Genomic DNA, 72,089 nt, shown 5'->3' with positions numbered 1-72,089 from the left:
ATACAGAAACCTAATCATATATAAACATAGGCAATGACTGCAGCATGCACCATAGAAGTACACTATTTATAATCTTGCAATTTTGGATAGTATGAATGCTACCATATCAGAGTTTTGAGTAATGTTAAACATGTAATAACTAGCTAACAATTCAAGACTTTCAGCACTTGTGCTGGTACAAACAATACATATGAAGAACCACAATGCATACAAATCAGAGGCACATACAGGGAAACTAAAGTAAGGAAGAAAGAAACTGCATCATCAGAAAATGTTAATGACATTAAAGTTTATCTTCATGTATACAAATGAATTGTGTGTTTGAGGCCTGCTCATTTCCTCATGTATGTGCACCATGAGATGAGACCAAACCCTAGGGAAAGTACTTAGTGAACATATGACAAGGTTAACGTCTAGATATATAGCACCTTTTTCAATTTTATTATTCTGACTGCCAGTGAACAAAAACACCTGGCCTATATATGTCAATAAACAAAAACAAGTGGCCCAGATATGTGATGTCACCAGTGATGTCATCAATGACATTTGTGATGTCATCTTTGATGTCCTGGGTGTTAGTCTGAGCTGTGCACGGTGGTGGCGCGAGTTATGGTTGTTTAGCTTACCATAACTGGCGAATTTCTGTTTTTTTTTGATTTTACTTGAAACCATAATGTCCCTTTAACAAAGTTTTTTCTTTGAATTTCAAAGGTTTTTATTAGTCCAACATAACCATAACATCCCTTTAGCAAAGTTTTTTCAGTGAATTTCAAAGGTTTTTAGTAGTGCAACTTAACCATGATGTCCCTTTAACACATTTTTTTCATTGAATTTCATAGGTTTTTGTTAGTCGAACTTAACCATAACGCCCATTTAACAAAGTTTTTTCAGTGAATTTCATAGGTTTTTTCCAGTGCATGCTATTTTCCTACAATTTACTAATATCATACTTACCCAATATAGCAATGTTTGTGTCCAATTTACAAAGTGTCCCCTTAAAACTCTGCCATTTCGCACCTTCTGGAATAATTTCTAACACTTCCATACACTTTTTGCAACTAATTCAACTCGTTTTGCATCCATAGACGTCTACGAACATCTGACTTCATAGCAGACCTTCCGGACAGTGCCATATGACGATACACTGGTGCGCGGCATGATGACGTGTCCGAGAACCCGTCTGCACTTCACAATAAGATCTCTGCTGGTGAATTTCTGGGGGTTTTCAGTTTACTTGAAACCATAATGTCCCTTTAAGAAAGTTTTTTCATTAAATTTCATAGGTTTTTATTAGTGCAACTTAACCATAACGCCCCTTTAACAAAGTTTTTACAGTGAATTTCATGGGTTTTTCCAGTGCATGCTATTTTCCTACAACTTACTAATATCATACTTACCCAATATAGCAATATTTGTGTCCCATTTACAAAGTGTCACCTTAAAACTCTGCCATTTCCCACCTTCTGGAATCATTTTTAACACTTCTATACACTTTTTGCAACTAATTCAACTAGTTTTGCATCTGTAGACGTCTACAAACATCTGACTACATAGCGGACCTTCTGGACAGTGCCACATGACCATACACTGGCGTGCGGCATGATGACATGTCCGAGAACACGTCCGCAATTCACGATAAGATCTCTGCTTAGCGGACAGTTCACAACTGCATTTTCTACTGATCTAGGAACTTTCTACTTAAAAATTTCCCTTGCACAGCTCCAACACCCATTCCTACTCATTATCCATTATCAATCTAGTACACAGTAAATACTTTCAGCAAAACCTCTATTTATCTTAAAATGGCGTCAGCTAATGCCATCCCTCCTCCCCAAGAACCACCACCACTGCTGTAATCAAGGAACATGAGAAACACTGCCCCCTACCTTAGAAATAACACACGTGCAACATTTTCCCTAGTACACCTACCCCTCCATATTAGTGTTTGGTTCCTCTACCCTCATTTCCCTCCCCACATTTCGTTCTCAGCCTCCTGCCAAAAAAAATGCATCCAAAAACAACAAAAGGCACATTCCTTTAGGAACAACCTTTCACAGTTCAAAAATAGAACAAAAAAATGTTATAAACTCCATCTACTTTATATTTCTCAGTAAAGTACATAGACTCAATAAGATTTTCCAACATTTCCATTTGCATTTTGTGTTATGCTAATGGGAATATTGTGATGTTCATCCTCTGTTTCAGGGACTGGAACGGTGGATACCGGCCCAGCAACCCAAGTTATCAGCCCAAGCGAAGCGAGGGTGGATAACAAGGTCTCTGGACCATTATCCCCCCATTCCAGCCCCTGAAATGGGGGATGAAGGCCATTAGCACCCTAGGTTCCCAAAGCGGGAACCCGGGGTGCTAAAAAGTGGATTTTTCTTCCCACACCGGGATGGCTGCGGCATCCCGTTGTAGGAAGGAAAATCCTTTTCCAAGATGGCCACCATGGAAAGGGAAGGCGTGGGTTCCATACAGGGCCCCTCTTAACTTTCCATGGCGGCCTGCAGAAGGCAAAAAGAGAACCCTATGACCATATTACCAAAAGCACATTTTTCTTCCCTTTCAGATCTATCCTAATTTCGAATAACTTTACCACAAAGCCCGACCCAGGTGGACATGGCCACTTTAATCCTATGTTTTGTCCCTTGTGGTCATGGCAGTAGCCAGATTGTCCGGATCATGACCTTATTCCATGACCCGGACAATCTGGCCACTGCCCATGGCCACAGGCTACCCCTCAGTCACTAAAGGTATATTGCAAATTTTTGTAGCTACATTATGACACTTGTCAAATAATAAAACACTGGCACAGTTGCAAAACCATGCTTGTAGGTCCTTGCCAATGCTTCTTACGCAAGTTTGCTGGAAATCCACCCATGTTTTATTTTTTCAAAAGTGTCAAATATATGCACATACAATCGTCATATAACCTAGCCCCCACTTGACAAAATCCATTCAGACTTTTACGAAAACATCTATATCTAGATCTATAATCTTTTTGCAAACCTTTGTGTAGATTTGTCAAATGGCACCACATTTATAAGCCTTTACAATATTTTGGGACCCCCTCTAATTTTGCTCCCTCTTGACAGAATCCCACCAAACTTTGCAAAACATGTATATCTTGATCTATTATCAGTTTGCCAAATGAAGTGTAGATTCGTCAAATGGCACCTCATTTATAAGCCTTTACATTATTTTGGGACACCCCCTCTAATTTTGCCCCCTCTTCACAAAATCGAACCAATCTTTGCAAAAACATTATTATCTAAATGTATTATCAGTTTCCCAAATTAAGTGTAGATTCGTCAAATGGCCCCTCATTTATAAGCCTTTACATTATTTTGGGACCCCCTCTAATTTTTCCCCCTCATGACAGAATCCCACCATACTTTGCATACACACTCAAAATCAGGTCAGAAATATACATGCAATTTCATACAGTTCCATTAAGTGGCGCCAAAGTTATAAGCCATCCAAGAACTGCATTTCCCCAACCCTGTAATGCTGAGGTGTTCGCAAACTTTACTGGACCGTTCGCAAACATCCGAACTGTTCGCTGACTTTCGTGGCAAAAAACACCTGTTTTTTTTGCTTCTTGCAGCCATATCCCATCCCATCCTCATCACCCCTCACCTCACCAGAGATTATTTGATGAGTTCGACAAGTGCAATGTTGTGCTTTTTAATATGTTTTTACCGCGATGTCTGCGGACACCGGCTGCTGTCCGCGAATCCAAGATGGCAGGCGTTTCCAAAAGTCTGATGCACTTCACTCTCTTCACCATCCAATCAGCGAACACATTGTATGTCCGCGGACATGACGCAAGCCGATTAACCAATCGGAGTCCTGTCTGCGGAGCGAACAGGGAAGTGTGTCCGCGGAGTGGACATAGATATCACTAATTTTTTGTGACCTACTTATTGGTCGTTTTATAAAAAACTGCTGGACGGATTTTCACCAAATTTACAAAAGCACGCTTTTGGGACCAAGCCGCTGCTCCTGCTGCAAATTTGGTGAGAATCCGTCCAGCGGTTTGGGCTGTAGGCGTGAGCAAAGTTTTTTCCCCATTCAGTGTATTGGAAAAAAAGAAATTTTGGGACCCCCCCCTGTACCTGGACCAAACCTCACCAAACTTTGCAAAGAAAATTCACAGTGGGCCATATACTTTTTTTGCAAAGTTTGGTGTGGATTCGTCCAGGGGGAGCGAAGTTATAAACTGCCCAAAAAGTGCTCTTCCTATTGGTTTAGCAACTTAACCATAACTACACGGCCACTACCGTGGGCCATGGAATTATAGGGTGGCAATAGCCGCCGTATAGTAAAGGTGAGTCAGACTCCCATATGAACCTCTTAAAATGCTATTGTTAATAACCTTTTGTTTAGTGCAACTTAGCCGTAACGTCCCTTTAACAATGTTTTTTTCAGTGAATTTCATATGTTTTTATTAGTGCAACTTAAACATAACGTCCCTTTAACAATGTTTTTTCAGTGAATTTCATACTTACCCCAATATAGCAACATTATTCTCCAATGTACGAAGTTTCACCTTAAAACTCTGCAATTTTCTACCTTCTAGCAACATTTTTAACACTTCTACACATTTTTTGCAACTTGTTCCACTGTTCTGCGTCCGTCAATGTTCGCGAACATCTGACATCATCACAGACTTTCTAGACAGTGTCACGTGACCACACACCTGCATCGCTGCATGCTTTTACATTCGCGAACACGTCCGTACTTTGCGATTAGGTACGTGCTTCACGGACTGTGCAGAACTGCATTTCCTGCTCATCTAAGAACTTTCAAGCTAAAAATGTTCTCCTTCCACAGCTTCTACACCTATCTTTACTCATTGTCAATAACAATCTAGTACAGAGCACATACTTCGAAGAATATTAGCAAAACTGCTATTTATCTTAAAATTGGCATCAGCTATTGCCATCCCTCCTTCCCAAGTGCCATCATCATCACCACCACCACCAGCTGGAGGACCTACACCACAAAAAAAGTGCAGTACTTCCAAAGACAATGAGGAGGACCAAGAAAATGAAGTAGAGGAAGTGCCTAACTCTAGCACCAAGAAAGAATCATGGGTGTGGCAGTTTTTTACCACTGTTGGGATGTACCAAACGCTAAAGCTTAAAGCTACCAAAGTGAAATGCACTGAGCGCATTGTTGTACTAAGTCGTGGACTACCTGGTCCTATGGGACCACCTCCATGTGCAGCCACGCCCAATCCAACCACTGCAATGCTCTCAGAAAGGCTGTTCCTTTCTTAGCAAGTAGTAGGCTGTCTTCCTCCATCTCAATTCCTCAACCAGTAACCACACACCCTACTTCTGTGGGACAAAAAATCTCACCAGCTACCTTGCAAGTCATAAAAGAGGCTGTTGATCCACATTTTACGAAGACAACAATCCTCTGTATATACTGCAACACACCAATGCAGAGGGGAGCAATTTAAAAGTGCTTTTGAAGCTGTAATCAAGGAACATGAGAAACACTGCCCCCTACCTTAGATGTTACACACTCGCAGCATCTTCCCCTGCCCACCTGCTGCTCCAAATTTGTGGTCAATGCCTCTTCTCTAATTTTCCTCCCCACCTTAGTTTCTAGCCTCTCCTGCAAAAGAAAATAATATTGAAACAAAAAAAGGTTCCATTAGGAACCACCTTTCACAGTTAAAAAATAGCACTAAAAAAATTCTCTTATAAACTCCATCTTCTTAACATTTCTCAATAAACTAGACTAAATAAGATTCTATCACATTAACCTTAAAAGCCCTTCCGGCACTGATTATGTTACCCCGCCCATAACGCTAACAATGACGGTAGCAGGCAGCATAGCCAAACGTACCCTGTCATCACCAACATTATAAGGTTATCTAACGCAAAACGAGGCACGTAAGAACACACACTTACAACAAATGCAAAACATTTCTTTCTTCTTAGAGAAATGATAGAAACATTTTATTTTGAAGAAAACAACAATAGTCCTGACCGCAACAAGTACTTTTCATTTTGGCACAATGAACAAAACATTCAATTAAGTCCACGAAAACTTGGTTAACTTTTTTAATGCAGTTCATAGCTATCGAACTTTGTATCATTCTCATTTTCAGTGAAACTGTCAACAGCAATCTTCTAATGCCAAATCCAATCATCGATCCATTAATGCAAGTCTTTGCGTTCTTTACCAAAAATTATCTTCCATGAGCAACGAGTAATGTACGCACATGCCGCTCCATTACAGAGGAGAAATTTCTGCTTTAAAATTGAAATAAAAGCAACACTTTCACATACGCATTTTTCTGCAACCTATATGCTCCCATGTTACTCCTTGCTACTGCAATCGCAAAAGGACAGATTGTTGTCTGGCGGTCTTCCCAAATAATTGTTATTACATATCTGTTGTTGATAATTATTGTCCAAATACTGTTGAAAAAACCATAGGTCAGTAGGCTGTACCCATGACATGCGCCCATCGTGAGTAAATACCTATTTAAAATCAAGAAGGCAAAAACTTATTTCAGTAACCACTTCACAGTTCAATATACACAGTACATTCTTATTTTGGCTATACATTTAAGGTACAATTGACACCTATGATGTCTTCTCTTTGCGTCAACTCTTTGCGTCAACTTGAACATTCATCCATTAGGACGTCCATCATATGGTACAAAGTACTCTTTCAATCCACACTTCAATAAATATTAATAAAAATCTTGCTTACATTATGTTTATCGAATCCATTCTTCCAATGTAGCGGAGGACCAACTGCTTCAAAGCATTTTTCCAAAATAGAAACTTCACTTTCTGACATCAGTTTTCAATGTAGTGAATCTTATAATTTCTTTGTGGATTTTTGACACATTTACTCCTAAAAATTCTCTGTGCGGTGTATTCAAGGACACATAACAATAAGACCCTTCATGTACCGTTCACAGCGTGCCCAAATCAGTTTCGTTTTTAGAAACATATGCCACAAAAATGAACAATATTACTGGCAATCAGTGTACTAAAAATCAACAAAATATTTCAAGTAAACCACATACCACTATATTTACTTCCTTTTTTAACTCTATCAATGCACATGTTCCCAGTACATTTACTTTTTCTTTACAAAATAACCCCAGGCGCAATCCACACAGGCATGAATTTCCCTACACCTCAATAATAATCTGCTCCCTGCTTTCTGCTTTAAAAAGCATTTCCCGAGCAGAGACTTGCAGTGATTAGACCTAAGGTATTGTGAAGAAAAGTCGTTTGTCAAAAAGATCTGCACATGGTGAGTACCCACGCCGCAGACAGCCTTGTGGATAATGCAAGGGTCTTGAATTTCATCCTTAAACCAACCACAAAAGTGTCATACCTTATCCACCATATTTGCTGGAACCTGAATGAATAATAGTAACATAAATCCAAGTACACTGATCATGTAAACGTATAGACACACGAACAGTGGAGTACCGACTTACTACCTTCTCTGTACATCTATTCCCGCAATCATATCCATTTCTGCATTCATGCACGCGTCCCTCATTGCCCTTGTGGGCTACATTGACCCACTGAGCAGAATTCCCATTCATAACCAAGCTGCGCTTTTGAAGTCAACAGCAAAATGGCTGCGCTGGCTCCTTGGAGCACCATTGCATCAAAACTGTGTTTTTCAGCGACAAAAGGATGGCTGCACCATCTTGCCAAACCCCTATTGTGCGAGTTGTAACAGGGGGCTCACTGAGAAAGGTGTCAGTGTGTTCTAGGGTGCACCCAACAGAAGCGAATCAAAGCAGCAATGCTCTGCTGCTTACAAAAAGTTCCCATTGAAAAGGGAATATTTTACACTGAAAAGGATGCTGCCGGTGCGGCTATTTTCAACTATTCTACATCACATGTTTTTTTTATCAAAGAGACCCTGCCATGCCCATCCATATCCACATTTTGCTTCAGCAGAAGAAAGCATGATCCCTGAATGACGAGCTGTGCAGCCAAATCTGAAAAAGAAAATCAAAAGAAACTTAATTTTCAGCCACAGAAAATGCTTGACATTTGAGTCACAAAATGTCAAAAAGATCAATGCTTCAAAGAAACCCAAGCTCTCTGGGCCTATATCAATTTCAGTGCATCTGTATTTCAAACAAATTGCTGCATGCAAGAAACTAACTATGGCTAAAGAACAATGTGGGAATTCAGATGGAAGAGAAACACCGAATTTGAAAGGAAAATGCCAGCAGTCACAACATGTTTAATGTACTTTTGCGAATAACAAAAATACCTTTTTAAAAGTGTATGTTGGATAAGGCCCTGCCCTTATCTACCAATGTAAAGGGGTTTGCGCTGTGAAACATATATAGGAGTTTTTATTCAACTAGCTTTCTTCTGATTCAGAACAAAAATAAATAAAATAAGGATTTAAATTGCATTGGCTACATGGGGGAAATCAGTCCCAGACAGGTTTCTGCTTGGGGGTTGCTAGCAACAGAAGGCCCCTCACAGTAGATTCTAGGGCACACATGGGTGATAATTGCTACCTTGGCAGACATTTGTCTTGGCTGAGGCCTCTTACAATAGAAATTATGGCACACCAACCTATGAAGTGGAGAAGTGGCAATAAACATTCAATCAAACTGGGAAACCCGCATCCCCACCCTGAGCTGAAATGACAGTTGGTGGTAGCTGAGAATAAAATGGGCCAAGAGAAAGACAAAGGCCTGCCCCATTTGTTTCCAAAGACTATGGGCCTCATTACGACTTTGGAGGTAGCCATGGCGCTATTGGCGCCATGGCTGCCTCCAAAATCGGGTCCGGGTTCCCTGAATGGGGAATTACCGGGCCATTCCCAGTATGGAGGGCCTGGTAATTCCTCCTTCCGGTAACCCGGGCCCGGTCCTTCCCCATTCCCATTTGAGCCCCCATAGGGTTCAATGGGAATGGGTGCGGGAGCTAACAACGGGCCGATTACGACCGGCCCGTTGTTAGCTCCCTGGTCCCCTTGCCGGACCCGCTCTGGACGTCTGGTAAAGCAGAGAGGCACCCTAAATCAAGAAAAAGATGACATATGTCAGGAAAGTAAGCAATCTAAAAACAGATTTACAAGAAAGTGAGTTGGGCCTCCAAAAATTAAATGAACTCAAAACAGAATATGGAAAGTTACTGGAGCACGCCAAATGGGTAGAAGGTGCTCTGGAAGAGTACACGCAAACTAAAAATGCACAAACTCAGGAGGTGAGTCTCCTGCAACAAAAATTGTCTCTGTGTTCCCAGACTATACAGACAACACAAAGAGATAATGAGTCCCTCAGTGAGGAGAAAGATGGGCTCCACAAGCAAGTGGCAGCTCAACAGAGGGTCATAGAGGACAGAAAAGCTCTGATAGACGATCAAAGGCTCTGATCTTTGCCTATTATCAAGAGATAGGGGCGGAGAAGGAAAAACTAGCGAGGTTGGAGAAAGAGTATCCTAGATCCAATGCAAACTGAAGGGCCCCCGAACAGGTAGAGAGGGACAGGGCAACCCCTGATCATAGTATGATGACCTCTATACTAAGGGACTCAAACCCATTTAACCCTTTGTACACTGCTGACTTCATGGCTACCTGTTCACATGAGCCAGAAACCATGAGGCCATAAGAATTAAATAGACCTAGCATGATGGAGCTGACAGGTCAGTGCCCCCCAGAAATTGATGGATGGGCATCCCTGTATAGATACCAAAACATTAAGGCTGATGTCTCTGACAAGGAAGTCTCCTATGAGGGGAAAGTCAGGGAATTAGATCTGCAGAAATACCACCTTCCAAGGGACCAGATGGTTCAATTTGTAGAACAACTGAATGAAATGAAGCCCAAAAAGAACATTTTGTAAACCTCCACCCAATCAGGGCAGTGGGGGGGATCCTCTGCCAATTCTGGAAGCAGGGAGGAGTCAGAAGACTACTCTCCTGTGTGCCACAAGGAAGTAGAACCTAGGCCCCACCATTCTGTGAGCCTCTCCCAATCTCAAAGAATCAGGGAGCGCCTAGAAGATCAGGAGGGGTCCTCCAAAAGTAGCACCTCTGAGTCTGAAGGCGAGTGGACTTGGGTGACAAGGCCAAAGAAGGCAAATAAACTAAAGAGAGTTATGGCGAAAGACCCCATTAGGCAGATTAAAGGATAGTTCCGGGACTTTTTTTTTATTGTCCCTACGGGTCGGCCATGTGTTTGTAAGCATAAATCGGTAGATCGTAGGAAACTTTCCTATGGACCTTACCCGACTTTTCGCCCATTATCGCACTCGAAATCAGCCTCCATTTTGTGATAATCCTATCATTCCGCCGCATCGACCTGGCTCACCTGCCTTTGCGGCACTAAATCAAATCCCCCGCCCCTGAGCCTGACATCAGCAGACGCGTACTGCCCATTTCAAGCACGTCTCGTGTCAACAATCGCTGCGCCTCAGCTATTGACGTGTTGCCATGGAAATGGCAGGACGCCTCTTTCCCCAATAAGTATAAACAGACCGTTTCACAACACACAGCAGCAGATTTTCGATTCCATTCCTCTCTCTGTGTTACTTTGAGTATTCTGTGACTCGTTTCAGTGCTCTGGTCAGCTACCTTCGCCGCTTGTAGCCCGTGTGAACACCTGTACCATCTCTGTAAATTATTTTACTATCTTTACCGCACAATGGCCACAATAATGCCGTATATGTACGAGCCCGAGTACACCGAGGAAGAACTACTGGAAAGTCAAGCACGCGAAAACGATGGGGATTCGGACGGCAGTTGGGAGGACCAGTCAACGGATGAAGAGCCTGGACCATGTCGCATGGACGGCGTCTCCACCTGGTGCACGTGCAATCGGTGCGAGCTAATGCCAACTGAGGAGGAGAACTGCTGCTGCCGTGAAAATTCCGGGTGCTTGGCCTACATTTCGGAAAGCGAGCAAAGTCTGCAGGAAGGCGAGCAAAGTCCGCAATGCATCACCGAGCTGCCAGAGTTCAGGGAAGCCTGCCTCTCACGGACCGTGTTGAGGATGATGATGGTGCTTATGCACGAACTTCGCGGCACTGTTCGTCCGCGTAATCCGAGTAACGAGTAAGTATACTCTGTTTGTGATGTCAGTGATGCCACCACTATTTCATGGTCGTCTCCCACATATAAAATTACATTTACATATCATTCGAACGCATGTAAATTTGTTCCATATAGTGCATTTTCTAGATATAATTTTTTTCTAAGAAAAATGACATGTGTTACCTGAATCGACATTGATAAGAAAGTTTGGTCAGTTTAATACAGTTTGCATCTTTTTTTTTCACAGGTGGTACAGGCTGGTGGCCTATCGTTGCTTCACTTGGTGGCTTCACGGGAGGCTCGGACACCGCGTTCGGAGAGTAATACCTGCCTGTGCGGTACTTGCCATTAGACAACATTTCCCCAGTGACAGTGGACAATACCGCGGATTTTCCCTCGATGTGCTGCAACCTCAACTTTACAATGTGTAATGTTTATTATTTATGTTTAATTAAAATCTAAAATAAAGCCCAACATATATTTTAACAATGGTTGTTTTGATTTTTTAAATGAATCTAGTGTATATTCTCCTGGGAGGGTGAGGTATTTATAAACTCACCCCCCTGCATTCCATGTAGTAGATCCTGCAGCCATCCTCTTACATTCAGTTAGATGGCCTCTCCTTGGTGAGGCCCTGCGGCAAACGGGTCTTGTCTGCACGACCACCGCCCCGATCCACCCCCCGCCCTATCAAAGGCAGTTCGCACCGGGGTACTTGTGCTGGCAAGTGGAGCTGTCAGGGAGCGATAAAGGCCAAGAGGTGCCAAAGACCATGTACACTTCAAAGTGGTCTATAGAGCATGGGTTGTTGTTCCCATGTCTACCTCCAGACCCCGTGTCTCCTGCCAAGCATCCCCCCTCACGCTGGACGGCCCCCTGCAATCCACATAAGTGTGTCTCCATTCACGAGTCTTCCTGTGTCTTGTCTGCACGACCACCGCCCCGATCCACCCCCCGCCCTATCAAAGGCAGTTCGCACCGGGGTACTTGTGCGGGCAAGTGGAGCTGTCAGGGAGCGATAAAGGCCAAGAGGTGCCAAAGACCATGTACACTTCAAAGTGGTCTATAGAGCATGGGTTGTTGTTCCCATGTCTACCTCCAGACCCCGTGTCTCCTGCCAAGCATCCCCCCTCACGCTGGACGGCCCCCTGCAATCCACATAAGTGTGTCTCCATTCACGAGTCTTCCTGTGTCTTGTCTGCACGACCACCGCCCCGATCCACCCCCCGCCCTATCAAAGGCAGTTCGCACCGGGGTACTTGTGCGGGCAAGTGGAGCTGTCAGGGAGCGATAAAGGCCAAGAGGTGCCAAAGACCATGTACACTTCAAAGTGGTCTATAGAGCATGGGTTGTTGTTCCCATGTCTACCTCCAGACCCCGTGTCTCCTGCCAAGCATCCCCCCTCACGCTGGACGGCCCCCTGCAATCCACATAAGTGTGTCTCCATTCACGAGTCTTCCTGTGTCTTGTCTGCACGACCACCGCCCCGATCCACCCCCCGCCCTATCAAAGGCAGTTCGCACCGGGGTACTTGTGCTGGCAAGTGGAGCTGTCAGGGAGCGATAAAGGCCAAGAGGTGCCAAAGACCATGTACACTTCAAAGTGGTCTATAGAGCATGGGTTGTTGTTCCCATGTCTACCTCCAGACCCCGTGTCTCCTGCCAAGCATCCCCCCTCACGCTGGACGGCCCCCTGCAGACCGCATAATGCCACGACATATACACGTCATTCATTCACAAACACACCCCTGTTTCGAATTCTTTATAACCCACTTCATATTTCTAATGAGAACTTCTTTGCGCTTTGCTAGTCAACCCGTGAAGGTGCTGGTTATCTGCTCTTCGTCTCTGTGAACTTCCGTGACCACTTTGAGCAAACTCGTCAGTTTGCAACCTGTGAACTGCTCCCTGTTCTACGACAAGAAACTACTCTGATCCCTGCATCTAACTGTTTGTTCGTCAAGGTAAGTCCATGTACCATAATCATTTTGCGTCCAATTTTTTAATTTATATCTATTTGCTAGTAGTCATCAAATTGCATCCATGTTTTCTTTTCGTTCATGACAGTACATGCAAGGAACTAGTCACATGTTCTGAGTTTAGTCAAATTACTTTTTCTATTTTTTGAAAGTTATTGAAATACTTATCCGCATGTGAATAACATGTATAGTTCCAAGAACCAAAACGGACCTTGCATTGAACCTTTTATGTGTCATTTAATGTTTTAACACATTGGTATTCATAGAGAATTGTTGATCTTTACTTTTCAGAACTTTCCATAATGCCTGCCTGTTCCATTGGCGGTTGCCCTTCGAAGACCCATAACAAATCTGAAGGTACTATAATGCATGTTTTCCCTAAGACAATAGATCAGATAAGAGAATGGGTCCGATATTGCGGATATCCAGCCTCTGAGATAGAAAGTAGAGTCCTAGAAGTCTTTGCGGACAAGAGGGGTGATCGATACCGCATCTGCAGCAGGCACTTTAGCCCAGACATGTACTCCACATCATTGCTAATAAGGACGAAAACACCGCGAGCGAGGCGAAAATTGCTCTCAACCGCTATTCCCACTCTATTCGTCCACATCCCTCCACTGGTGAGTCAAGTTTACGTATTTATCTCTCGGCATTGCGGTAGTGTGTAGCATTAGCTAACAATAATTTCCCCATTTATGTATCCACTCAATATGAAGGCTGAAGATTCTCCATCCGTGTCGTTATTGCAGTCATCAGCCACTTCAAGCGCCTATCGGGTAATCTTACTTAGCTATTCTGACACTGACTTGTTTTAGGCATGTAAATCAATAGTTTTAATTGATCGTGTAATTATTTTACCTAATGGTACACCACAGTACTCGTCCTCTAGTCTTTGTTTTCAGTTATAATTATTGTTATCCAAAATAATGCAAGTACTGTCTTTCAGGGAGATGCTGAGGAGTCCAACGCATTGACGACAACCGTAGATGTCACTCAGATGCTCGAGGTACGTTTCCGGACAGTTCCATCGATGGAGATCATCAGATCTTGCATTCTTGTAGCGTGATTGTTACACACAATGTTTCTTTCGTTTTTAGCCATTGGTATGTCCTTCTGTCGTCGCCCTCCTATGTGTCTTCTTTTTTCAATATTGTGTTCATTACTAATGAAAGTCCTATGTTTCAGGGAGTCGATGGAGCATTAGTCCAAGAGGAAGGGGGAGCATGCAGTTACGGGTCGGCGCAACAGCTTGCAGAAGTGTGCACCGCAGTTACAGCGTCCCTTGATGTTCTTATGCATTTCGAGGTATGGATACTGACAGATCAATCATGCGAGATCAAATGACGTGATTACATCCGCTATACTTCCTTCTTTATTAACGCAAGTACTATGTTTCAGGGAGCTGACGGAGCTTCTTCAACAAGAACATCACCCCTAGTAGTTGATGCAGATCTCTGGGTGGTGACACTTCCAACGATGGAGCAAATCGAATCATATTTAGATATCCATTATTTATTTTAGACAACTGATCATTTGTGCAGGTCTATTTAGATGAGCCGTTGACGCCTGCAGAAAGTTTATGTTCTTTTAAACAAAATAGAAAACCATACTAATGCAATTACTGTGTTTCAGGGAGTTGCTGAAGCGTCATCTTCAATAATATCATCAATGGAAGTCTATGCGGAGCCCGAGGTATGGATCTTGACAGTTCAATCTAACTAGATCAACAATGCGTGAACTATTGTCGTTTGAATGTTCTACACAATGCGTTCATTCGTGTTTTGCTATTGAGATGTACGTATGGGTATTGGTCCCCAAGTACATTTTGTGTTTTCAATATTATTATACATACTAATGAAAGTTCTATGTTTCAGCGAGTCGATGGAGCCTCAGTGAGTGATGGATGTGCTTATCATGAAAGTATAGTCGTTGCAGCGCGAGAGGAAGTGGAGACATGCACACACGAGTCGGAGCAACAGCGTCCAGATGTTGAAGTTCGAGGAAAGAAAGTTTCAAAGAAAAGAAAGCAAAAGAAGGTTAGTGTCCTGTTCACTATATTATGTTGTCTTTCACTGTCAATAGTTCAATACTGTAAGTTGTGTTTAAACTGAACATCCCTTTTCTAATCTGTCCTCTAGTTGCGAGTGGGTGTAAGAACTAGATCTACACAGACAGTGAAGCGAACGAGAGATGTTGCTTGTCAAACCTTTTGGCAGGGACTTGAGACTGGAGATGCATCGTGCCAATGGGAAGAATATGAAGTGATTGACAACGGAGCTATACCACCACCAGCCATTGATAGTGAATGTCCTCCTGGTAGTTTGGATGCAGTCGTAGATCAATTCACAGAATCCACACCCGCAAAAAATAAGAGCACGCGAAAGTTGAAGACATTGTTTTTTTCTCCCATCTCCGGACAAGGAACAGATGTTGCAATGGAAGAGAATGAAGTGGACGACAATGAAACACCATCAATATCACTCAGCATAGCGGAAGACGATATCAGAGATTGTACCTTTCATGCGAGTGACATGTCCTCAACGTTACAGGCCGAACCAGCTGGGATGCAGAGTGACAGTATAAGGAAAGAGGCCAAATTCATTGTATTCGATAGCTGTTTGATGGATATTATTATGATGATGAAATGTGGGCATTGGGTTGGTGGGGAAGTATGTGGGGAGCCATTGATTAATGTGACTCGTGCAATTCGAGGCACTAACCTTAAAATACATGCCACCTGTACACAATATCATCCGTTCGCATGGTCTGCACAACCCATGCTGGGGCAACTGCCAGCAGGCAATCTACTTTGTGCAGCGGCCGCACTTTTTAGTGGTTCAAGTTTTAAAAAGTTACAGTATTTCTTTCAGTTTGTGGGAATCCATTTCATTGCGAAAAGTCAGTTCTACAAATACCAAACCGATTATCTATTTCCAGCCATCAGCGAAGCTTGGAGAATGGAAAAAATGTCAATGGAAAGTACATTCGCGGGCAAACGCTTCAGGCTAGCCGGTGATGGACAATGTGACAGTCCAGGATTTTCAGCCAAGTACTGCACCTACCACTTTCAGGACATGGAAAGTAAGAAAATTGTGAGTTCGGTGGTCGTGCAGGTGTCACAAAGTACATCCTCAGTGGCCATGGAGAAAGTTGGCTTTGTAGCATCATTGCAAGAACTACAATCGCGGGGAATGGTGATCGACCTGATAGCCACGGACAGACACGTTTCAATTGCCAAGACAATGAGAGAAGAGTACAAAAATATAAATCACCAATTTGACGTATGGCATCTTGCAAAAACAATCAATAAAAAATTGTCGGCTGCAGGAAAAAAAAAAGATATGCAAGGTATTTCACAGTGGTCCAAGTCAATCAGCAACCATCTTTGGTGGAGCTCAAAAACATGTGAAGGGTCGTTGGAAATTCTACTGGAAAAATGGCGGTCAGTAATGTTGCACTGTAGCAACGTACATCGATGGTCGACAAATGAGCATTTCCACAAATGTGAACATGGCCATTTGTCCACAGAGGAGGCACGGAAGAAGAAGTGGTTGATTCCTTCATCACCCACTCACAAGGCCATTGAAAAGATTGTATTTGATAAAACTATAACAAGAGATTTGAGGGGACTCACGGAATTCTGCCACACAGGAGATTTGGAGGTGTTCCACAATATGTGCCTAAAGTACAGGCCCAAAAGATTGCATTTTGGCATGGAAGGCATGAAAAATCGGACTCTTCTAGCGGTCTTGGCACATAACCATAATGTTGGCCGTCAACAAAGTAGGACGACCGGAACTTTAGGGACGCTTCGCTACAATAAGGCCTTCACTAAAAGAAGTAAACAATGGGTGATCAAACCAGTGTTTGAGGATATGCAATATGAGTTTATTGAGAGACTTATCGTAGATGTCCTCGATAGGCACATACATGGAGTGGTGAACGAACCTATGCAGGGGACAACTGCATTGCCACCCAACATTGCCTCTGTTCCATGTCCACCTAAAGCAGAGCTCATTGAGAAATACACATCACGGTTTAAATGATTGTAATTCGATTGTCTGTTCTCTCGAGTCTCCTCATGTTGCAGGCCCATTGCAATTAAACCAAACAGTAATATAAATCATTTTTACAAAAATTATAGAATGTTTCCGTATTACAAACACATGGCCGACCCATAGGGACAATAAAAAAAAAGGCACGCAGACAAGATGCCCTTACACTAACTGGAGCTAACTAGAAATGTGTGCTCGCTCAAAGTGAAGGTCAGCTGCTTTGATGTTTTGCTCGGGTGGCGGAAAGGCCCACGACCCAATATAAGGTTCTATTGTGATTTGACCTTGACAGGCCGGGACCATCCTGAAAGACTAAGAAAAGATAATGAATAAAATTTCAGAAACGAAACGATGAGCCACGTTCATTAGAAGAAGTAACGTCGGCAAAGAAGGAGTGGTGTTTCGGGTCTGCCCTACACAGAGACACAATGGAAAATGCAAATATAATGTAAGTAACTTTTGATGAGTTTATACCGCAATTTCATTACTATACAGTGGCTTTAAAGACGGGTTCAGTTGTACTTGTTCGTTCTATGTGGCATAGTGTTTTCTACCGCGCACTATCTGGAGGAGAACCATCTTCTTTTACTGAAGCACCTCAAAACCTTCCTCTTTGCTTCTGCTTTCTCTCTCCCTCTCCCCTGCTACAACTGGTCCACTGTCTGCGACCTCGGTCCTGGGCCCTTCCACTCTCCACCTGCACTGCCTCCCTGTCAACCCCTGCACTGGGGGACTGTCTCAGTATCCTACAGCCCCCCCTTCCCAGCACTTGTTCTGCACTTACCTTGCACTTGCCACCAGCTGGCCCTATTTATTTATTATTTTATGCTACTTACCTTGTACTCCACTCCCCCCCCTCCATGCCTCGCCACGCCTTTAAACACTTGTGTACACCCAGTAGCGCTGTCCTCGCTATGAAATGAATAATTTTAATAAGGATCTGATGGTGAGACTAATTTCATTTTTTATGTTTTTAGGTACATCATTCACTACTGTCTGTGTCACGAGTACCAGACACCGGCGGACGGCTTCTACAGCCGCCAGTTGCTTCTCCGCGTGAACAACGTTACCACCCTGACCATTTTATGGGACGATCGCCAAGTACAAGTATGCCCTTACGCGGTACTAACGGTTAGATGCAACATACCTACCGTTGTGGTGGCCTAGTGCCTCGTTGTTGGAACAGCCATGCGATTATCAGTGCGACAGAAGAGCTTATTTTTATCGTAAACCAACACCCTGTGTACTGCACACGAACATCGCTTCCCTCAAGACGAACTAATTTGGATCGAGAGCAAAGAAAAATGCAAATCGCTGAATATTCTCTAAACATTTGATGTCCAATAAACGTACTTTGCCAAATGTACAATCTTGCCGTTTGCTTTTAAACCACGGTTTCACATTCCGAATTGTGGTGCTGTATTGTGAGATGCTCTAAGACCCTGTGTACAGCAAAGGACCATCGCGTTCCTCAATACGAACTTTTTGGAACATGAGCAAATAAAAATGCAAATCGCTGAATATTCTCTAAACATTTGATGTCAAATAAATGTACTTTACCACATTTACAATCTTGCGGTTTGATTTCAAAGTACAGTTTCATATTCCGAATTGTGGTGCGCTGTATTGTGAGCTGATCTGTGTTGATTTCCGGGGTCTGTGTGGAGTCGCGTAGAAGACGCCTGGGCGCGTTTGCCTACGCAGCACAGTCACGTCACGGATAGAGGCGGGGAATATGAATGTTTTGATAAAGTCTGTTTCAGGGGCGGGGGATTTGATTTAGTGCCGCAAAGGCAGGTGAGCCAGGTCGATGCGGCGGAATGATAGGATTATCACAAAATGGAGGCTGATTTCGAGTGCGATAATGGGCGAAAAGTCGGGTAAGGTCCATAGGAAAGTTTCCTACGATCTACCGATTTATGCTTACAAACACATGGCCGACCCGTAGGGACAATAAAAAAAAAGTCCCGGAACTATCCTTTAAGGCCATTAGGAATTTCATAACCCCATACCACAAAAACGCAAAATATTTTGTCTGGGAACATTTGGAACTCTATGAGCAAATGATGGATACTTTTCACCTTAAAGACAACCAGAACTGCATAGAGTATGCTAAGTGGGCATTCTCTCCAGAGTACTCCAGCTTCTTTGCTGGACTGGAGGACCAGAACCATTCAGGATGGTACACCTACAGGGTGGCTATCTTGAAACACTTTTCTGCCCACAGAAACCCCCAAGAGGCTCGCAAAGTGGCCTACAATTTGCAGTGCAGGAAGATCAGGCCCCAGGAGACTTTGTGTAGAAGCTAAAAGGCGCCTTTGCACAAACCACTAGGGGGGTGCACACGGAAAGCAGGGAGTTTATGACTACCTTCTTTCATGTGCTCCCAAAGTATATAATGATCCAGCTGGTGAGGGATTTCCATGATAAAAGATCTCTGGATTGGGTAATAGAGCAGGCGACCCACATTTATGAAGTCCAAAAACCTGCAGAAAATGAAAACATGACCAAAAACCCCAAACCAGCCAACACCCCTGCTGCTGCTAAGCTGGTGGAGGCGAAGGTTGCCCCCATTTTGAACCTAGAAATGGGGGAGCCTAAAAATGCACCAATCACAAAACAGCAAAATCAGAGACCCAGAAGTCCTTCAGGCCAATCACAAACAGGAAGCAATCCCACCAATGGGACCCCTGACTCTCCTGATTATAGAAGTCCCAGATACAAGGGCAACCAATCTATCTTGGGGTATGTATGTACTCTCCCAGCCCAAGGGGGGGTTGCTAATCAGGTAAGTACTACCCCGAGAAACTTCCCTCCTAACGTCCCCCAGGTGGGCAGTAATCCCCCAAATGCTGGGTTAAGTTTCTGTCTCCGGTATCCACAAAAACCCAACCTGCAGGACAACCCTCCTTTCTTTCCCAACTTTCAGGTGCCCAGACTACCCAATCCGGGAGTGGGGAGGCCAAGTGTGGAGGGTTACCAAAATCCACAATATCCAGGGTAATCCGGGAGAAGGGATAGTTGCCCTTCCCGCGAACCACTTAGATTTGAACAGAGACCCCTGTACCAGCCGGAATGGGTGTCCCCACTGGAGTGCCAGGTCCAGAACCTCACCCAGGATGTGGGTCGCATGTTGAGGGCTTAACAGAACCCTCAGATGAACATGGAGGCTCAGAACTCCTCAAACAAAGGGTCTGGTACCCCAGAACAATGACAGGGAGAGAACCCTGACAGCTCCCCGGGTCCAGATGAGGAGGCACAGGGGAAGGGGGTGTAAAGCCCTAGAGGAAGCTTCCTTCCTCTCCTGTGAAAAGCCTGTGGACAATCCGGAACCGGAACAAAATTCTATTGTCCCCGAAAATCAGAAACCCAGGGAACAGAGGGTGGGTAGGAGAAATCAAGCCAGTGAAAAGGCCCCTTTTTGTGGAGGAAGTTAGTGTCCATCAATTGGAAGGAGAAGAGTCCCCAGACTCTGGCACAGAAAATTGTTCAAAACTCCACCGTGTCAGAGCCTAAAATAAAGCAATTGACCACCCAGCCTGCCCAAAATGCAGATTATCTTTGTCCGCTTGAGGAGAAGAAGGGTGGATTTTATGCCCGGTCAATGTGCAAAGGCAATGTACATTTTCAGCCCTGGTGGACACTAGATCCCAAGCCACTCTTCTGTCAAAAAGGGCATTTGAGCAGCTAAATTCAGGAAGGGGGAGAAACACCAGATTCCTCTCACCCCTCTTCCTGGACAACTCCAGAACTTCGACGGGAAGGGAATTCCTGTTGAGGGGAGAGCGGATTTGAAAATAAAACATGGGCGACACAAAGTGAAACACCCGTTCATAGTCGTGACTCCAGAGGGAACACCCTGTCTACTAGGGAATGACATCCTGCGCAGGTTGTCTCCCCTAATAGACTGTGTGAACAAGGTCATCTGGACTCAGACTAACAAGTCAATAAAATTAAAAAAGCGTGTCAACCATGTTAGTTTAAATGACACATGCCACATGGTTGAACAAAAACCTGATCATATTTAGTTTCATTTCCAGAACAATCAAATACCTGAAGTGACAGTAATTGCTGTAGGACAACAAACTGGTGATGGGAACTCCTCTCCATTCCTGAAAACCAGTTTTAAGTGGCATTCCACACTGGAAGGAAATACTTTGACATTCTATACTGATTAACAATCTGGAAAACCAATTCTATAGCCAAAAGTGATGAGAAACAGCTCAAAGTTTAGCTGATATTCAGAAAATTTGAGAACAGTTGTTCATCCCTAATCAGTTAAATGAGGGGAAGGAGTCTGTTCTCGCCCGAGTGTGCGTGAACAATGGAAAGAGCTTCATCAGTGAAGCCATGTTCTGAAAGCTCCCAAAAGATGCAGCCATTCCCACATTTAAATTGATAAGTGGGAAATGAGCCTGGAAACTCCCAATTCCAAACATCTCCTGCCTAGCAGGTGTATGTTCAAAATTTCTATAGAAAGCATAGAACATAATTGTTGGGTGGTGCAAGATGCCCCTGCTGCATTCTATTTAGGCAGTGACATTCTCAATCGATTTGCCATTCATTTGGACCTGATGAAATTACAAAGCCTGGCCCCGAATAGGGGCAATCCCATGGACTTTGATGATTCAGAAAAAGCATTTCGGTCAGCTCAATTGCTGCAGTATGCAGTTGAAGTTCAAATTGGAGAGGAGGTCACCATCCCAGGACGGACCTGACAATTCCCTTTTGGATTAAAAATTAAAAGAGGACAGAAACTGCAAAATCCTGACACATATGTACATCTCAATGCCCATCTCCAACAGCAGGGGTTGGGGTTAAACCCAACACCATTAGTCAATGTAGAACGCAACACCATTCCAATAGTGGTGGATAACAGCGATCTCAGGAGTATCACTCTGGGCGGAGGCACCATCATTAGAATGGCGGTTGATGACTGACATTTTTCCATGGATCTAGGAAATTAACTGATAAGACCAATCCACAATGACTGTTTTGACAATGACAGTGACAACTTCCTGGTGTACTCTTCTTGCCCTTATGGTGAGGAAGAGGTGACTTGTGACATCAGGCAGGTTGAGGTGATATTCCAGGTCCACGATGACTGCCTCTCCTACCTGAAACCCTCTTTCTAGGTCAATACTCTAACCAGAGGCCTCTCTGCCCAGCTGGAGGAGGCCGCTGAGATAGCAAAACCAGAAATCTTTCCAGGCTTCAGGCAAATGGTTGAAGAGCGATTCAACCTAGCTGATGAAAGCTGAAACAGGTGTTCTTAGATTTTCAAGATCTCTTTGCTCTGGACTCGTACAACTGTGGTCAAACCGAGATCCATACTACAAAAATTCCCACAGACCCTGGAATGACTCCAGTGTTTGTGAACCAATATTGTGTGCCTCTCGCATCCATGGAGTACCTGACAAGAATAATCAAAAACCTTGAGTCCCGTGGGATAATTCGTCCAGTCCACAGCACCTTTAATACTCCGGTCCTGGGGATTTTAAAACCAAATGGCCAGTGTAGACTCTGTGCTGATCTTAAGGAGCTAAATAAGCGGGTCCACATGTCACAATGGCCTCTCCCGTACATTGACCAAGGACTGGTCCAGATCCCGGGGTTAAGTGGGAGTGGGGTCCAGCACAAGCCGAGGCAGTAAAACAGCTCAAAAGAAGCCTCAAATAAGCGCCTTGTATAGTTTACCCTGTTAAAAACAAGGAGTTCTTCTTGGAGGCAGGATTCTTGAATACATGCTTGACAGCAGTATTATATCAAAAGCATGACAAGGTCAATAAGGTCATCTCCTATGCAAGTAAGACTTTATCCTCTTTGGAGGAAAAATTCAACGATTATGAGTAGGCATTCCTGACAGCCTTGGGGGCATTGAAAAATTACCGCCCATTCATCCAGGGGGAACATATCATAGTGGAGTCTCCACACCAGTCTTTGCAATACCTCCAAACTGACAGAATCCAGGCCAGAAATATGAGTGGTGTCCATGCAAGGCTTTCCTGCGGAGGTCAGATATGACCAAAACAAAAAGAGTCCCCACGCGCAAGGTCTGGCTGACTTGCATGATTGTGCCAGAGAAAACTGTCTCGAGGACGAAAGTCTTAAAACCCAGGTCAACATGGAGGTGTACCTGAATTCCCTGCACAAAGTCTATGAAGAAGACAGGTGCGAGGGAATGGCCACAGTTTATGTGGATGGGTGCTCCTACCATGTTGACAACAACTGGAAAAAGGAACTGATGGTCGGCTTTGGGAATGCTTGGGGAATGATGCCCCGCAACCCTCTGCTGGGTACAAAATCGGTCCCTGCAGTAATCAGGTGGCGGAGTTTAGGCAGTTCACCAGGCCATCCTCACTGCAATCCAACACCAACTCCATGAACTGCTCATAATCACTGATTCAGATTATGTCCGGAACGGGTTCATGGAGCACCTGGTTAATTGGAAAATCATAGGCATGCTATATGCTAATAACAAACCACTTAAACATGGCAAGCTAATCCAAAATATTGATGATCTGGTCACCTCTAGTGGGATGACCATCTATTGGAAGAAGATCAAGGGTCATTCCAGAATAGAGGGGCCACACAAAACTGGAAATAACCTAGCTGACCAGTTGGCCAAAACCAGAGCCATTCAGGGGGACCTCCTTGAGATCGAGTCCCTGTTGGGGAAATCCAGGTCACTGCTATCACTATGTCCCAGACAAATGCTCACAATGAATTCTCAACTGCCCAGTAGAGTAAGGAGACCCCAGATGCTGGTTTAATCACAGCACAAAAAGGGGATCCGATTAATGGGAAATGTTATCAACATATTGAGGACCGGAGAACTTTCCTCTGATGGATACCGATTACATTGGGAAAGAGGACCTCAGCGTGTTGATGAAGTGTCAAAAAATGTTCTGAATCCATGACGGTTTGTTGGTAAGGAGATCCATCTCTGGCTGTGACCAGTGGGTGGTACCTACCTTATTCTGAAGCCTGATGCTTAGTCACACCCATGATACGGCCACAGCCGGTCATCAGGGGTTTCACACTACTTTAGAAATCTTACGAGAGGTTGCATACTGGCCACACATGGGGCAGGACCTCAACCAGTACTTGAAGGGGTGTCTTGTGTGTGCACAATTTCAGCCAACATCACTCACCCGTGATTCGCTCCTCTAGGGGGAACAAGTACATGTTAACAGTAACATGCTTGTTTATCAAATGGGTGGAATGTCTCCCGGTCCCAAATTGCAAGGCAGAAACAGCAGCTGCCCTGATGATCAACATCTTCTCGTGTTTTGGCCTACCCCAAAGGATTGAGTCAGACCGAGGTAGTCACTTCACCAGCGAAATGATGACAAAGATGTGGGAGATACTTGGGGTAAAAAGGAAACTTCACATTGCATACTGCTGTCCTCTAGTGGGGGAGTTAAGAGGTACAATAAAACCCTTGTGAGCATTCTAAAAAAGTGTGTGGCAGATTCTGGGCCTAGTAGGGAAATCCGATTACTGCTTGTCCTTGTCACGAAGTCCAGAATCCAAGGCGCAGGAGCGACGTAGTACCAACCACCCCCACTTTGGTCGTGGAGCCCGCAAGTCAGGGCTTACACGGGTTTCCTGGACCAGAGCAGGGAAGGAGGGTTAGGGTCTCGATGGTTGGATAGGTAGAGGGAATTAGGTAACCCGGATTGAGGGTGAGGTAGAGGTTATGGGTGGGAATGGGGTTTTGTAGGGAAAGATTGGTTGCTGCGCACTTTTGTTCTGGTGTCCTCAGCCTTACTAACTACTTGTACATAAGCACCAATTTGCACACAAGAACATTCTTACACTCCCTAACCCTAAGTCATCAGATCAGTACAGGAGTTAGCATGCAACTTAGCTCTGGTCTTCTGCGTCTTGTGCGTCCGTTGAAAAGCAGTCGCGTCCTTGGCACGTCTGAAGGATTGTTCTCAAAAACTCAAAGCTAAAAGAAATTAACAAGCATTAAAACATGCCCTCTGTCATTGTCTGCATTCACCTCATGCAATTTCCACTCTCACAGTCACACACACTAAAATGCCCCCTCAAGGCCTGGATCGTGCTATTGCACTTATGCTACGCAAGCGATCTTCTTGCAGACCCCTGCAAACATGAACGAAAATGCACAAGCGGTCTTCCTGCAGACCCTCGTGATCATTTTGTGCCTTAAACTGTGGTAGGTATCTCCGGTGCTGTGTTTTTCGCCTCACGGGCCCCAAAAGACAAAATCACCCGTGCATAGGTTAACTCATCCCAAAAGAATGCCGCCGGCGCATTGAGCGCCGAAGTTAGGCCGCTTAGCTTTTCGTAGCGGTGCAGGGGCTCTGGGTGGGCAAGCGCTCCCCCCCGCACTTCCCCCTCGATCCCCCTGGGCCCTTAGCAAGGAAGAGTACTTATCTCGTATGGGTGAGGGGCCGGGCTGGTGCTCGGGTGGGGCTGGGCCCCTCGCGTGTAATCTTGCAGGAGCTCCGGTCCAAACATCTTGTCGGCATGGAGTCTCAAGCGCAAGCCCCGTGCTCGGGGCTCTGCGCATGCGCGATGGGGCGGCCGCGCCCTTCCTGGTTTTTGATTGGTCCAAACGTCCCTGGGCATGCTGGGGTTTGTAGTCTTTCAGCGCCGGCTGCTGGGAAACGCAGTCTTTAGCCTCTTTCTCCTACACATGGGGCAAAGCAGCCTTTTGTATGGTTGCATCTTTATTTGTCTCTCCCCATCTGTGCCCATAACAGTGCCCACAACACCCCTGCGTCCAACCTGTCCTTGTCTCTGCCTACCTGAGTCCCTGACAGTACTCCCCCTCCCACAGAAGGCAGTTGTTCCGGGTTTACTAGGATAAGTCCTGTGAAAAGCGCGCAGCAACCTGGGGGCATGTACATGCTGTGAGGGTTCCCAAGTGCGTTCCTCAGGGCCATACCCCACCCAGTCAATGAGGTAAAACACTTGGCCCTTTTTATCTTGTTTAGAATTTAATATTGCTTGAACCTCATACTCAGGCTCCCCTTGCACCATAACGGGAGGTGTTTTCCTAGCAATTGTCCCATATGGAGCGGGTTTTAGGAGGGAAGTGTGGAAAGTAGGATGTACCTTCATTTGGGGAGGTAAGGTCAATTTTACTGCAACAGGGTTCACAATTTTAACTATAGGGAATGGACCCAAATATCGAGGTTGTAATTTCCTGGGCCCATCCATGCGAAAGTTGCGGGTAGATAACCACACTTTATCTCCCACACTGTAAAGTGGACTGGGTCGACGCCGCCTATCTGCATAGCGCTTATAAGCGTCCTTGGCTTTTGTGAGATTTCCCTGCACCTCCTTCCAAACCTGCTCTATGCTCGACCGTTGTCCAGCCAACGTAGGTAATTCTAATCCTGAAGCTGGAATGGCCACTGGGAGAATCCGTGGGTGTCGCCCATAAAGACAGTAGAACAGAGTCTTTTTGGTGGAGGCATGTGTGGCGTTATTATATGCCAATTCTGCCAACCAAGTATGCTGGACCCAGGTTGTCTCCCTACTCGTGGCAAAACACTGTAAGTACTGCTCCAGGCATTGATTTACGCGTTCTGTCTGGCCATCTGTCTCGGGATGGTATCCGGACGACAAGCGGACTTCCATTCCTAGAGTCTTGCAAAACTCACGCCAAAAGCGAGAGGTGAACTGTGGGCCCCTATCTGTGACCACACAATAGGGAAGGCCATGGAGGCGGACTATGTTTTGCAGAACTAATTCGGCAATTGCACCAGCAGTCGGGACTCCCTTACATGGGATGAAGTGGGCCATTTTCGAAAAGGTATCCACTATTACCAATACAGAAGTGTACTACTGAACCTCGGGAAGATCCACAATAAGGTCCATGGTGATCGTATTCCATGGTATCGAAGGAGTCGGTAGGGGATGAAGGAGCCCAGCGGGTTTTTGATGACTAGCTTTATTTCGAGCACACACCTCGCATTTAGACACATACTGCAGAACGTCCTGCCGCCACTTGGGCCACCAGAAATGTCTGGCCACCAACTCCTGAGTTTTTGACTTTCCCGGGTGTCCAGACAATGATGAATCGTGGCACCATGATAAGGCTTTTTCCCGCAGTTGCTTGGTGGGCAAGTACAAGGCTGACCCATGGTAGGGGAGTCCCTCAACGAACGTATTCTGAGGATCTTGTTTGCACCACTGATGGATGTCCTGCATAGTGAGGTCTTTTAATAAGGCCTCAAAGAAATCGGAGGTGGCTCCAACGATACGTGTTGGGGGAATAATAGGTTGAGGTGTAATGCCTGCTTCTCGCTCTGCTGACTCGGGATATCGTGACAATATGTCTGCCTTTCGATTGTTGGCTCCGGGTCTATATGTTATGATGAAATCAAACTCGGCAAAGTATTGAGCCCATCGCAACTGGCGTGGGCTCAACGTCTTGGCGGTTCTTATAAACTGGAGATTACGATGGTCCGTTATGATCGTGGTGGTATGACGTGCCCCCATCAGGTAGTGTCGCCACTCACCAAGAGCTGCCTTAATTGCCAACAATTCCCGATCGGCAATGATATAGTTCTGTTCAGCTGGGAGTAGTTTCCTTGAGAAGTAGGCCACGGGATGTAGCAGGCCTGTCTGAGGGTCCCGCTGGGACAAGATGGCACCTAGAGCGTAGCTAGAGGCGTCCGTTTCCACTACAAATGGTCTGGACAAATCCGGGTGTCTCAGTACCGGGGCATCGGTGAAGGCCTCTTTGAGCTGTTGAAACCCCTGGTCGGCCGATGTGTCCCACACAAACGGGCAGCCTTTACGGAGAAGCTTCGTGATTGGAGTGACCAATGCAGAAAAATTCTTTACGAAGCGTCTGTAGAAGTTCGCAAACCCCAGGAATGACTGTATCTCTTTCACGCTAGTAGGGGGAGCCCAATCTAAGATTGCCTGCACCTTTTTCTTGTCCATTTGTACGCCGGTTGGGGTCAGGAAGCAGCCTAGAAATTCCACGGTGGTACAATGGAATTCGCACTTCTCCAGTTTTGCATAAAGGTGATGCTCTCGCAACTTTTGCAAAACTGCGCGTACATGTCGGACATGTTCCTGGAGATTATGAGAATATATAAGGATGTCATCTATGTACACTACCGCACATACGTCTAAATATTCTCTAAGGACCTCATCCAGGAAATGTTGGAAGGCTGCGGGGGCGTTACAGAGACCGAATGGCATAACCTGATATTCGTACAATCCGAACTTGGTCCGGACGGCGGTTTTCCATTCGTCTCCCTCGCGCACCCGCACAAGATGGTAAGCGCCTCGAAGGTCCAACTTGGTGTAGATTGTCGCGTCCCTAACTTGATCCAGAAGAACTGGGATGAGAGGAAGCGGATAACGATTCTTAATGGTTATCTGGTTCACTCTGCGCTAATCAATACAAGTCCGGAGCTCTCCAGACTTCTTCGGTACGAAGAACAAAGGTGATGACACTGGCGAATTAGAGTGGCGAATAAAACCATTCTTTAAGTTCGCAGCTATGTACTCTTGGAGGTGATTATTTTCAGCCTCCGTTAGGGCATATATACGACTACACGGTAGAATAGCCCCAGGCTCCAGATCAATTCTGCAGTCAAATGGCCGATGTGGGGGTAACGATTCTGCGGCTTGTTTGTTAAACACGTCCATGAAATCTGCATACTCTTGAGGTATACTGTCGGGACGCATTTCCTTTTGCTTAACCGAGACGTTGAGAGCACACACTGAAGGTGTACTTTCTTGCCGGCAATGTTCTAGGCAATGCGGTGAGTCCAGACTGATTGAACCTGTGGTCCAACAAATTTGGGGTTATGCTTTTTTAGCCATGGTAATCCCAAAATCAGCCCGAATTGCGGGGCAGCAATGATATCAAAGGCAATGCTTTCTCTATGCCAAACTCCGCATTGTAAAGTCACGGAAAAGGTGTTAAGCGTTATGGGCCCTGAACTGAGGGGAGTGCCGTCTACAGCACGTACAGGTTCCGGGTTTGCTTTTTGTTGTACTGGGATACCTAAGGTAACCACGTACTGAGCATCAATAAAATTACCTGTCGCTCCCGAGTCCACAAACATAGTGAACTGTTTCTTCCGTGTTTGAAACTCCAAACAACCCGTCAGGGTGACATGCGTAGCATAGTTTGAAATGCCAGCCATTGGGGCCCTGCTACTCAACAGGCTCGATCGGGTGACCCCCACTACCGACGAGCCGGAGCGTTTCCCTGGGTCTTGGGCTTGTTTGGGCATTCACGTACAAATTGTCCAGCCTTGCCACAGTACATACAGAGACCGTCCTTCCTCCTTTGTTCTTTTTCCTCTTTAGTTAGGGGACCTCGAACAGAACCTATCTGCATTGGTTCATCCCCCTCAGATTTGACCGCCACCCCCCGGGATCCCTTATACAGATCCAATCGAGGCACAGGTCGTGAATCTCCCTTTCGTCTATCGCTCCGCCTTTCGGCCATTCAATGGTCAAGCCGTAAGGCCAGATCAATCATTTCTGAGCATTCCCTTGGCTGTGGATCAACCTGGGCAATAAGGTCTTTGATGTCATCCCTCAAACCTTGATAAAAGAGGGACATCCTCTTATCACTGGGCCAGTCGGCTTCGGCTACCAGCCGATTAAAATGAGTGACATATGTCACTAGTTCTTTAGACCCCTGCTTGAGGCTTAACAGTTCCCGATCCTTGCAAAGGGTGGCAGCTCGCTGGTTAAATATTTTCTCAAACTCCGCCAGGAAGTCATCCCAGTAATAAAGAATGGCATGGTCCTTTTGGACTAATGGATTTGCCCATGCCGCAGCGTCCCCCGTGAGGTACGATATTACAAACGCCGTTCGTGATTGAACGGACCGAAAGGCTGTAGTCTTGGTCAGAAAATGGAGACGACACGGAGTAATAAAAGTGGTAAACTTTTGTGGGTCTCCGGCGTAGCGCTCTGGGGGTGCCAACGGAACTATTGCCTCCGGACTTACGTGTACCTGCACCGGGGTAGGCGGTCGGCCAGGCATGGGCGCTGTCTGAGCTGCTAAACTGCGTACCTGTGCGGACAGTGTGGCATAGTCCTGTCTGGACGCTGCCAGTTCACTTTGTAAGTCCTGCAGGACTTTGGCTATTTCTTCCATGGTTTCAAAGGGGGCTGGCCACGCCACTCGGACGCCTGAATATTACGTGGGCTTGCGCTTCTGTCACAAAGTCCAGAATCCAAGGCGCAGGAGCGACGTAGTACCAACCACCCCCACTTTGGTCGTGGAGCCCGCAAGTCAGGGCTTACACGGGTTTCCTGGACCAGAGCAGGGAAGGAGGGTTAGGGTCTCGATGGTTGGATAGGTAGAGGGAATTAGGTAAACCGGATTGAGGGTGAGGTAGAGGTTATGGGTGGGAATGGGGTTTTGTAGGGAAAGATTGGTTGCTGCGCACTTTTGTTCTGGTGTCCTCAGCCTTACTAACTACTTGTACATAAGCACCAATTTGCACATAAGAACATTCTTACACTCCCTAACCCTAAGTCATCAGATCAGTACAGGAGTTAGCATGCAACTTAGCTCTGGTCTTCTGCGTCTTGTCCGTCCGTTGAAAAGCAGTCGCGTCCTTGCCACGTCTGAAGGATTGTTCTCAAAAGCTCCAGGCTAAAAGAAATTAACAAGCATTAAAACATGCCCTCTGTCATTGTCTGCATTCACCTCATGCAATTTCCACTCTCACAGTCACACACACTAAAATGCCCCCTCAAGGCCTGGATCGTGCTATTGCACTTATGCTACGCAAGCGATCTTCTTGCAGACCCCTGCAAACATGAACGAAAATGCACAAGCGGTCTTCCTGCAGACCCTCGTGATCATTTTGTGCCTTAAACTGTGGTAGGTATCTCCGGTGCTGTGTTTTTCGCCTCACGGGCCCCAAAAGACAAAATCACCCGTGCACAGGTTAACTCATCCCAAAAGAATGCCGCCGGCGCATTGAGCGCCGAAGTTAGGCCGCTTAGCTTTTCGTAGCGGTGCAGGGGCTCTGGGTGGGCAAGCGCTCCCCCCCCCGCACTTCCCCCTCGATCCCCCTGGGCCCTTAGCAAGGAAGAGTACTTATCTCGTGTGGGCGAGGGGCCGGGCTGGTGCTCGGGTGGGGCTGGGCCCCTCGCGTGTAATCTTGCAGGAGCTCCGGTCCAAACGTCTTGTCGGCATGGAGTCTCAAGCGCAAGCCCCGTGCTCGGGGCTCTGCGCATGCGCGATGGGGCGGCCGCGCCCTTCCTGGTTTTTGATTGGTTCAAACGTCCCTGGGCATGCTGGGGTTTGTAGTCTTTCGGCGCCGGCTGCTGGGAAACACAGTCTTTAGCCTCTTTCTCCTACACATGGGGCAAAGCAGCCTTTTGTATGGTTGCATCTTTATTTGTCTCTCCCCACCTGTGCCCATAACAGTGCCCACAACACCCCTGCGTCCAACCTGTCCTTGTCTCTGCCTACCTGAGTCCCTGACAGTCCTGATGGCCATCAGATCTACACCTTCTTCTGCAACCAAGATATCTCCATTTGAGCTAATGACTGGAGGAAGGATGGTGCTACCTCATCATCTGCTCTACAGAACACAAGAGAAAACACTGATAAACGCCTCCTGAATACTCATGAATATGTTGAGAATCTAAGTAAACACCTTCAACATGCTTTTGCGTACGCTCAGCGGAATCTGGAAAGATCTGCAGAGGGGATGAAGACTCAATATGACTTAAAAACAACCAAAAGGGAATAACAAGTAGGAGACAGGGTCTACTTGTATAATTTCCAGGAAGGAAAGACCAAAGAGCGGCCATTTTTACCAAGCTAGTGTGGTCCTTTTGAAATTGTAGATAAAATTTCACCTGTCACCTATAGAATCCGCATCCCCAAAGGAGAACTGACAGAAGAGAAATGGGTCCAGATTAATCAGCTAACTCTAGACACACTTTGCAGCAATTTGATGAGCCCAGAGAAAAACAAATGGAGGAGACATCTGGAGAATGAGAACAAGAAAAACAAGAACCAGAAGGGAACAGATAGGTTTATAGGTATAATTATTTAACAGAAAGTATTTTTCTTCATTGTCAGGATGAAAGGGATTCCCAAAACTTCTACCCAAATCCATAGTTATCTGTGTCTTGTCAGTATTTGTCTTGTTGTCTGAATACTGTCATTATTACAATACATATGTGTCCCACTGCTGTCAACCTTCCTGGAGGACAGTCATTGGGAAAATGTAGTAACCGGTTCTTATCTATTTCAATAGATTCATACTGATTATGCCCTTCATATGTTATGTCATGTTATTGCAACTTGTAAAGCGCACGGTCGCCCAAAGGCATCATGGCGCTAGACAGGAAGACTGCTCAGTAAAGGAAAACTGGTGGAAAAGCCAGGGGCTAGAATATATTAGTTTTCAAAGCTCTTCTAAAGCAAAAGTGGTTAGAAGTGGCCTTGAGTAGCGGAGTGAGATTGTTCCAAAGTTTGGCCGCGGCAATAGAGAAAGCTCTACCGCCGAGCCTTTCCCGGTTGAATCTAGGAACGATGAGTAAATTAGTGGTAGCGGAGCGGAGATCCCAGTCCAGGGAGTATCGGGAAAATGTACACTGCAAGAATTCAGCTCCGTGGCCGTGGATGGCCCGATGGACGATGCACAGTGATTTAAAATGAATTTGTTGAGACACCAGAAGCCAATGGAGTTGGCAAAGCACAGGTGAGATGTGAGCACCATAGGGAGAGCCAGTGGATAACCTAGCTGCAAGGTTCTGCATACGCTGGAGTCGATGAGTAAGACCAATGGGTTGCGATAGATACAGCAAATTACAATAGTGTAGTGGTGTAAGTACTAGTGCAGCCACTACGGGGGGCGGAGGGCTTCCGGGATCATAGGCATGACCCTCTTAAGCACTCGGATCTGGTGGTGGGTGGACTGGCAGACAGCCATAACCTGATTGGACATGGAGAAGGAGGCAGAGAGAATAACCCCTAGGTTCTTCACTTTGATGACTGGACCAGGTAAAGGGCCCAGAGAGGAGGGCCAAAAGGCAGAGGTCCACAGTGAAGGGTTAGGGGGTAATTCCAAACCAACAGTACCTCTGTCTTATCTCCATTTAGCTTTAACCAATTCTGATCCATCAAGATCCCGACTGCCATAAGGCAGTCATGGAGGCAGGCTGAGACCTCAGATTGCTCCTGATCCAAACGGATCAGGATTTGTGTGTCATCCGCATAAGAGTAACAATTAATCCCATAAAAGCTGATGAGACAGTGAGACAGACCAGGGCCCAAATGTATATATTAAATAGAATCAGCGAGAGAGAGGATCCCTGAGGGACACCACAGATGAGGGGACAAGAGGAGGAGAGAAAGGGTGGCATGGCAAGAGTCTGTGAACGGTCAGAAAGAAAAGAGGTAAACCAGGCAAGAACAGAGCCAGAAATTCCAATCTGAGACAGGCAAGCAAGGAGGATAGGGTGGTCAACCATGTCGAATGCAGTGGATAGATCTAACAGGATCAGAGCCCCAACTCCACCTGCATCGACTAATCTGGTCATGTCGTCCTGCTCTGAGACAAGCACATTTTCCGTACCTCTCCCTGGCCTGAAACCAGCCTGGGCATGGTTAAAGATTTTTGAGGATTCCAGGAAAGAAGACAAAAGAGGTGTAACCAAGGATTCCAAGAGTTTAGAGAGAAAGGGGAGCAGGGACATGGGACGAAAATTTAGCAGGAATATTAGGGTCCAACGAAGGCTTCTTAAGGAGGGGAATGACCCGTGCAAATTTCAACTCCGGGGGAACTAGCCCAGACTGGCAGGAATTGTTTATAGCCATCGTGATATCGGTCAGAATGTCAGGGGCAATCGTCTTCATAATAGCGGCAGGAATAGCATCCTCGGGGGAGGAAGATTTAATCTTAAGGATGGCTGTCAAGACTTCTGCTTCGGTAAATGGTGGAAAGGTGGACCAACTAGCAAGGGAGTTAGTAGAAAGGTCGGGCACAAAGGCAGGGGTATCAGGGGACAATATCGCAGGCGATTTAGCGATGTTAGCTCGAATGGCCTCCATTTTTGTGATAAAGAAAGAGGCAAGATCATTGCATAATTCTTGTGAAGGCTTAACCATAGAGGTAAGAGTCTCCGAAGAGGCTAGGGAGTGCACGATGGAGAAAAGAGTTTTGGGTTTGCACAAGGTATTTACAATTTTCTGAGCAAAGAAGGTGGATTTTGCCAGTTTGATACTGGCCAGATAAGTGGACAAGTTAAGTTTGTATAGATCTCTAAGCTCAGGATTGTAGCTAATCTGCCATTTACGCTCGGCTTGTCCGCAAGGAGGACCTCCCTGGGCACCTGGAAAGGAGAGATAGAAGAAAAAGCTGGGGGTGTCGCTCAACACCACAAAGGAAGACCTCAGAGAAAGCTGTGGTTGTCGCTGCATAATCCAATGAGAGACAACGTGAGGATCATGGCGTACTGCTCCCGGATGGAAGAAGGACTCCGACCTGATGAACCCCAGTTTGCCCTACAAATGAACCCCACTTTGCCCTTCTATCTCAAGACAAGTAATCTCAGAAGCGTCAGGGGGGATTTGTGGTCTACATTGACCCACTCAGCAGAATTCCCATTCATAACCAAGCTGCACTTTTGAAGTCAACAGCAAAATGGCTGCGCTGGCTCCTTGGAGCACCATTGGATCAAAACTGTGTTTTTCAGTGACAAAAGGATGGCTACACCATCTCGCCAAACCCCTATTGGGTGAGTTGGAACAGGGGGCACACAGAGAAAGGTGCCAGTGTGTTCTTGGGTGCACCCACAAGAAGTGAATCAAAGCAGTGCTGCTCTGCTGCTTGCAAAAAGTTCCCATTGAAAAGGATGCTGCCCTATTTTCAACGATTCCACATCACATTGTTTTTATCAAAAATACCTTGCAATGCCCATCCATATCCACATTGTGCTTCAGCAGAAGAAAGCATGATCCATGAATGACAGGCTGTGCCAGCCAAATCTGAAAATAAATCACAAGAAACTTAATTTTCAGCTGCAGAAAATACTTGACATTTGAGTGACAAAATGTCAAAAAGATCAATGCTTCAAAGAAACCCCCGCTCTCTGGGCCTATGTCAATGTCAGTGCATCTGTGTTTCAAAGAAATTGCTGCATACAAGAAACTAACTATGGCTACAGAATAATGTGGGAATTCGGATGGAAGAGAAAAAACAAATTTGAAAGGAAAATGCCAGCAGTCACCACATGTTTAAATGCACTTTTGTAAATAAGAAAAATACCTGTTTAAAAGTGTATGTTGGATAAAGCCCTGCTCTTATCTAGCAATGTAAAGGGGTTTGTGCTGTGGAACATATATGGTAGGTTTTATTCAACAAGCTTTCTTCTGATTCAGAACAGAAATAAATACAATAAGGATTTAAATTGCATTGGCTACATGGGGAAATCAGCCCCAAACCGGTTTCTGCTTGGGGGTTGCTAGCAACAGAAGGGGGCACACATATGTGATAATTGCTACCTGGGCAAACTTTTGTCTGCACTGAGGCCTCTTACAATAGAAATTCTGGGACACCAACCTGTGAAGTGGAGAAGTGGCAATAAACATTCAATCAAACTGGGAAACCCCCATCCCCACCCTGGGCTGAAATGACAGTTGGTGGTAGCTGAGAATAAAATGGGCCAAGTGAAGGACAAAGGCCGCCCCATTTGTTTCCAAAGACTATGTTATTAATAAAATGTTAAGACCTTTATCTTTGCAACAGGACTTCGCAAAAATATAAAAAGTTAAGTGTAAATGTAATTTTGTGGTTTTTAGTTTAAGACGTGGTAGCTTTCACTGCCATGTTGGGAACAGAAATGGAAGAGAAGTGAACATTCTGAGGAAAGTATACATGATGCCATGATGCCATTATGAAATTCAATACTGATATGCCTAATAATAATCTACACACACGTATAGAGTTATAGAGTTTTAGGCCAAATATTTGTCACTGAAAACAACAAAAAATTGTTAACCGGATGAAACAAGGTCTTACAAGTGTGAGAATTGGACTGCCATGCTCTACATACAATATGCAATCTCCCATGTGATTTATTAAGATGCCACAACTGTAAAAATGTGCTATTTATGTCAAAACTGGGTTGTGGCAAAATTAACTGTGGGAGGTTCTGTACATAGTAAACCAACATCATAAAGCTGATGTCATGTCTCTAAGAGTCCAATCAGTTAACAGGAAGGCCGTAACAGTCACCCCTGACCAATCCAGTTGTTTAGGGGCGTACTCAGCTAAGCCTGCCTTACCATATTATTCTGTGATGTCATCATGCTTTATATAAAGGGTGACTGACAGGACTCTAGACAGACTCTCTCCTGAATTTCCAGTACCTGTGTTCCTGATCTTCTACATCCATCTTGCCAGATTCCAGATTGCACTGCAAGGCCAAAGCATAGCTGACCCATCCCAGCAAGGCCTTGATCTACAAATCCCACTAAAATCCCATTAACCAGGGGAAAAGCTGTGGTACCTTTAGCATCTTGTGACCAGAGCGGCTTGCTGCCCACTAACTACATCCAGCTGTACCTGTCCCATCCAGTGACCAGATTTGACCAGCTGTTTGCTGTAAGGGGCACCCGCCGTGTGGTGACCAGACCTGGTTGATTGTTCCAAAGTCCCAAAACTCAAGTGTGGACTGTGAGTAGTTCCCATCCCATAGAAACACATAGCCTACACATTCTGACCCTTCTATCTTTATTTCACTCTCTAAGCCATCCTATCCATTTGTTGGTAATTTGTCCTACTGTCAGAATTCTTTGTGCATCTTGTCTGTGATTTCCTAGTGTTAGCACCATTCTTTCATTCACCCCACCTTGTAACTCCTTAGCAATATTTGGAATAATCGAAATTAATTCCCATATAGATCTGAACGCGGGTGAAAGGGTTAAATTTCAAATTAACCCAGGATCCTACCGTGTCCTTCTTTAACAATATAGTCTTAATAATCTAGATTAAGTACAATCTGTCTTTCTTTCCCTGTCAATTTTCTCTTTCACTGCTTCTTTTTGCCAAAATCGCACCTCCTTTGATCTTGCAATCTCATCCAAATCTTCAGCTACAACCATCCTTTCACTCTTATATTGTCCTTGTAATATACATCTATTCCCCAGACCAAAAACTGCATTCCAAATCTGAGTATTTCACCCCTTTTTCATAAAAACCATTTGTGACATTTAAAACTGCATATGTGTATAATGCAACTTTCCAACGTGTGATTCGGCTGCATCGTGTTCTTACTTTCAACTTGCTATTGAACTGTATGCCTTTTGTTGAAAACTTGCCTTGTGATTGTTAGTGTTTATCCAATCCTGCTATCGTGAGAAATCATATTTGCCATTACAAAGGGCTTTGCCTCTTATTTTATGAGGGAAAGTCAGAGTTTGATTCTGTTTGCTGCACAATATGCCTGATTCGCTGCTGCTTCTTTCTGTCCACTCCACATTCGATGCCCAGGGGTTTGGGTGAGCATTGAAGCGGGAAATCTTAATACTGATCCTAACTACCAAAAGAGAAAAAGTGTTCCTGTTCATTTGTGCTTTGTACATGTTCTTTTAGAAGGTTAACCAAGTTTATTGTTTCAGTTTCCATTGTAATTATCACCCCGTTGGTGATTGCTGGCCAATATTAAAATGTGTATGATTTCCTTTGAATTTTAAAAATAAATAAATATTGCATTCACACCAACCGGCTTTGTTCCTGGTCCATTGTGTCCCGAGATATTTGAAAAAGGAGGTGTGAGAAGGGTTGTGTGCCATCTCAAATTAAATTCGTAGAATATAAAGAGAAAGCATTCCAATTGTGTTCTACATACTAGGCTAAGACTAAGGTGTGTTGCCCGATTGAAATCCTTAACACCCTCCACAGTAACATGTATATGTGCAAATACCACAGGCACATGTTCATAATGCACATGCCAATAGAAATTCCTTTGCCCATTATTTCAATGTTGACTAACACTGTGGCACATAAACTTTTGGTGTATTGCAATCTTCAGCCACTTATCATTGCATCTACTTTCCCACGTGTCCAATTACATCCAGTTCAATTACATAATTCCTTCATATTTCAAACACTTTGTACTCCCACTACATTACCTACAATTAGTATACACAGTGCTTTAAGTGGGCCAGAGACAGCTGGGCCGGACCCTGGCAGTCTCCAAAAAGTGGGTCTGAGCCGGGGCCCTGTCGGTATGCCCCGGTCCCACCACACCACAGCTGGACACATTATCCTGCAATGGTCACAGCCAAGACAGGAGAAGGGCCTGTCAATTAGTCACACAAGCTGACAGAAGTGCCAGCCAACCACTGGTATGGCTAGCTGGCACTTCGGTCAGTCACTGTAACTTCCTCCTGTAACCCCTCATGTGAGGGGTCACAAAAGGAAATTACTGTCCTTTTGTTTCCCCACCTCCTCCCCAGGTCACCAAGGCTTTGCCATATTTCTATGTTTAAAAAGATGGCTTGAAAAATACACAATTCAAGACATGTTTATAAAGCTTTGCAAAAGATGGATTGAATTGTGTACTTTTCAAGCCATCTTTTATAAACACAGAAAAATTTCAAAGTTTAAAAAAGATAGCTTGAAAAGTACACAAACCGCAAGGTATGCGCCCAAATATAAATAACTCTTTAAAACTCAATGGCAGCAATACAGAGGTCCCTGTGGTGGGAATGACTAGTCCTCTGACTTTTGGCCTGCTTCTTTTGGCCCCTTCTCCTCTCCATCTCCCGTAGTAAGACATCTGGGGATAACGTTCTCCTCCTCCCTGGCTATGACTGAGCAGGTGGGTGCAGTCTGCAAATCTGGCCATTTCAAATTGTGCACCCTGCGGAAGGTTCTCCTTTTTTATTCCTGGTCACTTTCATGCCCCGGTGGTAGTAGCGTTGGTTCTTAGTATGGCTGATTACTGTAATTCACTGTACCTCAGCCAACTTTGCTACTTAATAAACTGCATTCAAATGCTCCAGAATGCTGCAGCTAGAGCAGTCCTGCACCTCCCGGCTCACACTCACATGTCACCGCTCTTGAAACAACTGCACTGGCTTCCGATTGAAAAGCGAATATTGTTTAAATCTATGTGTTTGGTAGATCGTGCTTTTTACAAGCTAGGTGCTGAATATCTTCAAGAAAAATGTGTCCACTATGTCCCTGCACACCCTCTTCGGTCTCAGGCTGCCGTACTACTATCAGTCCCCCGTGTCAGACGGACTAGGACCGGTGGCCATGCCTTTCCTGTGGCATCTGCTAATGCATGGAACCAACTGCCTTGGGCACTGCATGCAACTTCTAACCATTTGGCCTTCCGGTGGGCCCTTAAAACCCTTCTCTTATGATGATCCATTCTTTGACATGCTTGTTCTGGTCCACCCGCCTCTGCTCAGCGGCAAGATGCCTTCGGGCGTATGTGCGCTTTATAAGACTATATACCATATAACATATAACAAATATATCAATGCTACATATTTGTGTGCATACCTTACTATGGTTTGTGTACTTTTCAAGCCATCTTGAAGAACACAAATCATAGCAAGGCACGCAAACAAATATATAAATGTAAACATTTATATATGTTTGTGCATAAACATAGTAATATGTAACATATTTCTATGTTTATAAAAGATGGCTTGCATAATACACAAACCATAGTAAGGTACACATACAAATATATAAATGCTTACATGTATTTATATATTTGTTTGCATACCTTAGTATGGTTTGTGTACTTTTCAGGCCACGCCCATCCTATATAACAAGTACGTACTGTTAAGATGGATTTCTGAACTCTGACCTGGTAGGCAGAGGTTCAGAAGGCCAGCCTTGTTTATGAAACAGGGTTACCTTCTGGACAAGCCAGACCAATCAAGGTAGCATTAGCAGCAGTCAAGACTAGGTCTCAGCAGGGGTAAGGGTGATGGAAAGTCCACAATGAGCACACACCGCAAACGACAACACAAATTACTTTCAGTCAGGTGTATTAAAAATGTATGTACATTTAATAAAGGTCTTTTAAGTCAAACACAAAGTAATTATTAAGAGTATTAACAAAATCAACACAACATAAATCTAGCAAACATATATACATTAACCAATGGCGAACAGGGATATTACTCAGTACAGTTCCACAACCTGCAATGAAAGTGTTTATAGAGTGTGAATATCTCTGTGTAACGCTCACCTGATTCTCGCAGAGGCGCCGGTCTTGACTGGGCGACTACCGTATCTTCAAAGGTGATGTGTAGCACCCGGTTGGCTCTTTGGGCTGGACCTCTGTGCACTGTATGCCTGACGTGTAGAGTAAGATGTCTGCAGATAGAAAATAAGGGGTTAATGAACTGGGGTTATTGGGGTGTCCCTATCTCTTTCCTCTTCTCCTCTCCTGTAGACCCCCAAAGGTTAACGCTCTCACCTTAGGTAAGTGAATGCCGAGCTCTCCATCTGCCTCGGGGCAGGGTGCTGTAACCAGTTTCTTCACTGGATAGGTAGCGCAGGCCTCTTGACTTCAGAGGACTGCTGTCCGTCGTTTACTGCACGAACGGTAAGTTTCGAGTCATTCAAATGTCTGTAAAGTCTTTAGTAATGATGTCTCTTGTTTTGCAGGGTTCCGGCGATGGCGGATGACGGGCTGAAGTGAGTTGAAGATGGAGCCCGTGTGATGAATAGAAGCGCCTGGAAGCACGTAAGTAAGCGCTTGTTGCCTGCTTCACGATGCGCTCTAACTGTCTTTTTATTTTGCAGGTACGAGTTCGGAGCGGCTGCAGGGTGCCGGAATACCCACTGGATTAGATGTGGAAAGGAGTAATGGCACGTGAGTATTAAAGTTCCCCAATGTCTTAAACGCAACTTGTTTTGTCTTTCAGATGCGGGATGCAGCGCCGAAGGCCTCCGGAGCGTGCGAAGAGTTGGTAAGCTTTTGTCTTTCAGATGCCGGAATGCAGTGTGAAGACCTCTGGAGCGCACAAAGAGTAGGTAAGCCTTTGCCTTTCAGATGCCGGAATGCTAACCTGTTCTTCCTTGTCTTTATAGGTGTTGCTGAAGACTGGATTCAGGATGGTAAGCCTTTGCCTTTCAGATGCCGGAATGCTAACCTGTTCTTTCTTGTCTTTATAGGTGTTGCTGAAGACTGGATTCAGGATGGTAAGCCTTTTTCCTTAGGCCCAGGACCGGATGCAGAAGACACGATGAGCGTTCTGCTGCAGAGGTTGCAGAATAGCGCAAAGCAAGATTCATCCACCGGGTGTGGTTTAAATAGCCTCCTGTAGTGCTTCGGTGTCTCCTTCCACAGCCACGCCTAGGTAAGAAAAGAGTTCCTGCTTTCCAGAAGAGTTCCAGTGTTCTGAATCTAGGGAGTGGCTCCAGCCCCACCCAACAGGAAAAGTAGTTCCAAACAGAAGGGGATCAGAGGCTCAACTGGCAGGCAAGTAAGCAGCATGGTCTGCTGCAGGTAAGTCCACCAAAGCATTATGAGCCCGGCGCTTCCAGCGCTGGGACTGGGCATATTTATGAGCCTGGTGCCACTGGCGCCAGGACTGGGTCCAAAAGGTCCCAATTGGGACTGGTTGGCACTCGGAACCTGGGTTATGGATCTGCTTCCAAGGGAGTTGGGAAAACCCTGACCTTTTGGAAGCAGAGATCATGACAGTACCCCCCCTCAAGGCCCCTCCCAAACCGGGCTTCTCCGGGGGTTTTGGCTTGTCAGGAAATGTTCGGTGAAATCTTTTGATTAGGCGAGGAGCGTGGACATATTCAGCAGGTTCCCAGGATCTCTCTTGGGGGCCGTAGCCTTTCCAGTCAATTAGGTAGAATAGTTTAGATTCGGAGATCTTGGAGTCCAGAATGCTTTTGACTTCAAACTCGAGTTCTCCATCAACTAGGATAGGTTTTGGAGATTTGGTTAGTCGGGTTTGAGGTTGCACGGGTTTTAATAGAGAGACGTGGAAGACCGGATGTATCTTCATGTGCGGGGGCAAGTCCAACTTGACCGCTACTGGGTTTACTATGGTAGTGATGGAATAGGGACCAAGGTATCTTGGGTTGAATGTGCGTGGCCCTTTTAGAGATAGATATTTGGTGGATAACCAGACTTGATCCCCTACTTGATAGTGAGGGGCTTCCTTCCGATGTTGATCTGCTCCTTTCTTGTATTGTTCTTTAGCCCTTTGAAGGTGAGAAACAGCTTCCTTAAAGGCTTGGGTGATTGTAGAATGCAGGTAGTCTACTGCTGGTGTTTCAAGATCTTGGAGGGGATCCAACTCCGAGGTTCGAGGGTGACTGCCGTACAAAAGAAAAAACGGGGTTTTCCCAGTTCCCGAATGGACAGAGTTATTGTAGGCATATTCGGCTATCCAAAGGATATCTTTCCAAGTTTTTTCAGTTTGTTGCAGCATGCAGCGTAAATACTGTTCCAGAGTTTGATTGGTCCTCTCGGTTTGTCCGTCGGTCTGAGGGTGGTGACTGGTCGATAGTCTCACATCAATTTGAGCCGACCGACAGCAACTTCGCCAAAAATGAGAAATAAATTGACTACCTCGATCCGAAATTAGAACCGAAGGAAAACCGTGCAGTCGGACGATGTTTTCGAGAAATTCTCGGGCCAGAGTTGCTGCTGTTGGCAAGCCTTTGAGCGGAATGAAATGCGCCATCTTGGAGAATAAGTCCACGATTACTAGAATCGTATTGTATCCGGAGCATGGAGGTAGATCGGTGATGAAGTCCATAGAAAGCGTATGCCAAGGGCGAGGTGGGATGTCAATAGGGCGTAAGAGGCCTGCTGGTCTTTCCTTTTGACTCTTGTTTTGGGCGCATACTCCATAGGACATTATAAAGTCTCTGATGTCTTTCTTCCAAGACGGCCACCAGAAGTAGCGCTTGATCTTTTCTGAGGTCTTGGCCATACCGGGATGACCTTCCATTAAAGAGTCGTGATAACAAGAGATTACTTTTTTCTGTAAATCTGTGCTGGGTAGGTATAATCGTTCTTGGAAATACAATAAGTTGTCCTTTACTGCAAAGTCCTTTCCCTGCAGATGCCAATTCTGTATGTCTGCTGGAGTTACAAGTTGCCTGGCTTTATCCTTAACTTCCTCTATGGATTCGGTGGCGATTACACCGAGAATTCTTTGTTCGGGAATGATTGGTACAGGTTTAGGGTTGATCAAGTGTTCTTCCACTCCCATCCGAGAAAGGGCATCAGCTTTACCGTTCTTTGTACCAGGTCGATAGGTAATTATGAAGTCAAACTCGGCAAAGAATAATGCCCAACGGAGTTGTCTAGAGGATTGGGCTTTTGCGGTTTTCAAATATTGCAGGTTTCGGTGATCCGTAATCACAGTAACGGTGTGTCGGGCCCCCAGCAGATAATGCCGCCAAGCCTTAAAGGCAGACTTGATAGCCAGAAGTTCCTTGTCAGTAATCGTGTAATTGATTTCAGGAGGCGAGAATTTGCGGGACCAAAATGCCACGGGATGCAACTGATTGGTTACCGGGTCCTTTTGTGATAGAACTGCCCCCATGGCAAGGCTTGAAGCATCAGTTTCCACGATGTAGGGGAGTTCGGGGCGAGGGTGTTTTAAGATTGGTGCAGAGATAAATTTAGTCTTCAAATCCTGGAAAGCTTGTTCCGCCTCGGTAGACCATTCAAAACGTTTGTTTTTCTTTAACAAGGCAGTGATGGGCTGGACTATTCGAGAGAATTCAGGGATAAACCTGCGGTAAAAGTTAGCGAAGCCTAACATGCTTTGCAAACCTTTTACGGAGGATGGTGATGGCCATTTGAGAACTGCATCGACCTTCTTTGAATCCATACGCACTCCGCCAGGTGATAATATGAATCCCAAGAATTCAACTTCAGTCACGTTGAAAACACATTTTTCCAACTTAGCGAAAAGTTTGTGTTGACGCAATCTTTCGAGGACCATTTTCACGTGTTTCCGATGTTCAGATTCCGATGAAGAATAAACGAGGATGTCGTCAATGTAAACAACAACACATACATCTATGAGCTCTCTGAGGACATCGTTCATAAAATATTGAAAGGCGGCCGGGGCATTGCAAAGTCCGAAGGGCATGACCTGATATTCAAATAGCCCATACTTGGTGCGGAAGGCCGTTTTCCATTCATCGCCCTCTTTTACTCGTACCAAGTGGTAAGCTCCTCTAAGATCCAGCTTTGTATATATGCATGCTTTTCTGACTTGGTCCAGGAGTTCAGGGATCAAAGGTAACGGATATCTATTCTTAACAGTGATCTGGTTCAGGGAGCGATAATCGATACAAGTTCTAAGGTCTCCTTCCTTTTTTGGAACGAAGAACAAAGCTGAAGAAGCAGGGGACTTGGAAGGACGAATAAACCCATTTGCCAGGTATTGATCCAGGTATTGTCGAAGGTGAAGGTTCTCAGGCTCGGTGAGGGCATAAATTCTACTACAAGGAGGAGTAGATCCAGGTATCAGGTCTATCTGGCAGTCATAAGACCTATGAGGAGGTAGAGAGTTAGCCTGATCCTTCCGGAAAACATCTTGGTATTCTAGGTATTCGGGAGGTAACTGGGGAGTCTCTGAAGAAATTGCGGCCATTGCAATACCAGGTGGAGGGTGATAAGTAGAGACACATTCTGGAAACTGGACCGTTCTTGCTCGCCAATCGATCAGAGGATTGTGTTTCTCTAACCAAGGTATTCCTAGAATAATCTGAAACTGAGGGGCCTTGATCACATCGAACACGATCTTCTCATGGTGTCCATCTTGACTTACTAGCGTCACCTCTTGAGTGGTATGCGTTACTGGCCCGGAGGCTATCTCCGTACCATCCACCGTAGTAATGACGTCCTTTACAGCCTTGGGACAAAGAGTTAGATTCATCCTCAAAACCATTTCATGATCCACATAATTGCCGATGGCACCGCTGTCGACGTAAGCTTCAATTGCATGTAATCGATCCGGATTATCAGGGCTAATGAGGACCATCGGTATCACGAAATGCGAGGTCACGGAACTGGTTTTCATGCTCGGCAAGAGGACCTCTATTCTTGTCGGGCGAGGTCGTTTCCCTGCTCAGAGTTTGTAACTTTGGTAACTGCAGCTCCTACTGCCTTCTTGGCAGGTTTCACCGGACAGTCTCGAAGAAAGTGTCCTGAGTTTCCGCAATATAGGCATAATTGCAACTGTTTCCTCCTTTCCCGCTCCCTTTGTGTTAGAGGACCTTTCAGACCCCCTATTTGCATGGGTTCCCCGGAGTCTACTCCTTTGGAAGGAGTTGGCGGTTTGGAAAATACTCGAGCATCAAACTTGGAACGATCGGCCTTCCTGTTCTGCAGCCTGTGATCTATTTGAACGACCAAGTCTATATAATCCAAACAGTCTTGTGGGGGATTCACTACTTGGGCTAAAACGTCTTTGAGCTCTCCACGTAGACCTCTATAAAACAGCGTAATCCTTTTGTCCTCAGGCCATTGAGTTTCCACTATTAGTCTATTGAAAGATGCAATATAAGCCAAAAGGTCTTGATTACCCTGTCGCAACGAAAGAAGCTCATTGTCCAAGGCCTGCCCCTGTGAATGTCTTGCGAACAGTTTTTCCATACTAAGCTGAAAGGCTTGAAAATCATGGAGAACCGGATCATCTTGATTAACTAGAGGGATCGACCAGTCTGCCGCATTGCCACTAAGGTACGAAAGTACAAAAGCTACTTTTGCTTGATCAGTTGGAAAGGCTGCTGGCCGGCATAAGAAGTGCAACCGGCACTGATTGATAAATACTGCAAACCTCTTTGGGTCACCAGAAAATCGTTCGGGCGGAGCCAGAGGTACATTCCCAGGTAGGTTGATCAGCACTGGATTCATAGAGGAGGTTGAAGGAAGATTTGCCCCTGATGCGGGTAACGGGGTCTGTCCGGCTTGTGACTGTAGCACTTGTCTAGCAAGATTGTCTGTTCTCTCCTTGGAAATAATTAGTTCCCTTCTTAGAGCATTCGGTTCCTGACGAGCTGCATGCACTTCTGCCCTTAGTTCCCCAAGTAACCGGGCTAGGGGGTCAGTATCCGAGGTTTCCATAGCGCCTGGGCGAGAGTTTTGCGGTAGGCTTTGCGTTCTGTAACGCTCACCTGATTCTCGCAGAGGCGCCGGTCTTGACTGGGCGACTACCGTATCTTCAAAGGTGATGTGTAGCACCCGGTTGGCTCTTTGGGCTGGACCTCTGTGCACTGTATGCCTGACGTGTAGAGTAAGATGTCTGCAGATAGAAAATAAGGGGTTAATGAACTGGGGTTATTGGGGTGTCCCTATCTCTTTCCTCTTCTCCTCTCCTGTAGACCCCCAAAGGTTAACGCTCTCACCTTAGGTAAGTGAATGCCGAGCTCTCCATCTGCCTCGGGGCAGGGTGCTGTAACCAGTTTCTTCACTGGATAGGTAGCGCAGGCCTCTTGACTTCAGAGGACTGCTGTCCGTCGTTTACTGCACGAACGGTAAGTTTCGAGTCATTCAAATGTCTGTAAAGTCTTTAGTAATGATGTCTCTTGTTTTGCAGGGTTCCGGCGATGGCGGATGACGGGCTGAAGTGAGTTGAAGATGGAGCCCGTGTGATGAATAGAAGCGCCTGGAAGCACGTAAGTAAGCGCTTGTTGCCTGCTTCACGATGCGCTCTAACTGTCTTTTTATTTTGCAGGTACGAGTTCGGAGCAGCTGCAGGGTGCCGGAATACCCACTGGATTAGATGTGGAAAGGAGTAATGGCACGTGAGTATTAAAGTTCCCCAATGTCTTAAACGCACCTTGTTTTGTCTTTCAGATGCGGGATGCAGCGCCGAAGGCCTCCGGAGCGTGCGAAGAGTTGGTAAGCTTTTGTCTTTCAGATGCCGGAATGCAGTGTGAAGACCTCCGGAGCGCACAAAGAGTAGGTAAGCCTTTGCCTTTCAGATGCCGGAATGCTAACCTGTTCTTCCTTGTCTATATAGGTGTTGCTGAAGACTGGATTCAGGATGGTAAGCCTTTGCCTTTCAGATGCCGGAATGCTAACCTGTTCTTTCTTGTCTTTATAGGTGTTGCTGAAGACTGGATTCAGGATGGTAAGCCTTTTTCCTTAGGCCCAGGACCGGATGCAGAAGACACGATGAGCGTTCTGCTGCAGAGGTTGCAGAATAACGCAAAGCAAGATTCATCCACCGGGTGTGGTTTAAATAGCCTCCTGTAGTGCTTCGGTGTCTCCTTCCACAGCCACGCCTAGGTAAGAAAAGAGTTCCTGCTTTCCAGAAGAGTTCCAGTGTTCTGAATCTAGGGAGTGGCTCCAGCCCCACCCAACAGGAAAAGTAGTTCCAAACAGAAGGGGATCAGAGGCTCAACTGGCAGGCAAGTAAGCAGAATGGTCTGCTGCAGGTAAGTCCACCAAAGCATTATGAGCCCGGCGCTTCCAGCGCTGGGACTGGGCATATTTATGAGCCTGGTGCCACTGGCGCCAGGACTGGGTCCAAAAGGTCCCAATTGGGACTGGTTGGCACTCGGAACCTGGGTTATGGATCTGCTTCCAAGGGAGTTGGGAAAACCCTGACCTTTTGGAAGCAGAGATCATGACACTCTGTGACAGTCCTTCACAATTCACACCCTTATTAAGAGGCAGTCCAGTCCCTAAGATGAGTGGAGCCTTAAACTCAAAAGTTTTTTCGGTGCTAGGACACGTGATCATGCGGTTAACTCAATATGGGGTATATTCAAGGGGCTGTAGCGACTCTGGAAGGTGGGTGAGGCAGTGAATACGTTCCCACTATTCAAGGAGGGTCTCCCCAAGAGGGCAGAACAGGATCCAAGAGTTGAGAATAGCTCGGTAGCGCAGTCTACCTCAATAAAGAAGTGCGGCCCGGAGGAGGCACACATGCGTAAAAACGTATGGATGTGCCTGGGGCACCGGTAAGGGTTGCAAGTACTCACCGGCCCTCAGTGTATTCCAGACCAAACTTTGGCAGTCGAGTCCACTTTGGTCGCAGGTTCAAATCCTACAGTTGAGAGGCTCTGCAGCTTTCAGGGGTTGCGTTCCAGGAATTATTCTGTGGTGGGACAGTGGCAAATTCTCCACTCTTGGTGAAGGGATCAGGCCAGTTCCACTGCAGTGAGTCTGAGGGCACAGGTGGGCACAACACCTAAGCACCCACGAAGTTCGTCACCACAGCTGGGCGACACAGTGATCAAGTATGCTCGGGTTCAGCCATACTGAATCTCCTAATCCCATCTCCTAATTCCAGACCGAGGAAATCTAGGTGTACGAAACTCGTTGGGGGAGTGCCTTATATGCAGAGCTTACAGTCTCCAAGGATCAAGTCGAAACTCAATACAGTGGCTGTTCCAGGGCAAAGGTTCCGTACGAGCTGGTCAGTTCACTGGCGGTCCAGGAACAATTCCGAAAAGGCTCGCTTACAGGTTAAGTTGGAGGTGTTGAGAATAGTTGGTCCCACTATTTCAATGGGTCGAATCGCCCACATATCTGCTTCCTTGATTCAAGATACTTGGCTCCTTTACTTAGTTTGGTACTAATTTTGGTGTGAACTCAGACAATCAAATGGGAATGGGTGTAAGATGCCTTCTCTCATCCAAAATATCCTTTGCGTCAAAACCGAAGAGAAACCAATGAGAGATCTGCTCACATATATCCATCCCAGACGTGGAACAATCACGGACCACAGTGGTCCATGTCATACCCAGCACACCAGACATACTAGCACAGAGGATATGTATTGGAATTAGACAGCTCCAGCCCACATCCTGGAGGCACACACACAAGGCATGCAGTTTTTGCAGGGGTCTGCATGACCAAATAAGGAATTTCTCAGGTCTGCTTGACCTGGGGAAGGCAAAGGGACAAGATAGCCAAAGGACAGAACAAAGGACCTTGTGGCATGACCATTTTAGGCAATGGCCACTGTCCTGGGCCAAATGCAGTAAACACAGTGTGGACCATTGAAAAAAGTTGAAAACACATACAAAGTAACAGCTGCCACCAGCTCTGTCCAAGACACACTTGTACATTCACCAAAAATCGTTTGAGGGTGTCTAGGGCCTTAAAAATGAAAAAGGGACCCCAGCTCGCTGTACTGTAAGGTACTTTGTGCACTGATAAAATGTTACTAAAGAATAGCAAGAAAGTGAAAGACTAAGGGAAACAAAGTCTACCAGTACTTACAGTCTTAAGGGCATGTCAGTTTCCCCATAACAAAATGAGCAAAAGCCCAGCGGAGTACAGCAGAAGGCTGGGCTCCACTGGCAAAAGTCAAGCTAGGATGCTCAGACAACAGCAAAAAATTAGGGGGTTCACAACTGAAGGGAAAATTACCTATAAACGGAAATCTTTCCTAACACTTACCATTCATTATCAACTAATAAAACTCAAAATAATGTCAGCGGACACTGAAATCGACCGGGGGACCCGACAGCATTTCCAAACCCTTTTTTAGCTATAATAACAGCTCTACATTACCTTCATTCCATGTCCCTCTTATAGCCATGAAATAACCCCAAATGTATTTTCCAAGCTGTCGGTTCATGGTGCAGTCCGCAAATTACCTCAGTGTCCACGAACAGCCATGGAACCTGCCCGGCATTTTTCATCCTACAAAAACGGCCCTATATCATCGTTTTCCCCTCACCACCCTTCCCAGCCCCTCTTTCCACTACTAAATGACCCAAAATGTGTTTTCCTGAATTTTTCCCCACTGAGCTGTCCACGGTTAGCTTCGTCCGTCTGCGGATCCAACATGGCGGCGCTTCCAAAAATCTGTTGCTCCTCATATTTTGTCCGCGGACCACATGTCACCCCCTGGATGAATCAGAGGCTCGTCCGCATACTGAACAGGGAAGTGAGACCGCAGACCGAGCCCAGATATAACTAACCTTTTTAACCTCCTTTTTGATTTTATTTTTTTTAACAACTACTTGACAGATTTACACCAACTTTACAAACATGCTTTCGGGACCATGCTGCTGCTCCTGCCACGAATTTGGTGAAAATACGTCCAGCGGTTTGGGCTGTAGGCATGAGCAGAAATGTTTTCCCATTGCATCTATGGGAAAACCTCAAATTGTGGGACCCCCCTATAACTTTGCCCCCTTTTAATGAAAACTCACCAAATTTCTCAGGATCAATCTGACAGGGCTGTATACGTTTTTGTTCCAAAGGTTTGTGAGGATTCGTCCGGGGGGTTGGTGAATTTATAAGCCACCCAAAAAGTGCTCTTCCTATGGGTTGAGTAACTTAACCATATCTACGCAGGCCCTGTAATTATATATATATATTCTTTAAATATTAATTGGTAGCCGCATCTACTATCATATCAGCCAATCATATGGTGGATTCTGAGGTGCAACTAATCACAGCAATGGCTGGGGCGTATAGCTCCCAGGCACGAACCCACCCGTCACCTCACATTTCTTTTTAAATGTATTTATTTATTTTTATAGGGCAAAACAAAGGCCCTGAGGCATAGCAGCGCTAGACAAGACAAAACACAATAATCAACAATATATTTGGTACATCAAGGGGAGTATTATTAAGTAAATCAATCAAACAGTTAGCTAGAGCTGTTTTCTAGCCCATATCAAGCACGAGATTGGAGAACCCATTGAGAAAATCTTTCAAAACAATCACAAAATTAGGCAGGCATTGTTTGTACCCCCGGCTATGCACAGAACTCTGTGTTGCCATGGCTAAATGGAGACAAATAGGATGTTGTATATTTGTGGATGTGTTATAGCCGCGGATACCTGCCATTTTGAGGGAAAAGTGCGTCATAGAAAGATTGAGTGTTGTAGGGGGGGAATGAGATAGTATGGGAGTGAGTGGATGGAGTGCATGGACCTGGTATTGATGTTGGGGGCACTCAATTGTTGTCTGGTAGTGTGGAAAACCCTTTATTTATATCATGTTTTCAAACAAAAGCTATCCACCAGTTGGTTTTATAGCCGCACGTATGAGAGCAACGGGTTTAGGAGCGTTAATGGATATCGTCGGTTCAGTGGTTACTCTGCTAGATGAAGCTAGAGTAATACCATGTGTACCAAACCATACATTTTCTGTGCAATAATCATATTGTTATGTGGATGTTAGAGCACACCATTTCTCTTGTGTTCCTTATTCCATCTGCTTAGGTCTTCCCTTGTCTCATTTGCAGTTTTAAAGGTTGGCAATGTTTTTTTTCTGAGTCAGTAACAAATTTACATGTAGCAATGGCTACAAGATGCTGGGCATATCCACATTAAATAGCCATGGCTACAAGGGATGGGGGCACAAAAAAAGAGCTGTTTGTAAGTTTCATTGTATGTTATTGGTTGTTGTTACTGTTTTATTTGAGTACTTTTCTGTGATAGGTTGCAAAGAAAATGTGCCTGACATTTTAGTATTTTGCTTAATATATAGTCTTCTTTTTGTGTTATTGATTTTGGGTAGCATAACAGCCACCATCTTGTGCAGTATCCTCATTTTGATTGCAGAACTCACACTGTACAGTATGCTGAGTGTGCGCTGTTGCAGAACTAAATGTCAGTAAAGATTTATATATTTAAAGGTGTATTTGGGGTGTTATGTGTGAGCTAGATTACCACTGCTATCAGATGGCATAGATTGCCACCATTTAGTTAGATTAATTGGCAGTTCATTCGTAGTGCATTTTGTTTCCTTTTACTTTAATGCTGTGTCAGTTATATTTACTACTATTGTGAGATGGCATACTTTGGTACTATTTTACACATACTTAGATTAAGTGGCAGTTAATGTTTGCTGTGTTTTTTTAACTTTGACTAATGTCCTACTTAAAAATATATTTTAAAATCAATAGTATTTGTATGCATTTATTTTGTTTTTTGTATGCAGGTTTCTGAGAGTAAAGGTTTACCTCCTTCCACTTGTACAGTGGTCTGCTGATTGTAGACTATGTGCCTGTCACTTTGTGTTGAACATGAGCCTTCCTATAGGGTTACTCCACATCATTCCAATAGACATGAAAAATGTGCTGGATACAAATTGAGGTTCCCAAACTTTGAGATGGTTTATTAGATGTTCTCCTCCGCAACATCTTACCACAAAAAATAACTGCACTTCCTCAATGTCCGTCTTACTCTGTTGCTCCTTGACTTGAAAATACTACCAACTATCAGCAATAGATTTCTGTGCACATTGGTTTTTTCATGGAGATCAAGCATGAGACACCCACACCATGTTTTCAACTGGGTATGAACTTGTCCACTGGTCTGCAGTTTGTTTGAAGGGCATTCATGTACATTATTATTTTTGGATTCCTTTCATAGTTTTTTTAAAATCCACTATGGTTTTTTTCCCCAATAACGAAATGGTTCTTTTCTCATGTTTAAGTGACATTACCTAGCAGTCCTGTAGATTGGGTACAGGCTAGATGGCATGAGGCTGGGAGGAAATTACAGAGGTGGCAGAAGGGAAGTCAGTGTTGCACTGACACTAACCTATAACATGTATTGTTCTTTTTAATATACCATTTTCTTTGCCAACAACTGGATGGTTCTCATAACTTTGTTATTAGTGCTGCCAGTTGAGTTAGTGTAAGTTTTTCTTTAATCAACCATGGATTTTTTTCCCAATGACCCAATGATTACTATGTGTGACGAGAACAACCGTGGTGTAGGCACAAAATGTTGTATCTTATATAGTGCATGTGATGCATAACATACAAGATATAAGGGTAAAAGAAAACATGTAATTGTGTTTCATAAAGTGTGTTTTTGTAACGATTTAATTTTTTTACAGATTGAAGGGTATTACTGTAGCTTACCTTTTCTACATCCACAGAACCTGCAGCCTCTCTACTTCAGATATTAACCATACTCCCACCAGTTTATGCTCATTCACTTTACATATGTATATATTCACAGATAAAACTTTGTGAAAGGGACGTCATGGTTAAGTTGCACTACTAAAACACCTATGAAATTCAGTGAAAAAATGTTGTTAAAAGGGAAGTTATTGTTACAAGTAAAACCGAAAACCCCCAGATATTCACCAGTTATGGTAAGCTAAGCAGCCACGACTTGCACCACCACTGTGCATTGCTTAGACTCACACCCAGGACATCAAAGATCACATCACAAATGTCATTGATGACATCAGATATATAGGACACTTGTTTTTGTTCACTGACATATATAGGACAAGTGTTTTTATTCACTGACAGTCAGAATATGAAAATTCAAAAGGTGCTATAGCTCTAGACATTAACCTGGTCGTATATTTTTAAAGTACTTTCCTTAGGGTTTGGTCTCAGCTCGTGATGCACATACATGGGGCAATAAGCAGGCCTCAAACACACAATTCATTTGTACACATGAAGATGAACTTTAATGTTATTGACATTTTCTGGTGATGTTGTTTCTTTCTTCCTCACTTTCCCTGTATGTGCCTCTGATTTGTATACATTACATGTATTGTTTGTACTAACACACATGTGTAGTAAGTCTTGAATTGTTAGCTATTTATTCCAAGTTTATCATTGCTCAAAACTCTGATAAGGTAGCATTCATTATTCTACTATCCAAAATTACCAGATTAAAAATATTGTAGTTCTATGGTGCATGCTGCCACCATTGCCTATGTGTATGTATGATTAGGTTACTGTATTAACAACAACACTCCAATATAATGGATTGTTTAAATGAATACATTCTTTAATATATCAAGTATTTCATGATAGGTCTCCCGATCACCCCTGGTATCTTGTTACCAACATTCTAAACCCAACCCCTTGTAGGGACTTTTCATCAGAATTAATTTCATATGTGATGTAATCAATGATGTCAGTGACTGCAATCCTGTCCAGCACCTCAGGCTGTAGCCACGAGCAGACTTTCTTTTCCCGTTCCAACCTATCCTCATTTTATAAAACGTAACCGGTCTGCTATAGATAATAACGTTAATAACGGTGACGGTGCATCCGACATGCTGGGCTCGCATGTGCCTTTCTGCCCACCAGGTGCTACCTGGCGGGCAGAAAGGCACCTGTGAGCACAACTCGTAGTTTGATGGTCCGGAACTACGGTACCGGCAAGCTTACTGGTACCGTAATTCCCGACCGGCAAACTTATAATGAGTCCCAATGTGTAGATGCAAATATCCCCTCTGTGCATTATAACTATGCACCCATCCTAACATCCCAATATAGTCTGTTACCACTGTGTGCTACACTTGGCTGCCCTGCTATTGTGTGCTGTACCTCTGCTTGCCCTGATACTGCGTACTGCACCTAGCCTGTCCTAATATTGTGTACTGGATCTAATTTGATACTGGGTATTGCATCTAATTTGCCCTGATACTCTGTATTGCATCAAACCTGCCCTGCCACTGTGTATTGCATCTAACTTGCCCTGATATTGTGCATTGCATCTACCCTGCCCCGCCACTGTGTATTGGATCTAATTTGCCCTGATACTGTGTATTGCATCCAACCTACCCTGCCACTGTGTATTGCATCTAACTTGCCCTGATATTGTGTATTGTGTCTAACCTGCCCTGACACTATGTATTGCATCTAACTTGCCCAGATATTGTGTGCTATACCTTGCCTGCCTGACATTATGCTCTGCACCTATCCTGTCCTAACACTGTGTACTGCATCTAACCTGCCCAGATAGTGTGTGCTGCTCCTTGCCTGCCCAACTCTAACACAGCTCCTAGTAAACAACAAGGGCCTACCACCCCCATGGAGATTCAGGGGTATTCCCGATACACCCACTGGAGCACCCCCTTCATTTGGCCATTGATCTTGCTGCATTCGACCTCTACCTTACTCTTAATAAGCCTTTACATATCCACGAAAGCGTCAGCTCAACAGAATCCATGCAATCTGTCCTATAACCTTGCATTGACTCACAGCCTTACCATACATGCCACTTACAGCATCTCGAATGTTCCGTGCCCTACCTCCTGCAGAAACATGAGACTTAGCTCTCGCACCACAACAGGACCTTGTGATCAACACAAGACCCCTAGGCTTAACTGCTCTAGCACCACTACTAAATACCTTCGATCACAGACACTAGCCTCTCCTCTAACTCCGACACTCAACACCTCTGCTCTTCCAACACATCCAGAAGTCGCCACCATTAAGGGGGCCCTCATTAACGCACGATATTTAACCGCTCATGCACCAGACATCTCTGACTTGATCACAGCCAATGAACTAGCCTTCATGGCGATCACAGAAACTTGGCTCCACCCAGCTGCTGGCCCCGCTCTAATGCTAGCAGTCCCAGATGAGTATAATATCAATAGGGCTGATAGAACCACTAATAGAGGAGGGGGGGTAGCTATCATTGCCAAAAATACTCTGGCTATTAGAGAAAGTATCAGCACCTCTTTCACTTCTGGAGAACTCCTCTCTGTGAAACTCCCTCTCTCATCAGAGCGGACTCTCCTTATCCACATTATTCACAGACCACCTGGCCAATTATCATCCTTTGAGTATGACATAACCTGTCTCCTCACACTAAACCTAACTCGCAAATCTTACTTCTAGGCGACTTGAAGATCAGCCTACATGCCAACCTAGACAGTAGTGCATTAGCCATCCAAAAAACTCTCTCAGAACTAGGCTTCTTATTGCGGATCTCTGACCCCACACATTGCAAAGGCAGAATTCTAGATTGGGTAGCAGACTTCAACTGCAAAACCAAAATCCTAGCCAATACACCTTGTGCTTGGTCTGACCACAATGTCATTTCCTTTGAAATCCTTGATTCCAAACCACCTTCACCTAAGGATTTCCAAGCCTCACCAGCTCTAACTAGGAACAAACACCTCATCACATTAGGAAACATTCTCCCCTTACTTCAACCTATTACCCAGCAACAGCAGCCTCTGGACTCAGATACGGCCATAATGGTAGAACTCTAGAATCAGAACCTATTGAAGGCCTTGTACCAATTGGCCCCTCTTAAATTAAGGAAAGTCAAACCCTCAGCACACCTCAACAAATGGTTCACTACTGAGCTGAAAACACTATGCAAAGCTAAAAGAGACGCAGAGACGTACTGGACAAAAACATCAACACAGATTAAGGATGAATTTAGAATCGCCTCCACTACTTATTAAACCGCTATCCTAGAAACAAAAAGGGAGAACTACATACAATAACAGAATCTTGCAAGTGATTTCAACCCAGCACTCCATCTAAGTCAATGCCTAGCGTGTGATGCACAGATGGAACCCTTAATTAAATATTTTTGTCTATAAGTTATTTTATTTCTGAATGATGTACCCTTATATCACGTCCCTCTCTTTGAATCCCCCTCCTTCCCCCCGGTCTCACTGAACCAGGAAGCAGGCTGTTTGCAAAGTTAAAAGATTTATTTTATGGATTTCACAATATATATATATCACACTATTTAATATTTATACAATGATCACCAATGGGGTGATGTCACAACCAACAATCTCTTTAATCAGAAGGAGTACGGATAGGAAAAATAATGCAGCATAGAATAAAACTTTGTGTGGGTTCAGTCAAATGCAATGTCACTCTTTCCCCCTGCACACTACTCAATCCCCCCAATATGTAAGATAAAGAGATGGAAGGAGAGAAAACAGGTTTCAGGAATACAAACTCAACAAATACAGTATTAATCCCAATTTCCCCCAGCAAACTCGGAGAGAAACAGGAATGATTGCAAACAGGTCAAATGCTTTTGAATGTGGCTTTGAATGAATGGTTAAAAATGCTGAAAAATGCATTTAATTCACTAACTTGGATTCAAAACTAGTGGGAACTGCTTTGTATAGTTTCAGATAAACACTAACAATGATTATTGAATAACTAGCAGATTGAAAACTGAATTCTGAGGTCGGATGGAAAAAACAGCTATTTTACATGTGATGAAATTGAGCCAAACAAAAAATGTGCGCCAAACTTTTCTGCACGCGAGAAGCGCAATTGCTGAAAGACTATAAGGAATTGGAATGCTCTTTTGGATTAGTTGGAAAGCCGAGGATGTTAGCTTCAATTTGACACTTGAATACGTTCCTAGCATGCATGGTACGGAAGTTATGAAGGTTTTAGTAGAGGTCAGTTTTTCTCAGAAAGAGTCAAAATTTGTAAACACGGTTGCGCTTTTTTAAAAATTACAAACTAGTTTCTTATACTAGGGAGTCTATGAAGATACAAGATACCCAACGGTACAGCCACCAGATCAGTGACGCCTCTGTCTGGCTTTTGGCCGCCGAGACACTTGTCTTTCTTCAGCAAATATATTAGCGCAAAGATGATTTAACACTACTATTATCAAAGGACTATAGGAATGAGAGAAAGTTTCGGGTAAAACAAAAGATTTTCTACAATGCAGTTCTGGATATAATATAATAGGTTTGGATAGGATTACTTAAGGATAAGATACTTGCTTTGGACAATTCTATGCTATAGATACTCACTACTACTGTTTGGAATGGGCACGTCAGGGATCTAGTCAAAGATTTCTGGACAGGAATTCTGCTAGCCCACCGGACGGGATTCAGGGTGCTCGGGTTCTGCACTCAGCACGGCACTCTGGACACTGCACGGCACTCTGGACTGGATCTGACGGTTTGGTTCTGGGTTGCAGCTATCTGGGTACAGCTCTGCTTTACGGGTTTGGATCTCTGGATTCTAGCAAGAATTCTTAGCAAGAAAGCAGAAACAGCACACCCAGGCTGTTCTTTTTGGTGTTCCCCTTTGAGGTCTAGGGTAAAATCTGGTTTCAGGATATTTAAAGGCCAAGCTGAGAAGGGTTCAGCTTTGGAATTAGGCCTCTCTGCTTTCAAAGTTCTGGAGTCTTGGATATGGGTTTCTCCTGCAAAGTGCTTCACCAGCAATCAGTTGATGGGTGAATGTCTCTGCATCTCTAGGTCCTTAGCTGTCTCTATTTATGTATTTCCCAAAGGGGTAGGTAGGCTGAATTATACTAGGCACACCCTCTAGGAATCCTATTGATTAGGGTCTGTCCTCTCTTCTGATTTCAGAAGAAATTCTGGTATCATGATGATGCTTTATATTACAACCCAGGGAGAACCTCCCCTTTGTTTCTGCACAGTACATCTATTTTTCATATAAAGCATATTTACAATATTACCAACTTGCTAGCAATAACACATTTACATCACATATTTAGTGGAGCAAGTATCCGTCCGAGTTCCATCTTGGTGAGAGCTTTAGTTCAGATTTGACAGTTTTTCACGCTTTTGGTTGGGTACCCAGTGTCAGATTTGTCCATATTTTTATACATATATGTGCATGACATCTGGGCATAATCCTGTGAAGTTTCATATTTCTAGCATCATCACAATTGCTACAAAATCACAAATTCCGTAGTCATGTCTCTGAACATAGCACAGAGTCCTGAGTAGTTTCAAAATGTGACCAGGATGTTCATATTAACAACACTATGTTTTACAGATTTTTACAATTTTGCACAGTTCTCTGTGAGTCTTTTTAAAAAGATACTTTCTTGTGCTTTAAGGATACACATATCTGTCTGTTCCTCCCCCCAAAGTTTTGCTAGGCCAAGAGCAATCCAGGCCTCTCTTCCTGCTGGCAGTAGTTTCTGTTGATACTTGAATTTGCATACCCTTTCAGTCCAGGAAGTCTATTGTCTCTCCCCAGAGAAGCAGAGCAAAATCTCCTCCCCCTTCATTAACATCCAACTGAGAGTTGCTGCCCTTTTGGTGGGAAGGAGAAGGGCGGTGTGTTTCACAGAGGGGGAAGCTTCTTTGAAGTTTTGCTGAATCAAGTTACTTTAAGGCAAATTGTTACATTGTTCTCTGTTGAAATTAAAGTTATAATTTTAAAAACTGGCAAACATATCTCCAATTCCAGTCTTTTTCAACATAGAAATTAAATAGTAGTAACCTATATTGCTTTTGATGGCAAGTCACTTATTTTCAATAGTTTGACTTTAATGTACAAGTTTAAACTGCCAGTGTACTTTAATGACAGCTTTGATACAGGCGGCCAGCGGTACTGCGCCCATATCTGACAGATTTTCCCAGGCAAGCACCTTTTTAAAGTGGATATTCTCTGATAGATTCTGCTTTTCCTGGCATAGTGCGCTTATGTGGATTCCTTAAATAAGGTGATGGTTAACACCCATCAAGGATGTTGGATCTTTTCTGATGTTTGGGAACCATTATTTTGCAATTTCAAAAGCCAAGGAAAAATGGATTTTAGAGCACTCTGGGTTTCCTTGCAATGAAGCACTGCTTTTCAGGTAGTTCCATTTCCCTCTGTGGGCAGCCCAATGACAAGTTTTGGCAGTGTGGTCTCCTGTTCTCCACTGACACGGGCAAAGAAAATCGGCATCCAATTATTCCTGTTTCACTGTGCACTTCTCAGAGGTTTTAGCGCGCACAGGGCTTTTTGCTGCCATTTTGTTGGTTATGGTGAAAGCAGCACACAGTGATGTCGCATGGCAGAGCATAGTGGGTCAATACATCCCAAAAGCCCCCCCTCACGATTTGGCATTGAACATCCGTCAAGAGAAGACGCGAGACTGGGATGATCAGTTTCTTTTCTTTTCTGGTTCAAATGGCAAAATTCATCAGCTTCTTCCATCAGTGGTGGATCGACCAGTTCTCCTTGCCCAGTCGTGAGGTGAGTATGGAGCGATCCTCCGGGCCCCTTGGATCTTTCCTTCCGGTCCTTGGGTGCTCCTCCTTGGTTTTAGTCTCTATGGTTTCCAATTCTAGGATGACAAAGCAAAAAGCATATTTGTAGACATTTCCCCACCACTATTTATGTAGTGTGGCAGACACATACATTTGGCATATCCGGATACATTTTTCTATTTGTATTTTTTGATTATATAGATGGAATATTTTATAGTTGGAATTCTAGGGAGCTGGAGTGACCCCCTCTGGGGTTCCAGGAGACTCCTCCAGTTGCTGCAGAGTGTGCCTAGGATGGCAATACATCAGTTGGTTGATATGGACCCACTTATCTTCCCCCTCTGCCAAACTGCCATTGGGGATGCAGATTTTGTAGGCGACTGGTGAGATTTTGTCTACAATTTCAAAAGGACCCCTCCAGCTAGGCAAACATTTGCGCTGTTTGGCCTGGTTCCTTTGGAAATTGTATAAGTAGACCCAGTCTCCTACATGGTATTCTTTTCTAGTAGTCTTTAAGTCATAGTGGATCTTCATGCTATCTCCAGATCTTTCTAGATTTCGCTGAGCATAGGCAAAAGCATGTTGAAGGTGTTTTCTTATATTTTCAACATACTCATGAGTTGTGGAGGCATTGATCAATGTCTGCCCTTGGGTTCTGTAGAGCAGATGCTGGGGAAGCACCATCCTCTGTTCAGTCATCAGCTCAAAGAGTGACATTTTAGTTGCAGATAAACGGGTAGATATGATGGCCATCAGGACAAGAGGTAATCGAATATCCCAACTTGGCCCAGAATCTGCCACAAACCTTTTTAATATGCTCACAATTATCTTATTGTATCTCTCTACTGCACCATTAGAGGCTCGCCGGTAGGCAATGTGTAATTTCCTTCTGACCCCAAGTATCTCCCACATCTTTGTCATTACTTTGCTAGTGAAGTGACTACCTAAGTCTGATTCGATCCTTTGGGGTAGTCCAAAACGCGAGAAGATGTGGTTGATCATGAGGGCAGCTGCTGTTTCTGCCTTGCAATTTGGGGCCGGGAGACATTCCACCCATTTAGTAAACAAGCATGTCACGGTCAACATGTACTTATTTCCCCTAGAGGAGCGAATCACGGGCCCGATAAAATCGACTTGCAAATCTGACCATGGCAGTGTCATCCCCCTCCTTTGGAGAGGCGCACGGTGTGTGAGGGATGTTGGCTAGAATTGTGCACATACAAGACACCCTTCAAGTATTGGTCGAGGTCCTGCCCCATGTGTGGCCAGTATGCAACCTTTTCTTAAAATTCCAAGTGTTTTATGAAACCCCAAATGACCGGCTGTGACCGCATCATGGGCGTGACTTAACATCAGGCTTCGGAATGAGGTAGGGACCACCCACTGGTCATGGCCAGCTATGGATCTCCTTACCAACAAACCGTCTTGGATTCGGAACATTTTTGGACATTTCATCAACACTCTGAGGCCCTCTTTCCCTGTGTATTCGGTATCCGTCAGGGGAAAGTTCTCAGCGTCCTCAATGTGTTGATAAAACTTACCAATTATTGGATCCCCTATTTGAGCCGTAATCAAATCAGCATATGGGGTCTCCTTACTCCATTGTGCAGTTGAGCGTACATTGTGAGCATTTGTCTGGGACCTAGTGATAGCAGTGACCTGGATTTCCCCTAACAGGGACTCAATCTCAAGTAGATCCCCTTGAATGGCTCCGGTTTTGGCCAGCTGATCATCTAGGTCATTTCCAGTTTTGTCTGGTCCCTCTACTTTGGAATGACCCTTGATCTTTTTCCAGTAGATGGTCATCCCATTCGAGGTGACTAGATCATCAATGTTTTGAATTAATTTTCCATGTTTCTTTTTTTTTTTTTTTTTTTTTGATGCTGTAGTTTATTTGAAAACTTTTTCATCATTTGCTTGAGTTGGATTGGCTTTTTTAATTTTGTTTGTTTAGTTCGAGTATAGAAGATAGGAAGAGAGCAATTGTGTAAGTGTACTTGTTGTTGTGGCCGCTGAGGAGAGCGGTCCATCTTTCTTGCTTACACATTTGTGTCGATGAAAGTTGAAAAAAAGCACCAAATTCTTTGCGTTGTGAGGCGAGTTCATTACATTCAATGACGAGGTGGAATATGGTTTCCTCGATTTTTTGGTCTTTGCAGAACCTGCAGTAGTTGTCTTCGTGCTTGATCTGTCTTTTTGTAGATAGGTATGCTTTTGTAGGAAGAATGTTTAGGCGAATTTTTAGAAATGTTGTTCGAATGGTTTAGTCTGGGAAGGTTTGCAGGTAGGCTGGTGGTTTGTGGATTCTCCTATTGTCTTTTGTGCAATGTAGATTCTGTTTGTAGGTATTTTTTTGTTGGATGGTCTTTATCCAGTCGTTGTGCAGCAGTTTTGTTTTTGCGTGTTGTGGACGAAGTATAAGCAGTTCTTCTGTGATATTTTCACAATCCATTTCTTTTCTCATTGTATCTTTCCATTTTTGCAATATTGTCGTATTGAAGGTGTTTTCTTTATGTCGCAGTATTTGAATTGCTGGAGTTTTCCCATCTGTCAGTATTTTGCGAAAAATATCTAGTCTTTCCATTGTACGACTGATTCCATTGATTGAGTTGCCAATTCGTAGCGTATTCTTGGCATTGGAAATGTTTGTGGGAGTCGAAGGACTTTGCGCCAGAAAGCCACTTCATATTTTGTCCAGTTGACTCTCTGAGCATTCAACATTGCTTCAGTACCGTAGGTCAGAATCGGAATGTACTTGTGTCTGTAGTAGGAGATAATTGGCTTGAAGGAGAACTTGCCGTATTTTCTGTGAAGGAGGCAGCCTTGTCTTGATAGCGTTTGAGATGTTTGTTCGATTTTGTCTATCCACTGCTCTTCTGATTTTGACTGGTTTATTGTGATCCCTAGGTATTTGAACGAAGTAACATTTTCTATTTCGACATTGTTGATCGTAAAGATACGCTGTTTGTTCTTTTTTTTAGTGGTTTGGTGAGAGTCATTGTCTTTGTTAATTCCGTATTGATCGTTAGTTCATTTTTTTTCATGTAATGGCTTAGGTCTGCCAGTGTCGTTTGTAACCCAGTCGGTGTTTTGTCTAGTAACACAATGTCATCGGCGTATGCCATGACTGGGACTGGGGTCGAGTTGATTTTGGGGGGATTGGTTTTATGTGATTTTAGATGTTCTTCGATATCAGCAGTGAACAAGTTGTAGAGTGTCGCTGCGAGAGGACAGCCTTGTTTGAGTCCATTTTCTGTTGGTATGGCAGATGTTGTAGCTCCTTGTCTCGACAATCTAACTTTTATCGTGGTTTTTGAATACAGCAGAATAATCGGTTCTAGGATATCAGGTGGACAGTTCCATGTTCTAAGTTTCGACCATAGTTTTTCGCGTGAGATTGCGTCAAAAGCCATTTTTAGGTCAATAAATGCTGCATAGATTGTCGAGTTGGAGTTGATAGCTTCATGTTTGATAACTTGTAGTAATATCAGGTTGAGGTTTGTTCCAACATTGGCCGTGAATCCTGTTTGTCTGGTCGAGAATTTATTGTTTTTTATGGCCCACGCGGTGAGTTGGTTTAGAAGTACTGCTGCGAATAGTTTTCCTAGCAGATCGAGCAGAGCGATCGGTCGGAAGTTTTGGGGGTCTTCTCTAGGGCCTTGTTTGTGGATTGGTACAATTACTGCTGTTCTCCAGGAGTTTGGTATTCTGTGCAGTTTATTGATCAGTTTTGTGATGTGGCATAGGAGGCTTGCCCAAGCGTTAGGATCTTCTTTGATTATGGCATTGGATAGTCCATCTGGGCCTGGTGCTCTAGAGGTATTGAGTTTGTTAATCAGGAGGGTGAAATCTTCAAATTCTGCGTGTACTTTCCATGTTGGGTCTGTTGTGGGCTGTGTATTCTGTTGATCTGTTTCTCGTGGTGCGTAAATGGTAGTAAAGTGCGTTATCCATTTTTCTTGGGTTACATTAGCTGTAAGCTTGTGCTGTTTTTGTTGATTGTCATTGAGTAAGTTCCAAAGTTCTTTTGTATTATGGGATTTGTGGATTTTCAGTATGTTTTCTGCATCTGCTTGCTGAATGAGCCTTTTTTGTGATTTAGTCCAGTTTCGATGGTTGTTTTTCAGAATTTTAATCTGGTTTGAGGTATCGAGAGCTGGAGTTTTCTTTAACTGTCTTATTGTTCGGTTTAAGGCTTTTTTCCTTTCGGCAATTTCTTGGTTGTAGGAATGTCGATGGTCTTTCTGCGGGCGATTTTTACTGGTTTGTCGGAACGGAATTAGGATCCATTCGTAGTCGATTTTTAGAGCATTTGTCAGACTTGCCTGTAGGAATTTTTCCGGTAATGAGGCTAAGGATGCTTGTGGGATTCTCAGTCTTGTTGTTGTTCTGTTTAGTTCTAATAGAGGAGATGGTAATGCTGACTCTATTTTTTCCAGTGTCGCTTCAGAGTGGGCGGTAAGTTGATTGTGGTCGCTCCTGTCTGTTAATATCGTCTGCACGTTTGTGACTGATTGGTGAAGTTTTTCAGATAAAAATATATAATCGATGATTGCATGGGATGAACCTCTGCTCCATGTTGGTGTATAGGGTTTCGAAGTGTTCCCTTGACTTAGAAGGAGTAGGTTGCGTATCGTGGTTTCTTTTATCCATCTCTTTGCATTTGCCGATAAATCTGAGTGCTTTAAGAGGCCACCGTTCTTATCATATAACTTGATGTTCAGATCGCCACATATTATTATTTCCAATGACGGGTATTTAGTTGTGGCCTCATCGATTGAGATGAAAACTCCGTCTAGGAACGTATCTGTTGATATTGCTAGTGGGTTCCAATAGAGGTTTAGGATTAGGATTGTTGAATTGTTTTTGTCTTCTCGCTTTTGCTGGTTTTTTGTACATATTATTGTGGTCAGTTGAGTCCAAGGGTTTATGTTCTCGGAGAGTATTGCTGTGCTGTGAGGGTTTATCTTGATTAGGGTGAGTAAGCCTGAAGCAGGTCTTCCTTGTTTTTGTACGATAGCTGGGTTTAGGAATGTGATAAAACCATTGCATGCCGGTGGATCGCTGAGCCAGGTTTCTTGGAGGCATATGAACTGGTATTGCTCTAGTTCAGCGGCTGTGTCCGTGAATAGATGTAGATTTCCTCTGGTGTTCCACAAGCACAATGACCACATAAATCTATAGTTCGTTAATTGTTATGAGTTTGAGTTCATTGAGTATTCTGTAGATTCTGTTTCTAAAAAGGTGTTTTCAAAGTCATAGATTCTTCTAATTGCGTGGGCATCTCTGTCTGGTTGTTGGCTTCTTATTGAGTCTTCTATAGATGCAATGTCTGATGAAGGAGTTTCAAAGCTTGTTCTGTTGGGTTTGTTATTTCTGTTTGAGTCTGCTTTTTCTGAGGCACGATTTGAGTATCTATCATCAGTTGCCTGTTTTTGTTTCCTTTGGTCAATGTTTTTTCCTTCGTAACTTGCTGTTGCTTTATATTTTGGTTTGCTTGGTATTCTTGTGAATGTTGAGGCCCAGCATGAGAAGCCCAATTTGTGTAATTGTCTTCGTGTTGATATGATGAGTTCTTGGTTATTGGGGTCCGGGAGCTCTACAACGATCTTGTCCAAGTTCTGATCGTCTTTAAAGGTTATCAGAGCAATGTCTTTTGTTGTGAGTTTATTCAGGCGAGGTATTACGCCAAAAAGGCGTAGTAGGTTTGTTCTATTTAGAATTACCGGTTCCAGGTTTTTATTTGCATTTTCAATGTGGATTTCATATATTTCATTTTGTCGTAGTGGATTGACAAATGTTGGTCGGATCTGGCTGTGTCGACTGGAGTCTTGTGGTGTTGTTGTTATCGAGATCGACGAGATGGGGTCGTAGGCTTCATCTCTGGTTGTGGTTGTTGAGATGTTTTCCATCGAGATCATTGAGATTTCTTCTAGGGAGAGTACAGTAGAGTTGTCTATTTTTTGTTTCGATTGTTGGTCAAGGATTGAGGCGTATTCGTCGATTATTATGTAACTCGTCTGGATTATTGGTTGCGAAGACTGTTGATTGTTTTCTAATGGTTGTTCTTCATGGGTGGTCATGTTGAGCAATTCCTCGTCGATCAATGGTTTATGATTAGCACATAGCATGCATCTGGTTTTCCAGTTAAGCAGGTGCTCCACAAACCCGTTCCATGCATAATCCGAATCTGTGATTATGACCAGTTGGTGGAGTTGGTGATGGACAGCAGTGGGGATGGCTTGATGCACAGCCATAAACTCTGCCACTTGACTACTTCGGGGACCAATCTTGTACCCAACGGAAGGTTCTGGGGCGTCATTCACCCATGCATTCCCTATGCCGGCCACAAGTTCTTTTTCCCCGTTGTTGTCAACATGGTAAGAGCATCCATCCACATAGACAGTGGGCATTCCCTCACACTTGTTTTCTTCAAAGACTTTGTGTGGGGAATTGAGGTATGCCTCCATGTTGTCCATGATTTTAAGACTTTCGTCCTCGAGACAGTTTTCGCTGGCACAATCATGCAAGTCAGCCAGACCTTGCGCGAGGGGCCTCTTCTTGTTTTGGCCATATCTGACCTCTACAGGAAAACCTTGCATTGACGGAATCCAGGAAGTAATTCGGGAATTACTCACATTTCCGGCCCAAATTCTGTCACTTTGGAGATATTGCAGAGGCTGGTGTGGAGTCTCCACTATGATATGTTGCCCCTGGATAAACGGGCGGTAATTCTTCAATGCCCACACCGTTGCCAGGAGTGCCTTCTCACAGTCGTTGAATTTTTTCCTCCACAGAGGATAAAGTTTTACTCACATTGTGAAAGCAAAAAGAAGATATCGAGGCTGAGTACCCCAAAAGGAAATACACCAAATGCGGGTTCAAAAGATACACAGATCTTTATTCTACAACTGAACAGTTTCAAAGGACAAAGCAACAGATAGCTATCAGGCCCTCAGTACAACACAGCGAATATCAGCCCTGTTCGGTGTGTTCAGTGAGTGGGGCTGTACATCAGAATAGTCGCACCTTTTATACAATCCAAAACATGATGTCCAACCCACTTGTAAGTTAACGAATCTTGGATCTAGGGTTCGTGCCGAGTTCACTTCTAATTTATGTATCTATGCATTTACAAATTATCCTTAATACATTCTCCAACAAGTTACAATAGCAACAATGTGTGGATTTCATGTTGAGCTTTCGCACATATCTTATACAATATAGTCAAACAAGTGTTCCTATTAGATGCTCGAACAGTATTGTGCACGATATATGTTCATGGATTAGTATTGTTATTATGATATGATATGGCATTTGTAACGCGCCTATACACAAGTGTTTCAAGGCGCGACGAGGCAGGGAGGGAGGGAAACAAGGGGAAGACAGACAAACGATCCTACTTGGCCAGGTGTCATTCAGATCGCGCAAGTGCAGAGGTAAGGGGAAAAGGAGAAAGTGCTGGGGGGGGAGGTGGGGGGGAAAGTGCAGTACAAGGTAAGTGGCACAGGTAATCCTCTATACACAGGTCAACGAAGGACAAGGTCTCAGTACAAGGCCCCAACATTTGGCTTGTGGGCAGTTTACACATTAACTTTTACACAGAGGTCGAGACGGCCATGTTACATTCAAAATGACACTGTCCACAATTCTAGAACACAGGGTGACTTTAGAGTGAGAATCTAAAATGCCGGATGAACCTAAAATGGTGGCTAACACAGATCTAAGGTCAGGACCTTGCAACGCGGATTTCTTCGCAGAGCGACTTGGCCTAGGCCAATATATATTTACACATATGATCTAGAGGGTATAATATGATTTCCCATTCGACAAATCCTCCTTTTGGCCTATACCAAGCGCTAAACTACTTCTAATCACTTTACGAATAACTCCACGTCTCAACGTCCATACACCCTGAATCACCATCGGAGATATCAATCGCCATTAGATCAGTTATCAGAATTTCTTTCAGCACATATTCATTGGAGTTCTTGTCTGGGGCGTATACCTTGCATCCTAATGTACCCATCGCCTGTGCACAACATCCTCCTAATATCGAACATATACCAGGAAGGCATTGTATACAGCAACTGAGAAACAGCAGAACTCCTAAAATGATCAGCAAGACCGAAAGTAGCTTCCAAACCCAAGATCGCAAGAAGTCCCAGAACCAAGCGCTAAGATCCCAGTTTCCCTCGGGAAAATGCACTTCTGAACTTAGGACATGCAGATTCTGTATTGCCTTGAAGATAGTTGGGGAGGAATCTGGCACGAAAACACAGCAAGCGGACTGCACTAATTTAAATACCCCTCCAAGTTCAACCAGGATGACATCTAATGCCATCCGGTTCTGAAGTGCTACTAACCTTATTGCTTTCTGTTCTAGAGTCATATTATAGAGTATGTCAGTGGTCCGGTTGATGGTTCTCTCCAGCACTCTCGCTAGTCTCCTGATATCTTCAGAGTTCATTATTTGCCCCCAAAATGGCACAAAGGACTTAGCTACATCGCCCGGAATTTGAGCTGAAGTGTCACCATGCTCATCCCGCCGTGGACGAGCTTTTGAAACCTCTATTGTACTGGCTATCAATACCCCGGGTAACAGGATCCCTAAATAACAAGTCCCCTGCCAATCCCTGGGTAACCATGGAAATGCTACATTACCGCAAACAAAGTGAACAGGTTCACCTACATACAAAGGTCTGTCTTCCCCAGTCAAATTCGCAACGTTGGCGCAACCTTTAAAATCACCCATTGACCGAGTACCATTCCTCTGTATGCAGAAATAAACTGAATCAGGACTATGATTAACAGTGTAGGAAGGAGGCGTGGCATCCTTATTGCCTATAAGAGCCATTTTAAAAGAAATCAAAGATTGAAAAGGACGAGACAGTCTATTAGAAGGCCTAATAGAAGCAACGTTAGGCTTACTCCTATTTGCAAAGAGCGAGCATCCCAAGGGAGTCAGAACACGTTTTTCCAACTGATTCAAATTAATCCCATCAAAGTTCCCCGAGATGCTGTCTTTCCAGCGACCAAACAATAGTGCTCTAAGAGAAGCATAGCATGTAGTTGTCAAAGGTAAAGGATGAATATACCAACCTAGCCCCTTATCCCCATGTTGCGGTAAATGTGAGCAGACCCAACAGTTGGACTTATTAAAAATGGCATGTGTAACATTCATGATAAGTAATAATGTACTGTTATGATATCTCTGTCTATGCTGAGAGTCCCTAGGAGATAGAGACGCATGAAAGGAGTAGAAACAGTAGGTACATTTTCAGTCAGCAACAAATTCTCAAGCGGAAGTACTTCTTCTAGGTACCAGAATCCTAAAACAATGACTATTATAAAAACCAATTAACATTATCACAAAGCAGCAATATGTTTTCGGAGCCTACATAGTTAAATGTTTGTTCCCGTAGCTGGTCACACAGTCTTTTCCCTTTTCCATAAGAGCGGAAGCGGTTGCAGGCATTGTAGTCTTCAAATGAAAAACACCAATGTTTTTAACTGGCGACCTCCAGGCCGAGCGTCTTCTTAGTCCTTCCACAAACCCTAGCCAACAGAATCCCCTTTCTTTCAAACAATTAATCGGGCCAAAAAGCAAGCCCTTGATGACTTTCTTCTTTTCCAAGCGCACAGCCGAACCGTGCCATAAGCCTATTTCCTTGGAGGCAGATTGTACCTTGCGATCCCTGGTACTGATTTATTTGCGAACAACGTGCCGTCACTTCCCACTGGAAGCGGCGAATGAACGGAAGTAAGGTTAGAGGCACAATTGGGGATCGCTTCTGAAAACAAAATGGTTGAAGAGTGTGGGGGTGGAATGGCTGTTTCCCCAGACCTCACAGGATCAGGGAGAAACCCGAGACACTTTCGATGCTAGTTACTGCTTCGGGATCATTGGTTGCAGTACTGATGAGGGGTTCTGCTTCTTCTGTATCGTATGGCACTGGGTGTGGAATTTTCTTGGTGTGTGTTGCATGGATCCAGTTTTTCCGGCCTGACATTCGCACTGCCGTCTGTGTGACTAGTAGGACTTGAAAGGGGCCCCGCCAACGAGGTGCAAGGCAAGACGATCGTTCGAAGGACCCACTCCCCAGGTCGTATGCTGTGACCGGGGCCCTTGTATCATACAGGTAAAGCCTCTTGCACCTGGTGATGAATCAAATACAACTTTTTAGTCAACTGGCTACAGTAATCTGAAAGAAGTACATTTTCAACATTTCTCAAAGAACGACATTTTGGAATGTTCCAGATATTAGCAGGCCTCCCATAACCACCTCAAGGGAGAGAGCCCAGTCTTAGTTTGAGGGGTTGTACGCATCGATAACAACACGATTGGTCTGGCGTCCGGCCATTTTAGTTTGGTGCCGGCACACGTTTTAGCGAGCTTGTTCTTGATGATCCCGTTGTGTCTTTCCACTAGTCCGGCACTCTGAGCATGTCTGGCCAAAGGGAACCGTTTATCGATCTGCAATCCCGCGTATATCTGCAGAATTACAGCAGCGATAAAATGTGGACCATTGTCCGACCAGATGACTCTTGGTAGCCCGAACCTTGGGAAGTACTCTTTTAACATAGTTTTTGCAGTAGTGATGGCTGTAGCGTCTTTAACAGGAAAAGCCTCAACCCATTTGCTGAAATCACAGATAACGACTAACACATACTTCAAATTATTACACCGTTCCATCTCAATAAAATCAAAGTGTAAAACCTCAAAGGGGACAGAAGGTGGACCAAAACTTCCCCTAGGAGTTGGCGTTCCCTTTCCCACATTATGCTGTAAACAGATCATGCAGTCTTGAACAAAGCGTTCAGCTACCTTAGAGATTTTGTCATTTACCCATACTTTTTCCAACATTTTTGTGATTTTACGGGCACATATATGTGTGGGACCAAGAGCCATAACAACCATCATCATAATATATGCATCAGGAAGTAGCCATTTCCCTTCAACTCTGTCCACCCAACACCCATCATCATCGAGTTTCCCCAAGCCCTCAGCCCATTTCTTAGACTCTTCTAATGTGGTGGCGGCTTGGATATCCTTTACAGAACCAATACCCTCATCCATTGTATAGGCATTTGTGGCTTCCCTGGAAGTATACATGTCTGAAGAGAGATCAGCGGCACTCTGTTTAGCTATCTGATCAGCAAAAGCGTTCCCTTTTCCTACATCATCTACAATCTTTTGATGCGCTGCGCATTTTACGATAGCCAGCTGAATAGGGAGTGCAAGCGCTGAGAGTAGCCGTACTATCAGGGAGCCATGCTGGATCTTTGTACCATGTGAAGTTAAGAATCCTCTTTCTGACCAAAGTCACCCAAAGTTGTGAACCACCCCAAAGGCATACTGACTGTCAGTGTATGTATTCACTGTAAGCCCTTCGGAAAGTTCGCAAGCTCGGGTCAATGCTATAATCTCTGCGGCCTGCACGGAGTTATGCGTGATTCTCTTGGTTTCCACGATCATGCTCAATGTAGTGATTGCATAAGCAGCTGTGGATGTACCATCCGGAAGTTTGAAGCAGGAGCCATCGCAAAACAGCTCCCCTTGTGTACTGTTCAAAGGAGTATCTTTTAGATCAATTCTACCCTTTGTCTCTTGTTCGGTAGTGTAAAGGCAGTCATGTGACTCTTCATCACTGCAAGCAGTACCTTGTGGGAAAGGTAAGAGTTCAGCCGGATTAAGAACACAACACCTCTTAATTTGAATGTGTGGCGCAAACAAGATCAATTCATATGTCGTCAACTGCGCGGCAGTGAGGTGTTGCGTTTGAGTTCTGTTCAGTAGAACATCTACAGAGTGAGGTACCATCAGGGTTAAAGCATGGCCTAGGACCATTCCATCACTCTGTTTTACAGACGCAGCAGCAGCAGCGACAGCTCGCAAACATCTTGGCAAAGCGCATGCTACAGGATCAAGGGGCTGAAGAAAAGTAACTGCACGGCCTATCCTTCCCTCCATGTTCCTGCGTTAATACAGCCAAAGCACATCCATCACACTCATGCACAAACAACACAAAGTCCTTTTCATAATTTGGTGTGCCCAAAACCGGTTCCAAGCACAATGTAGTCTTGAGCAAATCAAATGCATGCTGGTGCTCCATGTTCCACGGCAATGGTGAAGAAATGCCCTTCTTCGTCAGAGCCAACATCGGCTTAATCACTAGTGAAAGTTGGGGATCCACTGCCTACAGTAATAAGCCATTCCTATCAAGGTTCTAACTTCTTTCTGTGTATTTGGGACAGACATGCTAGAAATTAGTTTTATCCGTTTAGGCATCAATCTTTTTCCCTCCTTTGACAGGAGATAGCCTAAATAGG

The sequence above is a fragment of the Ambystoma mexicanum genome, chromosome 4q (genome assembly GCF_040938575.1).
Source record: "Ambystoma mexicanum isolate Mex_15411 chromosome 4q, UKY_AmexF1_1, whole genome shotgun sequence".
Taxonomy (NCBI): Eukaryota; Metazoa; Chordata; class Amphibia; order Caudata; family Ambystomatidae; genus Ambystoma; species Ambystoma mexicanum.
Note: the sequence above shows the minus strand (reverse complement) of the source record.